At 39.2% G+C, this 60948-nt stretch overlaps 1 long non-coding RNA gene and 4 pseudogenes across 1 annotated transcript; 4 read left to right on the top strand and 1 right to left on the bottom strand.

Annotated features, from left to right (window-relative positions):
- Nucleotides 1–667: 667 nt before the first annotated feature.
- LOC149111091 (uncharacterized) lies at nucleotides 668–1692 on the bottom strand (annotated as a pseudogene).
- Nucleotides 1693–29126: 27434 nt separating this feature from the next.
- LOC110040090 (uncharacterized) lies at nucleotides 29127–29887 on the top strand (annotated as a pseudogene).
- Nucleotides 29888–30748: 861 nt separating this feature from the next.
- On the top strand, nucleotides 30749–33176 carry LOC149111089 (uncharacterized). The gene is made up of 2 exons (XR_016207836.1): nucleotides 30749–30900; nucleotides 32723–33176. It is a non-coding gene; the product is annotated as an uncharacterized LOC149111089 (long non-coding RNA).
- On the top strand, nucleotides 31493–32701 carry LOC149111090 (uncharacterized; annotated as a pseudogene).
- Nucleotides 33177–58651: 25475 nt separating the features above from the next.
- Nucleotides 58652–60948, top strand: part of LOC149111088 (uncharacterized) — a 3036-nt pseudogene continuing 739 nt past the window's right edge.

Genomic DNA, 60948 nt, shown 5'->3' with positions numbered 1-60948 from the left:
CTTTCGAATATTAACTGAGTGGTAGCGGCCCCATTCTACCGGAAGTCACTATTGAAAGCCGATTGACTACACTAAAATCATTTGAATTATCCTGTAAATCGGGAGTCCACAATCTTCGTCATTTATTTGAGGTCAGTAATTATCATATACTTGTCATTTGGTGCGCTAATAACTGGAAAAATTGCTAGTTTCACAGGTAAACGGTATTTCAGCCATTTACATAGTATGTCAAAAGATGGAATGTCGTGAGATGGTCCAAAGATGTCACCTATGCACATAGCACTGAAAGTGGATGTAACATATCTGAGATAATAAAGAAAGCCAATAACTTAGAATTACAAAACTTAAAGCATCGCAGATGGTCGAGAAACTTGCACTCGCAACCTAATATTTTTTATCACTCTACTGGTTTAAGCCTCTAAGCTAGTGTAGAGAGTAGTCAAAAAGTCTTGAACTGATAAACTCGTAAATACATAGAGCATAGAGCGTAGATGGTGGAAATGGAGTGTAGCATAGATGGTAGGGTGTAGAGCATAGAGTGTAGTCAGGGTAAACTCAATACAGAATTGTAAGTTGAAAGCAATAATTAAAACACTGCAATCTGTAATAACACTCAACCTTCCCTAAGCAATATATTTGCTACAATAACTATATGCCACTAAAACTCTATGGTGTACGCATATCCAAGAGAAATGGAGCTTAGACATTCAAAATACTACTGTGGAGTCATAGAGCTCTATGAAAATTTCTTTGCCTAATCGAGCTTTATAAAATGGGCTGGGTATAAAAATTGCTTGCAGTCAAATGCCCCTTCCTCGCTAAATGCCAGGAGGGATTGTTTCTCTGACTGACAGTTAAAAAACTGATTTGATTTACAATTTCTCTCTCTACCTTTAACTTTTGTCTGATAAACTGTAGCTGTTCAGAAGCAGTAGATAGAGTGAGAAATTCTTCGGAAAAAATAACCTCTTTCACTGTTGAGACAGGTAGATCCCTCAGAGGTTTGGGCTCAGGGCTTAACAGCCAGCATAGACCAGTGAATTTTCCACAGGTGCAGAGTTCTGAATACAGCGCTTCTTGATCTCCTTGGTTTGGTTGTCAGAGTAAGGCTGTATATCCTGGTTTTGTTGCAGGAAACATTTCAGCAATAGATTTCCAAGAAATATCAGGTACATTCCGTTTTCTCCATGAACATTCAACATCTGTCTGACTCAAATTGTAAATTCCGTAGATGAACAGTGCTGCAGAATGGCTACATCTAAGAGCTCCCTGTGGACACTCACATTTGCTCAATTTAATCACATTGTTTTGATCAAGGTATATCTGAAAAGAAGACTATAATGAACAAAGTTTAACAGTAGTTTTCTGTAAGTTTTATAATGAGATTGCATGGCAAAGTCCATCATATGGCAAAGTTCCATGACTTGAACAGGGTCAACACTGTTCCATCCAGGACAAGCATTTTTTGAAACATTCTGCTGCCTATGAATTGGAAACTTGTTTCTCCTCCTGGCCACCATCTTCCTTGTCACTACTTTCACTTCCATTGGAATGTCCGGTTATGGTGGCTAAAATCTGTTCATCTGACATCTGTTCTGTAGTCAGGAGCTCATTGTCTACATTGAGCGAGTCTTCCAGGCCATGAGCATTAAGAAAATCTTTATTTGCAACTTGCTGGACATGTTGCAGCATTTCAACTATTGACTCACAGAATGCTTCATGTGTTTACATAACCCACGCTCATTGAACTGATCAAGCATGACATTCCCTTAGCAACAAAACTACTGAACCGATCAAAATTCAGCTGACCGCATCAGAATGCTTTTTGTCACCAAGCGCTAGTTTTTTTTTTTGAAAGCGGAGCAGGTAATGCACTGTTTTATAAAAACACACTTTTCCTGACTTTTAGCATGATTTCTGAATTTTTTACCTCTTAAGAGGCCCTGTGCCTAAGAAACGACTGATGATTTCTGGCTAAAAAATAAAATCGGCCTATTTTTATCTCCCAAGTAGAGGTTACTGAATACTATTTAAAAATGAATTTCTTTTGTTTCAGTTTCGCTTTAAACCAAAAATATCAAGCCGCAAAGTTTTTCTGTCAGAAAGCAGCAAAATCAGGCCGAAAATAAGCCCCCGCAAAAAACTGTTCAGAAATTACTATCGCAATGCAAAATAATGAGAAAACTACACAGTGTTGAAGAAAAAGGCCTTTTAATGCAATATCATTCGATAAACATCAAAAAACTGCCGAAGCGATTAACAAATAGAGTTTCAAATATTGCATACTAAATTAGATGGAACGTTAGAGCTGATTTTAAAATAATTATTTCTCAAAAGTTCAACGCTTTTGAAAGCAATCACAGTGATGAATGAGACATTGGAGGGATACAAATCACGTTTCTGGAAAAACATTTTTCTGCCAAAGTATATTGACCTTGTACAAAGTGTTCAAAGTTACTGTTTTTACCGTTATCCTGCTACTTCGGCAAAACACTTCTCTTTTGCCAATACGGCCGTGGATAGCATGTTAAATGCCACTTTAAACCTTGCTAGGCATTCAAAGACTGTCCTAAGTAGAAGGAAGTAGAATTAAAAGTGAAAGGAAGATGAAAAATACACAGAAAAAGAAAATAACTCAAAATTACCATCTGCTAACGAAAGTTGAATCTGGAAAATGTCGTCATGTCACAGCGGCCATTGACGTCATTTGTATCAATAGCGGTGGAATCCAAACGAATGCACAAATAGGAAAACAATTTTTCCCAGCCAGAAAACGTTTAGTGGAACAATGTTGTTATTTTTCACAAGTGATGGTCACTCAAAAAGAAAAACTTCCCCAACCGCCACACCGTTTTGGCCACAGCGTGATCTGAGTTATGGGTCACGACTGGATCTCTAGCCGCTAACTGCCCGAAGGACATTGCAGACTCGTTTTCCCACGCTCTTGCGACCTTTACGTGACAAATGACGTCATTGGCCGCTGTCACACGACGACATTTTCCAGATTCAACTTTTGTTAGCAGATGGTAATTTCGAGTTATTTTCTTTTTCTGCGTATTTTTCATCTTCCTTTCTCTTTCAATTCTGCATCCTTCTACTCAGGATAGTCTCTGAATGCCTAGCAAGGTTTAAAGTGGCGTTTACCACGCTATCGACGGCCGTACTGGCTGAAGAGAAGCGTTTCGCCGAAGTAGCAGGATAACAGTAAACACGGTAACTTTGAACGCTTTGTACAAGGTCAATATACTTTGGCCGAAAAATGTTTTTCCAGAAACGTGATTTGTATCCCTTCAATGTCTCATTCATCACTGTGATTGCTTTCAAAAGCGTTGAACTTTTGGGAAATGATTATTTTAAAATCAGCTCCAACGCTCCATCTAATTTAGTATGCAATATTTGAAACTTTATTTGTTAATCGCTTTGGTGGATTTTTGATGTTTATCGAATGATATTGCATTAAAAGGACTTTTTCTTCAACACTAGTTTTCTCATTATTTTGTGTTGCGATAGATAGCAGTTTCTAAACAGTTTTTTGCGGGGGCTTATTTTCGGCCTGATTTTGCTGCTTTCAGACGGAAAAACTTTGCAGCTCAATATTTTTGGTTTAAAGCAAAACTGAAACAAAAGAAATTCATTTTTAAATAGTATTCGGTAACCTCTACTTGGGAGATAAAAATAGGCCGATTTTATTTTTTAGCCGGAAATCATTGGTTGTTTCTTAGGTGCAGGGCCTCTTAAAGTTTTTAAGATCAAAGCTCATCAATATTCATGAAAAAACGGGACCAGAAAAAAAGTTTGGATAATCGAGGTTGGACTGTACTGGTATTAAGAAACTGTTTGTTACACAGTGCTTTCAGACATCCTTCAGCAGATCAAGAAATATTCCAAACCATCTGATGAACTGACACATTTTGTTAGATTTGTTTACACTGTTGTGTTGATAGACGTATAACTTCAGAATTTATAAGAGTGTTGTCGAACATACACGGGTATCAAAAAACTGTTTGTTCCTCAATGCTTTCAGCAAATCAAGAAATATTTCAAACCATCTGATTAACTGATACCTTTTGTTAGATTTGTTGACATTGTTGTGTTGATAGATGTATAATGTCGGATAAGAATGTTGTTGAAGAAACAGAGGTTTCAAGACACTGTTTATTGCTCAGTGCTTTCAGACATCTTCCAGCAGATCAAGAAATATTCCAAACCATCTGATTAACTGATGCCTTTTGTTAGATTTGTTTACATTGTTGTGTTGATAGATGTATAACGTCTTATAAGAATGTTGTTAAAGAGACACAGGTATTAAGAAACTGATTGTTACCCAATACTTTCATAAATCCTTCAGCAAAATATAAATTAATTGAAAATACTCAAAACACAACAAGTGCTCATCAAACCACTTCTGATTTAAGTAATCTGAAAACCTCTAAGATATCAAACTTGAGGTAAACTTTCTTGACTTTTTCTTTAAAGCCTCACTGTCTTTCAATAAATTTGTTTTAGTAGTTGGTTTTACATTAATACATGCATTGCTCATATTTGAAATAAAATGACAAAGGATCACTACAAAACTTCTCCTTCCCCAGACATTACATGTCTGACCATGTACGCACTGCGTACCTATTTTTTACCCTAGATATGACCCAGAATACAGCTGAATTGATAGTGATGATAGTCCTTGGTAAATCATCAATCAGATAATTTTAAATGGATCAGCTGCATAAAATGTGAAAAATGTTCAGCCTTGGATTACTCAGAGGGAAGGACAAAATGATTCATCCGAGCCATTACAAATTCACTCAACAGTGAGGGTTATAACACAATTTCTGAGCAGGCAGATCAGGAATGCATAACACGCAATGATGCCAAGATTGTCAAGGAAATTGATCTTGAAGATTGTACATCTGGCTAAGGGCATCTTTGGGAAGTACATCTGAAAGCGGTGGTGTTTGAATGCCGATCACTGAGGAAAGTGAGTCGTCTGACAATGAACTGAAAGGTAAAGCTGTTAGCAGATCAGATTCGTCAAATCCACAGGCCGACTGGGGTTGCTTTAATAAACAGCTGTTGCAAATCCATGTCTTCGGGTCTCTTAATTGAATAGATTTGTATTCCTTGGCTGTCACTTGACCACATTTCATGTGATAGTTTAGACCAGACAAGTTGCAGTGTAATGCTCGGTTGTTGTGAGCGATTGTTCTTGAGCACATTTGACAGCTAGGTTTTGTCGTAGGAGGACCGGGGTTTGGGCATACACCTCCACTGGTTGTTAGGCGCATTAACTGGAACGTGGGCACAGCATTTGGGTAGCAACTAACTCTTATGTTTGAGTAGCCTTTGACTTTGAGTTTGTTGAGTCCAAGATGGCGTCTGTTGTTTGTTAAAATCGTACAGTCTAAGCTAGGTGAAAACTCATCCCCCCGAGCTGTTTGAGTTATAGCATCGAGCGATGAATGGCAAAGATCCTTAACATCATTTTGAGGATGTAACCAACCCACTTTGATGAGGCTTAGGACGAGAAGGAGACAGTATAGTCTGGAGACCTGGTTTGCGTGGCCGCACAACATGGCCGCCCAATCTCCACCCACGTGTACTTTGTACTGTACTATTTTTGTTTGCTGGAAGAATTTTAGTCACGGTAAAGCTCAAGGAATGATGCAGATAAACAGTCCATGTGCAAATAAATACAATAATACCTTAATTTCAGACTGGACATCTGGTATGTACAAAGGTTTAAATAATGTATTAATGAAGCCGCTCTTACGAGACTTCTAGAGTTGGCTGTTGGGGAAAGTTTGCGTTGTCCATATCCAGATGTCTGTCTTGCCTTACATTTAGTTTTTGTAGTATTTTGTTTTTCGTTTCTTCACTGTATTCTTATTTAATTTTTGTACTTTATTATAATTATGCCTTTTAAAGGCAAAAACCAAATCAAAATTAAAAAAAAAGAAAAAAATCGAAATTCTTACTGTGGCTTATGATGGCTAACATACATTATAATCATACCACTATGCTTGAGAAAAGGGAGAAAATAATTGCCCTGGAGACATCTGGTTCAAAACAGGCATAAATCACAGAAGAAGTTGAATTATCGCCTCAAACAGCCGGTATCCAATATTGTCAACAAATTCCTTCAATGTGGGAACATATTTCCTTGGAAAGCCTGCATAGAAGGAATGAACACAAGGCAAAGCGTCCCTAAAAGTTTCGGAGACATGTAAACTGTCGTTCCTGTCAATATTAATAAATGTTTGCAAAAAAGACCTTTGTATGATATTACGATTTGTTGGTTGTCAATGCCTTGAAGAAACGGTACAGCTTTTTTTCACATGATCGATAGTATCTTGGTATTTGCTCTGTGGCTCATCCACATAAAAACTCACAAACCTGTCTTCAAAATATTGAAGTAACACTTGAAACATTTTGGAAAATCTCATTGAGTTCTTGCCACAAGGTACCAAATGAACTGAGCAACTTGCTCATGCAGGCTGCAACTTGCTTGACTCAAACTGTCAATCAAAATACCAATGTTCTGGTGGAAGTTTGCAAAGTTCCCATAAAAAGAACATCCGGTTTGACTGTAAGGGGTACTAAAATCAGAAGTCTTGATCAGGACTGGCACGATTAGCAATTGCAGCTCCATCCAAGAATCCTGTTATGTCCATTCCATGAATTGCACCTTTGAATGCTTTGAATGGTTTAAAAAAGATGTGATTTAGCGCAAAAAATGGTGTGATTTGAGAATAAATTGCACTTTTGAGAGCCGATCAGATTGCCAGGATCACCAGTGATTTAAAATGGGTGTAATAAAAACAGAAATTGACCACATACTATCCTAGATATTGCCTTCATTAAACACTGCATGCACCGGTCATATGCAGACATCATTGTAACTTTTCCCATAATTCAACACAGTGAGCCTCATCGATTACCCAAGTGGCTACATTCTCCTGAAAGACTTGCCCTTCCTTCCAGGTCTTGTCCTTCCTTGCTCAAAAGGGCCTCTAGATGGGCAAAAATAATTGAACATTGCCCATCTAGTATGTCCTCAGGGTTGTTCATCATCATCTCCGTCATAACTTGGCACAGTTGAAAACAACTGTTCCGTGACTTTATCTTGGCCCTTACCAGCAGACATATTTGGCAGCGATTCCTCTGCTATTCAAAACTTTCAAATGATCCTCTATTATTAAATTCAAAGGGCACACGACAATTATAATATTTTCTGGTTTTCTTACCAAGCAGAAAATACTGTAGAAGATGGAACATCAACGAATTCCCAAATCCTGTAGGTAAAATCCCAACGACATCTTGACCCTTGAGAATGTACTTGAGAAATTTTACTTGAAGGGGTTTTAATTTAAAAGGTGGAAAATCGCTACTATTCAAAGAAATTTCAACTTGTCGCAGCACTGTTAGATAATCAGGTCTCTCACCTTGCATCATCCTTTTGACTACTTATCACACTAACTGAAAATTTACGACAAGATATTACACCAGAGGTTTCTGGCTGTTGGTGGTTACCTTTCCTTTTTGTGGGGGCTTCAGCCTCCACTATGCTACCATCATGGAATTTATTTGTCTACGTGTCACGTATCATGAGGTCTTCTGGGAGAAATCGAGTAGGCTTATATGACATGATCATTCGATACGGCAGCCATTGCTGTGTACATGTAATATTTCAGATATTTTTTGACAGCTTAGCATCGCAAGTCAAGGTAGGTTATTTTCCATTTCTAAATTGCTTTGCCCCGTTTTTGTTATATTCTCTTTCTTCGTGTTCTCTTTGTTATTTCAGTTAGATCTTCGTGAGAAAATTTCTTCAGCAATACAAGATTTGTTTTTCTCACGCAAGCCATTAACTTATCCAGGCTCAGCTTGTGTTCAGTGTGGATTGCACGGGAGAAGAATTTGCGTTTGCAAGCACCCACCTTCTTTATCCAAGCGAGTGTCAGTTATTGGACTCTACTGTTATCAGGTAAATCATGTACATGTATTTGCACTGTGCAGGTATTCTGAGCAGCTGTGAATGCAGTCAAACTGCTGAACTTACATGTATTGAGGTGTTTGTTAACTACATGGCAATATTAACTGCGAGTATGCGGACATCAATTGTACAATACCGGTCGAGAAAGCGAAGGATGCTTTATCACATGTTCAACGGGGATGGATTCTTACCATGTCTTGGCTAAATGTGTTTTACTTGACAACATTGAAACAAATTCTGGACATGTACAGAAATGATGGCCTACATTTTGTCTACATCCCATTGCTTGTAAGGGGAAGTGAATGATGTGGAGAACAATCCAGGCCCTGCAGTATTTAATAACACTAATCCAACAACCACTGTGTCTGCTGGCCACAAGTCAAGGAACTGACAGAAGCACACTTTGGTGAAAGCGTTGGTAAGCAGTGTGTTGCAAATTATGTTCACTTGATTACAGTTAAAATTTACCATCAAATAGAAGACACTGTACTCAGAATATGCTTATTGGATCGAGCCTATACAGTTCTACAAAATATAAATTCTGAACAAAAAATGTGTATTTGTCGTTAACTAATATTCCAGGAAGTGCTTTGGTTTTTGTGAGAATGTACATTTGATGCAACGTAATGTAATTTAATACATTGTTCATTATTTTTACTCTTGACGTGAAACAATGCCCAATATGTCTCTTAAAAATTCACTTGCAGAAGCATTTTCAAATAATTTTCTCAAACTCATCAATAACTCATCAAGTTTAAACAATGTAAATCATAACTGTGATGGTGTTTAGATATCTGATCTTATTTGACATAGATGTTGTAATTTTAAGTTGTCTGTATCTCCTTAGTTTTAGTTTCAATTGAGAAGATAGGTGTACTTGTGTATATAGTGTGTCAAACACCGAAGACCACATTCCATCACATTTCCAACACCTCAAATTTTGTCAAAAATTCTCAGCTGTGTGTTATATCTTAAAGACTCTTCATATTTGGAAATGTGGTTAAACACAGTCTTTCATGCTTGATGTATTACATCATTGTTACTACAATTGTTGTTTGTTACAGTTTTAAAGATGTCAAAGCACAGCTTTGACATATTTTTAATTTAACTTTGAGGATTTGCATGGGATACCCCTTTCATTTGGAAGATACACTTTGGTCAGCATTAAAGAGCTTAAAAACCTATTATATTTGCAATTGTCTTGTTCACAAACATGGACAGGTCCTTTCAAAATGAAAGGTGTACTGCACATGTCTTGATTTGTGGTTGTCAAGCTGATATGCAACAAGTGCAACATGGCCAGGAATGTGATTACAGTGAATGAATGTGTGTACAAGAAATTCTCCTAAAAATGCAGATACCAGTTGCATTGTGTTCTTCAAATAACATTTAATTAATTAAATCCCACTATGAATAGCACAATAAAAAATATGTTATCTTATTGTATAGTAAAACAGATACAACCGATCAAAGTAGTATTGGGTTTGACAAAACAGCTATAACACCTACAATGAAAGACATCTGTACCAGGTCATGTGAGCATAAGAACTTAGTAAACCAGAGTGAAACACACTGAGTGTAGTGTATGTCCATATATGGTATTTCCTTATTTGGAAGTGACCATGTGCTTGAATAGAAGAGACCATCTAGAATGGCGGATTAAAACGTTGTGTTGTCAAATCCAGTCTCTGTTTGTTCCGCAAACACCACATTTTGGCGACAAGGATGGCGGTCACATTAAGTGGATTACCGTGCATATCTCCCTTCGACTGCATTGGGGAACCAGCCACACTGGCTCAACGCTGGGACAAGTGGAAAGCTGAGTTCGAACTATTTGTGGCAGCTTCGGGGGTTGAAGACAAAGTGCAAAAGCGAGCTCTACTTCTACATCTCGCAGGACCTGGAGTCCGTGAAATTTTCAAAACGTATTCAGCTGAAGTGCGAGGAGACAACAAAGAGTTCGATAAAGCGATGAAGTGTCTCTTGGACCATTTCAAAGTGAAGAATGTACCTCTAGCGAGACAAAAACTGCTTGCCAGCCAGCCGAATCCGGGCGAAAAGATCAACAACTTCGTTACGCGTTTGAAATGTTTAGCGGAACACTGTGACTATGGTGAAGAAGATAACCAGGTGAGAGATATTGTGATTTCGCATATCACGAATAAGGAACTGAAGGGCAAATTCTACCACGAAGAAAACCTTAGTCTGACCAGACTTCTGGAAATCATGAGCACCTATCACCATAAGGATGCCTTGGTTCTCGTAAGCAAAGAAACTGAATTGTACCTGGGAAGACCGAAGTAAGGGCGATAAAGGAGCGAAGAGCAAGCAGCCATGGCAAGGCAAATGTTGGAGATGCGATAAGACAGGTCACATGGCGAAAGATTGTAAAGTTTCTCGTAACCATACTTGCCGCAAATGTGGAAAACGTGGGCACATGGAGGTCTGTTGTCACACGAAACAGGATAAACATGGCAAAGGAAGAGGCAAATCTGGAAGAAAATGAGAAGGCGTACGAACCATAGGCGACCAGCCTGACCAAGATGACGTGGAAGGAAGCGAAGTCAGTAAAGATGATGGATTCTATGTCTTTAGCACCTCAGATGGTGAGTCAAACACTTTACCTCTTATGATTGAAAGTGAACCTGTCAATGTCATCATAGACTCAGGTGCTACCTGCAACTTAATGTCTGAGCAAGTGTTTGATAAAGTGTCCAATGGAAAGCTAGAGTTGTTAGAGACTGACAGGAAAGTTTATGCTTATGCATCTCAGCAGCCGTTAAAGCTTAGAGGAAAATGCATGTTAAACATTAGTGTACCTAATACACAAACGTCGTTGAAAGCTGAGTTCTTCGTAATGCCAGGCTCCGCAGACACATTGCTGGGCGGGAGCTCTTCTGAAGAATTAGGTGTCTTGAAAGTGGGTGTTTCTGTGAACGCTTGTCAGCTCAAAGATGTTACTGATAAGAAGGCTGCCCCTAAGGCAAAGTACCCTCAAGTGTTTACTGGTCTTGGAAAATTGAGAAATTTCCAATTAAAACTGCATGTAGATGAAAGTGTCACCCCAGTTGCTCAAGCTATGCGAAGAATTCCGTTCAGCAGGAAACAAAAGATTGTTGACAAACTAGAGGAACTTGAGAAGCTTGATGTGATAGAGAAAGTGAACGGTCCAACAAGTTGGATTAACCCCCTTGTTAGTGTCGAAAAGCCAAATGGTGATGTTCACATATGTTTAGATATGAGACAAGCCAATCGAGCGATATTAAGAGAAAAACACCCTGTGCCTACCATTGAAGAGACACTGCAAGAAATTTCAGGGGCAAAAGTGTTCTCCAAGTTAGATTTGAACATGGCATTTCACCGAGTAGAACTTGCTCCAGAGTCAAGAGACATTACCACTTTTGCAGGACCTAATGGTCTTTACCGCTACAAACGTCTGATATTTGGTGTCAATATGGCCACTGAGAAGTTCCAACACATCATCTGGCAGATACTCAAAGATTGCCCTGGCGCTCACAATATTCATGATGATATCCGTGTAGTTGGCGCTTCTGAAGAAGAACATGACGAAAGGTTGAATCAAGTCATGAAGAAATTGGAAGAGAGTGGCTTAACACTGAATTATGAAAAGTGCCAGATCGGCATGAATAGCATGGAGTACCTTGGTAACGTGTTAACTGACGAGGGATTACAAGTATCTGGTTACAAAGTTGAAGCCATTGTGCAAGCACCAAGATCAAAGGACCAGTCAGAGCTGCAAAGCTTCCTTGGTTTGGCACAATATTGTTCAAGGTTCATTCCAAGCTTCGCGATCATTGCCAGCCCACTGTGGGATCTAACCAAATCACATGCCAAATGGAAATGGGGCACTGCTGAAGAGAAGGGTTTCCAAGCAGTCAAAATGCAGCTGACGCAGGCACCAGTCATGGCATTCTTCAAACAAGGAGAGGAGACCCGTGTCACCACAGACGCCTCACCAGTAGGTATCGGAGCTGTCTTGGAACAAAAGCAAGCTGATGGCCTGTACAGACCTGTACACTATGCTAGCCGAAAACTAACTCCACCTGAGAGCAGATATTCTCAGTTTGAGAGGGAGGCACTGGCGGTGAAGTGGGGCTGTGAGAAGTTCTTCCTGTACATCCATGGAAATGAGTTCGAAATTTGCACTGACCATAAGCCGCTGGTCACTGTGTTTGGTCCACATTCAAAACCACCTTCAGCCAGAATTGAAAGATGGTTGTTATACATGCAGCAGTTCAAGTTTAGCATCAGACACATCCCTGGCAGAGAAAACGCCGCTGACGCATTGAGCAGATTGCCAGTAGATAGTACTCCTGATGCAGCCATCAAGCAGACAGAAGAATATGCACGCAGCATAGTTGCTGATGCCATACCTGCAGCATTAGCACCCCGCCAAGTTGAGAGAGAATCAGAGCGAGACCCTACCCTGCAACTGGTTCGCCATGCCATAACTTCTGGTGATTGGTCGAAACTCCAAGGAACAACCTACAAAGCTGTTAGAAATGAACTCTGGATAATGGGACAGCTGGTTATGAGAGGAAACAAAGTTGTCATTCCAGAAAAGTTGTGGAACCAGACCATTCAACTGGCTCATGAGGGTCACCAAGGGATGGTGCGAACGAAATCTCGATTAAGAGAGAAAGTATGGTGGCCAGACCTTGACAAACAAGTTGAAAAGTTAATCCGAGCCTGCTACCCATGCCAGCTGGTTGGACCCAGACCAAAGCCAGAACCAATAAGGTCAACACCACTGCCTCAAGGCCCATGGAGTGAAATTGCTGTGGACTTACTAGAGATTCCAAAGAAGGGACACTTGCTCGTTGTAGTTGACTATTATTCTAAGTGGCCAGAAATAGCTTTTCTGACCAAGACAGATGCAGGAAATGGGATCAAATGCATGGAGAGCATGTTTCGCACTCATGGTTTGCCTGAAACCCTCAGAAGTGATAATGGTCCACCGTTTGCTTCACGAGAATTTGAAGGATTCCTCGAGTACTTATCGATTGATCACAAGAAGGGCATCCCGTATTGGCCTCAAAGTGATGGCGAAGTAGAGAGGCTCAACAAAACCCTCCTGAAGGCAATCCGAATAGCACAACTACAAAGCAAAGATTGGAAGAGAGAAGTACAAGACTTTCTTTTCCAGTATCGCAGCACTCCCCATACAGTCACTTCACTATCTCCAGCTGAGCTCCTTATGGGCAGAAAGTTAAGAGATAAGTTGCCACAGGTTAAACCTTCTCGTGATCAGGCTACTGAAGCAGAGTGGCAAATTCTTCTCAGAGAAAGGTATGCTCGCAGGAAGCTAAGAGAGAAAGAGTATGCTGACTCAAAGAGACATGCCACAACAAGTGACATTGCAGAGGGCGACATGATCCTGCTACGTCAGAACCGCGAGAACAAGTTGTCACCAACATTTGAGCTCGAGCCGTATCGAGTAGTAGAGAAGAATGGAAATGCAGTTATCATTGAGAATTCTTCTGGCCAAAGTAAAATGAGGAATACTGGTCACATGAAGAAGTTTGTAGACCCAGGTGCTTCAGGAACTGAGCCCCCGGCTCCATCAAAAACAACTGACACACCCAAAGAAGGAGCTAGTTTCGAGCAAGATTCAATGGATGAAATTCAGCCGGATTCCCAAAGACAAACTGTACCTTCTGCAGTTCCAGAAAAGCCAGATAGTCGTCCAGTCAGAAAAAGAGAGAGCCCTAAGTGGATGAAGGACTTTATTTGCCAAAAGTGACTGAACTCTGAAGACTGTTTATCGTGTATCAATTGTCGACATTTTATTCATTTGTTTTGAGACATTGAACTGAAAGAGCCAAGATTAGTTCATATGTTTTTTTTATTAGACTTTGTGGAGCTCTTTATTAAGTTAGGGAGGGATGTAGTGTATGTCCATATATGGTATTTCCTTATTTGGAAGTGACCATGTGCTTGAATAGAAGAGACCATCTAGAATGGCGGATTAAAACGTTGTGTTGTCAAATCCAGTCTCTGTTTGTTCCGCAAACACCACACTGAGCAATGTGGAACACTCCTTTGGACATAATTTTTACCGGAGCTCCGGTGGCCCGAAGGGCTGCCAGGCGGAGCCCCATACCCATATAGGGAAGAAAAGGAAACCCATGAGTTGATTTTCTCATGGTTATCATGGCTAGCGGTATTGCTCGTGGGCGCATACGCACGACGGCGATGACGACGACGGCGATGACGACGACAACGGAGTCGCGCAAGATGGCCGTCATACTCCAGCTAATAGGGTGACAGAGTCATGCACCCTCGGTTTGTAGCGGGAGAATGCCATTTTTCTTGGCGGGATATTTAAAGAAAAACGATAGCGGAGGTTGATCTAATGTTTTTAAGACAGGGTTGCACTGAAGCAAAAAAATTGAAAGCAGGAATTAACAGGCAAAGAAGTAGCGAAGAAGATCGCGAAAAAGACTGAGTGGGCTAGCGCTGAGGAAGGAGGCGAAACAGTACTGAACAATGCCGTGAATTATAGCTAGTCAAGGGCTAGAGAAAGGAGGTGAAATAATACCGAAGAATGCCGTGAACCAAAGCTAACGAGGGCTATAGAAAGGAGGCAAAAGTACCCGACAAACTGATTCAGAGGACTGCAGAACTCCCCATGGCCAAGTTCAAAATTTGCACGAACGTGATGCTGTGCAGCCGTGCAAGAAAATTCAAAAGTCACATGATTTGGTCAGGTGATGAACAAGAGAAATCAAATGTACCCGAGTGTTTTAGAGAAATCACAGAAATTACAAAACAGTAAACGTAGCGGAAAGAAGGGGTTGATTCGTTGATCTATCGAAAATATAACGTCAGTTCAGTCTTCACAACTTTTGCTGCAAGCTTCTGCCTGGAAGATTTACACTGGCCGAACTGAATTGCGAACTTGCGGTAAGTGACTCTTGTTGTTGTGTTTGCTATGAAAATTAACAAGTGGCCTCGGCGATATAGGCTTAGCTAAGCTTATTTTCAATTGGAATCCATTAAAAGTCTTCCTTATTTGAAGCCATGCTGCAAGAGATTTTAAAAATTGCATCGTTTTAATTTCGCTCGTCTCTAAACAATAACACGTGGGTTGCTTTGGAGGTTGCTGTAAGTTGTAAACAAATTAAGTTTTCTGTCGATTTTCGTCGTCAACTTAAGCTTATAACCTCACGTCTAAAAATAAGCTTAACCAAAACCGTACTTGTAAACACGGCCAGGCGAGTTTTGAAGTTTTCTCTGAGTTAGTTAGCACTGCCGCTTTGTAGACTGCTAAAATTACTTCTTCTGTTGTTGAAAACCAAGAAAGGTCTACAAACCATTTTAAGCCGAAGCGAACAGGATTTGCTAAATTTACTTTTGTTCCTATGTGAATATTTGCATATTGTGATTACAAAGTATGGAGATTTCCTCGTTTTGTTAGTTCAATTTATTCGGTTTGGCGAAATGCTTTTGTGAATTCCAAGGTTAATTTGGTTGAAGACTGGTAAAGCTACTGCCGATAAAATGAATGCAAAGCTAAATTAAGCCGTTGGCAAAAATACAGACTCTCAGTAATATTCAAATTTAAGCATGAATAATTTTTAAACTTTAACACTGCAAGCTTAAATGAATTTTCTTTATCCTCTCTTTTATTCCGTCACCTTTCATTGAGAAGGGATTTGCTGTTGATACTCGAGCTCAGATGTAGTGATATGCATCTCGTGTTTATAACGTAGATTTCCTCGTTTTATTTTGTTGTCTGTCCAATTAGTTCGGTTTGGTGAAATGCTTATATAGTCCAAAATGTCGAGTAGACGATTATGCATGGCAATCCTGTCTGCAAATAAAGCCCTGCTTTGATTTTGATTGGCTATTTCATTTTATTTGTGCCATTGCTTTTGGTTGGGGGTACATGGACCCTATTTTCTTAATAAGAGGTTATTCCCCAATGCGGTATTTGCACTTAATATGGAAATGTTCCTAAAAAGTGAGATGGTACTAATTAACTCGGTAAATTGAACAGTGTAATAGAAGTTGTCGCCCTGACCATTTCTCGGTAATAAGAATAACTTTTACATACATATATACACAATTCAGTTGGAGAGAGCACTCTCCTATCTCCACTCTATCTCTCTCTGCTCTCTTCTTCACATTAATTTTTTATTAACTAACTTATTAAATGAATGTCACTGACTGTTTTCTTTGTTGTGCATGCATACTTTTTTGCTCGTTGAAGAAAGTTTCAATTTCTTCCTGGCTGTACAGTTTCCTTTGTCCTGTCCTGTACCAATCCGTTTGTGATATAACTTTGTGAATTCTCTATTCTCCTTAAATTTTATCTCATCAGGTTGATAGAATGCACTCAGAGTGTTCCATCATTGTCTTCAGTCGCTAAAATTCTCCGGAAAAAAGCAATAGTTTTCTTAATTTCCTTTTACTTTGTGTTAGGACTTTTTAGCATGCCTGTAACTGGCCCATGGGCATTACGGGAGAATAATTTTCAAGTAAAGAATTACATTGGTTTTAGTGTTGAGTATTTTAAATTGTTATGAATTAGGCATTTCTTTTTCTTTTTTTATATTTTTTATTTAGTTGGACGCAATGTTTTATGATTTTACCGAGGTATACCATGTAAATGTAAATAATGCACTGGAATTGGCCAATCAGAGTGTACATTATATCGGCTTTAAACACAAACCATATATAATAAATGACTTGTATGTAAATGATATTTTTATTACAGAGAACTGGACAGGGCAAGAACTTCTCCCTCTTTTGTGAATTTATATATTAATTCCTCTCAGTGCTGTCAAGATGTCTCAGGAACCTTCATTTCTGATAATCTATTATTTTCCACCATACCTACAGCACAGTAGCTCACCAAATCCTAACTGACAGGCCTTCTGATATTACGCGATGGTGCGATTTCGCACAATCGATCTCAAATCACATCCGATCGCACAATTCATGAAAAATCGCATAATTCACAAAAGAACGCACAACATTCATAAAATAAAACATAAATCAACAAGTGTCTTAGGAATTCCTGCATAAATACGTGATTTTTAAGACGATTTACCTTGGAAAAAGCCTAAAAAACCTTTGTCACCTTCGATTTTGTAAACATTCGAAGCTGCAAGGCGTTATTTTGCGTGTCGGGGGCCTGGTACGAGTCTTATTCTTAAAGAGTCACCTATTGGTGAAACACAAACATGCCCTTTGTTCAGATTAGCCAATCTGAATGGCTGATATATGCACATTTGGACTCAATGGAATTTATACGTTCAATTGGGAATATGGTTTGTTGTTTAGCAGGAAATGATTCAACATTTTTAACCAAATGGCTTGTTTTACTGGCTACATTCATCTGTGTAGACGTTTGCTCATGGAATGTTTTCGTCACCTTGCAAACTTTAACCAGTGTGATTTTTGAAACATGTTGAAGAAAGTTTTGTTCGTGACAAAATTTCCCGCAGTCAACTTGTACAGTAGAACCCCGCTAACTCGAGTCGGTTTACTCCAATTTCCCCTGGATTTGATCAAAAAATTTCAGTTGTGACTCGAAGAGTCCCCTTTGATTATCAACTACTGTCTTAACAGGGAGAAAGACTGTTTTGTTATGTTCAAGTTAGTTTTGTTATACAGTACATATTATGAGATCAGTTGTGAGTTTGACAGACTGGCATATGTTATAAATTAACCTACATGTACTGTGGGGTTTTATATAAGTTTATGATCTGCCTGCTTAATTATGGATAGAATAGTATTATTGTGAAGCAGGATGAAGTGTTTAAAAACTGAAAATTCAATGGTGGTTTTATTGATGATCCTTACAAAATAAATTTAAAAAAGTTGGTTTGTTGTATTCAGAGATATAATACTGTACATAAAAACAAAGCATAAGAAGCTAATCGTAGCATGCAAGAATATCAATAATTATTGATCATTCATTTGGCATGTTAGCTGTCTCCATTCAACTTTTAACTTGGTGCACTGATAGTGCAGAAGACCTCTTTTTTATTTATCCCAACTAATGTCGATTAAGATGCATAATTACCGTTCCTTTGTGTTCAAAGTGTCTTAAGGGCAGCAGTAACAGCGCTACATATAGCAGTGTTATTGAGTATGAACTTTATGGAGGATTTTAAATTTTTATTTTTTATGATTACAGATGACAACAAAATATACATGTGTATACATAACCTGATGTTGGTGTTGGTTACAAACTGTGGTTCATAATAGTCATCCTATTACAGGGGGGAAAAGTTCAGAAAGGTTAGAACATTTCTTCCCCCAGCACACCTTCTGTCTATAGGTGCAATAATTGAGAGATTATATATATATACAAAGAGTAATGTAAAGTTACTGTATAAACTTAGCATTAAAATCTGACATTTGAACGACTCCTTTGCTAAAATTAGTCACGATTTAATTGTTATCACTCCCTGTGAATTCATAGAGATTCCAGAGGCAAATTATCACCTAATGTGGAAGTCCTGTCTTCAAGTGAGGGAAAATGACACAAAAGAGTTACAATGAAAGTACAAAGAATTGTGAATGTTGATATGGTGTACATTATACATCATGTAAAGGTATTTGGTGAGTGCCAAAGGCATAACATTTCATGTATTGCTTTTTCAGGACAAATTATATAACAGTGACGTTTTAAAAGGTGTGATCACAAAAATAATGAGTACATTGTCCAGGCATCACCAGTTTGTGGACGGCATATGCAGACAGTAAGAGGAACTGTAAGCACCACGTAAGTTAGTTTTATGCTTATGACTTTTGTTCTTGGATTTTGTGTCATTTCATCACAAGAATAGGTAATGAAAGATGCAATAGTTGTTGCAATATATTTTTGAAGGAAAACTTATAAGTCTGCCTATGCTGGATAACAGCCATGTGTAAACTGAATGTGAAACAAACACTCTGTTAAAGATGGGGCAACCCTAAAACCCAGAAACCGGGATCGGGAATCTGGAACCAAAAACTGGAATCCGCAAATCAAAGAAAATAAGTTCTTCAAATACGCGAAAATTGTTTTGCTTAGCTTTTCGACTGTAAAAAGTAAGCTGCCAAGTAAAAAGGACCTCAAACTTAACCTTTTTTGAAACAAAAATTCTCCGTCTGTTGAAATCGTGCGACCGTTATTTCTAGTGAGGGCTATGATTATGAGAATCTCAGTAAAGTGCGTCTTAATTTTATTCCAAGCACCTAGAGAGCGTCTAAAATAAGCTTGCTGGTAATTGCCATTTTGTTTAATAAGTGATCTTCAATTTACCAGAAGTATAAATTTATCCTTTTATATGTCTAGTAGATACTGAACAAAATAGAAAATGTCATAGAGAACAGGATATCTGTCAGTGGCAGCCCCCTCTACATTGACGGTCACGCCCCCCACTTTCAAAGTCCAAAGGCTAACCCATCTGGTCTAAATCTGAAATTTGATTTTTCCAATAGATACGAGACCAATTCCAGATTAACACAATTTCCACACTGATACTGTGACAAATCAGCATGTCATATTCTTGGCGGCCATCATATTAAAATAATTTGTAGAAATGTTGCACACTTACTTCCGTCTGCTTCTCACTTGCTAACAGATCAGACCACATGTTGTTAAAAGATGCTAAAAGACTGCCAGAAACTCACTGCAATAGCCTATAATAGCTTGTTGTTAATGTGCTGCTCACCAGTCTTCTCAGAGCAATCTGATCTAGACAAGAAGTGGGCTCTCGCCAGGGCCAGCTTGAACAAAAGATTGGTAACTCAGCCTATGAGCAGGCTCTCGTGTTTGGGCTGGGGACGTGAGTGGCAAAGCCGCATGAAGGCTCTTGGTGACATGCCAATGCAAAAAACACTAGACACCTATTTAGCCTGCTCAGACACTAGAGACAGATACTAGAGCCTGCTTGCAGGCTATGAGTAACTCTATCCACCCAAAAAATCAGTAACCCTGACTGGATAGTGATGTACCCAATGGATAGCTTTATGCAGCTTTTGAACAACCGGGCCAGATATATAGCTAAGGGTTTGTTCAGAACTAGTCAATAATTTTTTAGCAATTACAGTCTGTGGCTGAAGTAAAGCCAAGAAAATAAATAACAAAATAATTTTTGCTCATATTTATTTATTAGACATTGCTGAAGTGAATTATTTCTATCATCATTCATAATATCTGGATTCCAGATTCTGGTTTTCGGTTCCGGATTCCGGATTCCGGATTCCAGATTCCGGATTCCAGATTCTGGATTCCGGATTTCGTTTTCCAAATTCAGTGTGTTAGGGTTGCCCCAGATGATGTATGTGCATATGTTAATCTTGAATAATCTGAAATTTCAGAGAGTTTAAAAATATCATATCATATCTGTGATGGCTCTGAGGTGGAGGGCTGTTACATGTACATGTAAATGTCTCATGCACGCTTTTTCACTTGTTATGATTCAGGTGCAAATAGTTTCTGTATCTGTTGATGTGCAACAACCTACACCAATATTTCAACCTAATAATGTACAGTGTATATAAATTAACCAAATTATGCTGTTTTTAGTTGACCAGTGCTACTACATAGTAATGTGATGTTGAAGTGCACAAATTTACAAACATGCCCAGTGTCAACTTGTCAAATATATGAACTGGCCAGACAGTGCAGATTACAAAATTCTCTGAAAGGTAAGATGTTTCTTAAACATTATTTTGTAATTAAAGTGCACCTAACCCCCAAAATTTTTTTCGCTAGAACGAATCTACTTATTATTTGAAATAGTTCTGTGAAAAAATTTTTGAATTCCGTTAAATCTTCGATTTTCTGTGCCACGACAAAATCTCAAAAGTAGCTCCAAAACACCGCCATTTTGTTTCACGACCAAGTTTGAGGAGAATGGGTCCAGCGGCTCTTGTGACGTCTACCCAGGAAGGTTGGATATCTCATTTCCTCTCATTTCCTTCAGGATGGTGCAATACACATTTGAAAAGTGTGCAGAAAACGCCGTCCAGAGGTGCTATCGGCTGTTGCAGCAATATCCCAGATTTAAAGAAAGATATACTGTACAATTTACTGATGATGATCGGCTAATGGTGCAATAAAGACGTAAACGATGGTTGATTTTGTCGAACCGAAACAAGCGAATTGCATCTGAGAGAACCATTGAAGAACTCTCACTGGAATTTGTTCCGCAGACTTTCGAACGCTATTTTCATAAATTTTCTGCTTAAAGCTAACCAGAAATTTGTAGAAATACTACCGACAACCTATATCTTCCAATCCCACAATATTTATAACATAACCGGCAAAGTCGTGTGATCCTGTCATGATCAAGAAGCATTATACTGATATGTAAATAGATCGCAACTGTACACCGCTAACCAACACTTATTTCTCTTTCGATTTAGATGAAAGTCAAAGATTAATCCTCTAGAATTACATGATAACAAAATTGTTAGACTCACAGAGTTTTTCGAAGGTTTGGAAATCAGCAGTGCGACAAAGATTCTGTGCAATAGTGTCGAAAATATGACCGCGTAACATTATCTGCAGACCGCTTAGGGAACACATCCTTTTCGCTTATCCGACGAATTTCACTGCAAACTTTGAGAACAATTTACATTGGTTATTTGGAGTTACGACTTAAAACGTGTGACAATGTGAAATCGGTAATTGTATGAAATGTTTCCTTCCGCCTTGCTTCCCGTAGCTTCAAAAATACAGGTCCAAACAATACGATTTTCAATCGATCGAAGCCAATGTTTTGGAGGTCATCAAGTCTTGAAAACTGCAACAGGTACGTCGCTCTTATAAACATGAAGCATTCAACTGAAAGTAAAACACAAACTGGATTTAACAGAACCTTGACAAAATACATTCTCGGTAAGGACAAATGTAAACGGGCTATAAACACGCGTGGGAATCTTATGTTTAGTTGACGAAATTACCATCCAAAACAGTCCTTGAGTTTTCTTTCCTGGTTTTCGTTTGCCTGCTCCTCCACTTCGTATCTAGCTTTCCATCCCTAATATACAAGCAGCTCGTCCGCAAAGACGTCTTCCCCGTCGTCGCTTGAAATATTGTAAATTGCTCTCAAAGCTCTAAGCAGTGAGTTCACAGTTGTCGAACGTGCTCGATCGAAGTTTATTTCGGAGCCTTCCGAATCGAAACTTAACTCTGACTCCAGTGACGAAAAAGAAATGATTCTGAGACAAAACTTGGACGTTTTAGTCCCAAAATACATCGGAACGATTAGTTTTGCGTTCTATTTTCTCAAGCAAATACAGAGAGTTGACTGAGGTGCTATTGTGTTTGGTTCCTGGGTAGACGTCATCAGGTACCGCCGCCCCAGACTCCCTAAAACACGGTCATGAAACACTTAATTGCAACTTTGAAAGGGCATAGAAAATCGAGGATTCAACCAAATTCAAAAATTTCTTCGCCCAAATGCTTTAAATAAAGTCTAGATTTGTTTTAGCGAAAAAAAAGTTTTGGGGGTTAGGTGCACTTTAATGATTTCTCAGACATTGTTTTCTTCAAGAAAAGATTCATACCCCACATGGGGGTTTTTCTCTATTAGAGCTCTTGATTCCTGATACTTTAATTTGGAATTTCTAAAGACTGGCTATCAATGGGTGTTGGGTGTGAATATCTACTGGAACTGCACATTCATTCATTGAGTAAGCAAGAACTTCAGTATTTATCCTGACAAACTCTGATTTTCTTCTGGAAGCTCAACTCATACACAGTTGTACAGTTATATGTACAACCAAACAGCCTGGATGACCCTGTGATTGGGACTGTGCACATTGTTGTAACTTGCAATGTTCCAGTTTCTTGTTTGAAGCAAATTGCATTTGCTCTTGAAAGCAAGTCACGAAGTTCATAACAGTTATGCAAGTTTGCTTTGTATCTCAGGGCAGAGCCTGCCACTGTGAAAGTTGGAGTACCAACCCCTAGCATTTGATTCACCACTAAACTAAAAATAAACAGTAAACAACTAAAAATGAAGTACACTGTATATCAAAGAAAGGAATTACATGCCTGTTCCTGTCAGTCAATATATGAACAGTTTACAGATGGGCAGCCTGTATTAAAACATGAAAGATTTTCAAAGCAACCATGGCCTGGTGAGATATTTCTGAGGAACTATAAATTTAAGGTCCTTATGATTGCTCATAGACATTGATTTTTATTGTAAACAATATCTTACTGAGTGTATTTTTCTTGTGTACTAATTGTTGTAGAACACAGAGATCACTGTTATGTCAGATATATTAATTTGTGAAAAGTTCTATAAACAAAGGCATCTGGGAACATATTAATTTATCATGGACGCAGCTTCTGAGAGGTCCCCAATATTAATGGAACATACACTGTTCATGCATGTAAAAGAGTTCAGTTATTCATTACTTATGATTGTAATGCTTTGTTTGGTTTCTCTGTAATTACAGACAACTTCATGGGATTATCAATTCTGCACCAAGTTCATTGAATAAACTGACTTGGAGGTTCAGTTCTGCAACCCATCCTGTTTGTAGTAATATCATAGCTGCAACATTGTGACAGATAAACTGCATTACATTATTAAGAAACATATTAACTAATTATTTTTAAGTGGCTGTTAAATTAATCAGTTTTTCTTAGAGATAATTTACTCATGGTTTATTTAAATAATTGGCTTTTTGGCCTTAAAATGATATTTATTGACCTTTTAAATCAATTTTGTGATAATCTGCATTGGACATGGCATAAATTGATATTTTGCTAACACGAATTGGAGAACTGGGTCTTAAGCAAAGTTGTAGGATTAGCATTTTTGTAGAAAGAAAGGGTTGAGAAATTTGTGACATTCTACAGACAGCCTTGCCATTCGCAATGTCCGATAAGGTTAATTTGTTCCATTCTTTTGTAGAAATAGTGTTCTCTAATTAATTTTTATAAATTATTTCAATCTGTTGTTTAAATGATTGCCTTGTAACCCCGTGTCTGGCTTTGGTGCATGTAGGATATTGATGTATTTTTTATCCATTTTGCTGTAAATTATCTTAAGTGATGTGTCAATCAAAACATATCTTGGATATGCTGGGCTCTTCTGACAAATGTACTTATGCCTGATAACCTTGGAGTGCATTTGGTTGTGTAGTGCAGACAAAATACATGTACATAATATAACTTCCTCTTAGCTTACTGATAATTCTTGGTATAATTTAATCATAGCAAAATTAATTAATGGAACCCAATAACAGCTCTTGCAGTCCACAATGCCAGTCGAGAAAAAGAACAAATCACATTGAAATTGAATAATAAAATTATTATTAGAAGCCTATGCAAGTATTCATGATCAGCCAAAAAAAATATCGTAATTACCATTCATGCGAGGGTGATTTTGCTTATTGCAAACCCTTCCAGCAGGAGGAGACTCCATACAATAGTGAAGATGGCTAAATGTATCTTTGGGGACAAGTTAGAAAACAAAACTTTCCAACTTTTAACATATGTATACTGTTTTGGTATTTTTGTGAGATTACATTTGGTAGAGATTCAGGGACTGAGTATATTGTAACCACTGCATTTCAATCAGTCCCCACAACAAAAAAATGTGTAAACTTCTTTTGTGTGGGAGTCCCCATGTTAACTAATGAAGAATATAATGGTTAATAACAATGCCTTGTCTTTCTGAATAAGGTAGGAAAGAACAAGAAATGCCACCAAAAAGCACAGAAGACAGTTCTGTTATGTGATCAAGATTTTTGGTGGCTTCCCAGAAATCCTTGAAATCATGGCTCTATATTTCATAATCACACCATCTTACACCTCGATCTGCTGATGTAATACTAAATCTGGCTGAAACTATTAAATCATTCGCAATTTACCTCATACATGTTGGATTATTTTCATTAGTAATAACATTCCGAAAAATAACTGAGGAGCTCCACTTTTAGGCTGGCCTAAATCTATATATTATGTTTGTTATGTAGCATTTGACTTTTTATCAAGTTTCAGCTGATAAACCTGTACTGTATACTTTTCATGTGAGTTGCTGGTAGCTCTATTACACAACTCTTTATACAACTGTAAGCTAACAGCCACTTGAAGATTAATACTGAATCCAGAAACAAACATGGATGCACTCTTCTATCCAGAAATTATCATGCAAACTACTAGTCAAACATCAACATATACTTTTAACATCACAAGGATCTTCATGTATCAAAAGAAGCATGCAAACTATATGAACAATATGATCATCTTAAAGCTGGCAATCAACAAAAGAACCTACTTCCCGTATGCAAATTGATTATTCTTATTCCATGTGACAACATTTCTTTCCAGTCATGACAAAACGTGTTCAGAACTTCAGTGGTATCGACACCATTGACAAGGTGTCTATTTGGGACCAACTGTTGAATTCTCAGTTGCTGACTTTATTATGTAAGAGGGTCCCCAATAGGTTTGGTGGGATGCGGGATTTGGCATATTTTTGCCGTGATATGCGTGATTTGAGCTGAAAAGAGGGGCGGGAATTACAGTTATGAGCAGGAGCGGGATCTCGTGTTCTTATGGGGTTGGGATGCAGAATTCGCAAGGGAAACAGAGCGGGATAGGGGATTTAAATTTCTAAGTGACCACATAAATACCACGAGCTGGCAGAAACAAACCTACTGTGCATATAGCTTAGCCTGCGAATGGGCTCCTCGTGAGCCCGCCCCGATCGCTTTGCCCTCTGAATTCTTCTGTTTTGCGCTTGCCGAAATTTTTTGCGTCATTGCTGGGAGCCTGTTCACAGACTAGTATAGCTGTGTTAGGTTTCAAGTAAGGAATAGCAACGGCTGTGTACCCTGTCAGGTTCTGTCAAACGTATCCATTATCAATAGACTACATTAAAATCATGAGATTGTATGAGGTCTTTGAGTCGTATTACCATTATCTGTGTTGGCCTCTGACATCAATGACATCTTTCCATTTCTGACAATTTCGAAGCTTGCGTTTGAGACCCCGATCCTTTCTAGTTTTTCTAATCTTTCGACCTTCTCCAGAGCGCTTGGCTTGTTCTGGCCAGTATGGCCACACCGGATGTAGTCTGCGAACAGGCTCACGTTGGAGCACGAACACAAGCGTGCTGGCCTGGCGTATCATAAAATCCCCGATAAGCCCTATACTGGTGGTTTAGACTGTCTGCGACGCAGGCTAAAGCATGCGCAGTGAAATTAAGTGGCAAAGTCATGAGACAAGAAAGTTCGCTTTGCTCTTTGCCACTCGCGCATGACTCAAAGGTGAGCCTACTCACAGGCTACACCGGATGGTGGTGATAGTGATTTACCGAACAAAGTATGGGAAATTATAAATTGGTCGCCATGTCTTATGAAAAGGATGTGCAAGCGGCAATGCCCTCATTCAGAAAGAAAAGTTCTGAGCCCAGATTTCAAGGAAAGTGAAGATGCTGAAACCTTTGAAAGAAACTGTCAAGTGTGTTCACAGGCGATGTCTTGAATTTGGGAATAAACAATCTTTTTCTTTTCAGTAATACGTGGACAAAAGAAAAGAAAACAGTAAATTAACCGTTAAGCGAAAGAAAAGCTACAATCATTTGTGCTTACTTATCTGCTACCCATTGAATCCTTTTGTGATCTTTTATGTGATATATATTTTTAAAAAAGGTTCTGTGTGAATAATTAAATTAATTATTAATTTATCAAATTGATAATTAACGGAGAAATGTCTTTGAAAAATGGGCGGGATTGGGACTTACAAGCAAAAAAGGGCAGGAGGCGGGATTAACAGGAAAAAATGGGCGGGAAATTGGGATCTGAGAACCCTATTGTGGACCCTCATGTAACTGGCTTAGATGTTGCAGCAAACCTTCTTAACAGTACATGTGTAAGTTAATTTGATATCTGTAAACAGTCTTCAATAAAATTAATAACTCACCTATGTTGATACCTAATAATCAATAGTACTTTATTTATTTCAATTTATACCTTTATCTTTCTAGTAATGGCCTATTCACTTGTAGTGCTTTAACTCCCAAATACTGACGTTTAAAACTAGCACTCCAACTGTATGAAATAAAAGTAAATCTAAGCCCACACAAGTACGCTTTGCGGACCTATTTTTCTCCCTTTCTTAACTTTTTGCTGCAGTGATTGACCTTCTACTGGGCTTGCTTTCAGTTGAAAAATTCCAGGGAAGCATCATTGAGAAGTGCAATTCTTACCATGGAGTAGCCAAGTGTAGTCAAAGAAAATTTTACTCCAATTTTTTCACTCAAATTTCTGAGCATTTTCGTGCATATTTCAGGTGCCACTGACTTGATCACTCTGATCTGGGTATCATTGGAAAGATCTTTTCCTCTTGCAGAATTTGAGTATAGATTATGACATTTTGGTCAAATGTTATGATGTCAGATGTGGAACAAAGGCCAATGCTCGTCAATGCTGGTTACAGCCGGCACAGACATCAATGCGTTGAGACAATGACGAAAACAATGAATACGAACTTTGACTGTCAAAAGAAACCACACAGGTTGGAAAACGAGGAAAACCAAAACAGCATTTAAAAGCCAGAATAATTAGACGTGCTTGGTTCAAAGGAAAATCTCAGCCAGAAAAACACTGCCATGAACTTATTATGCTGTTTACTTCATGGCGTAATGATTGAACTGATTTAAAAGACAACAGTTCTTTGTATCAAGAGTATTACCTTCTTTCGAAAGAAATAGATAAAAAATGATGCAGTGTGCTGTTGGTAGCGAAGATTTGCATGAGAATGAACAGCATTGACACAACACAGATTACAATGACAAGCAGTTTGATTCCATACTTTCGATTTGACAAAAAATTCTGGTGTGAATTTCTAGAAATTTCCTGGGGTGAATGGTACAGAATTTTCTGGTTGACTGCACCAGAGTGCACTCACCCGGACGATCACACTATACGAACTACTGATACTCCTGGGTTCAAACCATTTACTGAGTGGAAAACATTAGCATTTTTGTTGGCCTTGGAAATATTCCATGATTTAGAAGTTATTATTGACCAGTTGTTGGTTGAAGATGATGGCACAATTGTTTTGTGTCATTGGCTCTTGCCACACATGACGCAGTTTAAATAGAATTCATAACTTTGTGGAAATAACCGAGCCATCCTAACTGCTGGATGAATTCATTTTCATATGATGAGAAACATGCAAACTATTCGTATAGGAAGCCACCAGAATGGGAGGATACCCCTTGGTAACACATAAGGGAGACCTGCCATTCTGCTGGGAAAGCAAGTGTTGGCTTTCCTGTGGAGTATGGGGAATAAAGAGCCTGCATGGGCTGTCGCCAACAGATTTAACATTTCAATGAGTAGTGTCAACCAAATTCTAAATTGATTTTCACAGGCAGCTGTAGATCTTTTAGGACAATACATCAAATGGCCAGACAGTGAGTAACAGCTTCCAAATTATGAAAGATGTAGGTGGGGAATTTTTCAATTACAATGAGACTTCTTTTCACTTTGAAAAATTTATTTTGCAGCAAATCAAAAGCAAGAAATAAAACGTGTCTTTGAAGATGAAGGGGGATTTCCTGGTATCATTGGGCTGATTGATGGCACACAAATTCTGATCCAAACCCCAGAACACAAGCCAGAAGCTTATGTCAACAGAAAAAATTTCACCTGGTCAAGTGCAGGATTTCTTTGTGAAATTCATCTCCAAAGTAGCCTAAAATTCTAACATTGTTGCCACCATTTTGAACATTACTCAGCAGCCAGGCTGCGTTTTCATGACGTCACTCTTTCCAAGAAATTTTATCCAAATGGCTTCCAGCAAGCCTTTTAACTACCACTCTGGGTTATGGCTGCTCTAGAGCCATACTATTTTGAGCCAAACATGCTCCAAATTCCGAATGAAAGCATTGAAGATAGTGAAGTGGACAATTGCTTAGAGAAAATAGATTTTGCTGACCTTGTGAACGGTGCCAAGTCAGTGGCAGGTTTTTCTCCTTCCTGCCAATTTCAAGTCGGACTGAATGACTTCACAAAAACACAGCCTGCCTGCCAAGACAGTTTCAAGATGGCGGCCTCCAAAGTCCCTTCTTTCGAGACAAATTTCTTCAGGATAGCAGGCACTTCAGAGGCTTAAACTTTGGTGAGTGGAAAAGCTGAATGTCATAGAGAGGCTACAAAGCTGTCATGGTGGCCGATCGTGAAATTTTAGCAGCTAAAACTAAACTTATTATCTAAGTTAATCATGCCCGACAAAAACTATCTAACAGTAGATGAATTTTGCAAGACATGGAAGACAAAATTTTTACCCAGCATACAACGAGAAGTCAAAGAAGAGGCTGTATCAAAATCACTGGTATTCCCATTCTGCAACTGGATAATCCCAAAAAGCTAGTTCAAGAGCTGGGCTCACTTAATGATGTTAGCCTAAGTGAAGACCAGATATCAACAGTCCACAGACTTCCAGATACAAAGAAGGTAAAAAACTGAATTATAGTAAAGTTTGTGCAAAGAGATAAAAGAGAAGAACTTTAAGAGAAGAAAAAGAATTTGATAGGAAAGAAGTCTAGCCTACTACCATCTATCCAAGCTGAAATGGGCAAAAGTTTCTTCAGCGATAAGATTCATATCAATGAGTTGTTTACCACCTACAGGACTGTTTGGAAGAATTAATGCATTTAAACAACAGCACAATCATAAATTTTTGTGGACTGCCAACGGGAAGATCCTATTAAGAGAGACTGAGACCTCACGCATTGTACGCTCCCCTACTCACGAGGAATTCGAAGACTATCTGGTTGAGATTAATAACAGATGAGTATCTTTCAACATCTGATTATTCATATGTATTTATATTTATTCACTTTATACAAACTTCAGTTAATTTTTCACTACTAAAATGAATTCCTTGCAACTTTTGCCACTTTATAACCCTAATGATCAAGAGTTTAATATTGTAAATGGCTCATAGTCAGTTCAGTTCAATCAGCTAATAGATACTGACCTGTCCAATTTGATATCCAACCCTGATAAATCTGATGAAATTGATCCTGACTTAATGCTTACTATTCCAATGTCAAATTACTACTCCATTTCTCAGATAAGTAATTCTATAGCCAAAGCTGGGCCAAAACCCATTTCAATGTTTCACTGTAATATAAAAAGAATTTATCTCGTTTCCTCAGGTCGATCTGAAGTCTTTTAGGTGTATTGTGGCTTTTTGGGTTTTTTAAAAGCACACAATGCATTGCAGTTTGATTTATTGTAGAATTATAGCTAATCATAACAGAAAATCCCTATACAAAAATTGAATTCCTTACCTTTGCAGTGAACTTGATTTAAGTGACTCTCAATCCTTTGTTATCTTGACAACCGCTGGGAACAGATCAACCAGTTAAAGTACGTTCCATTTTCCTCCTTGATTTCTTCGTAAAAAGTTTGTAGTTTTTTCCTTTTGAAGCAAGATCCATCTTTCAAAATAAAACCACCAAAACAGCGTGGAAAGGGAAACAGATGTGACATCGAAAGCATCTGGTCCAGCAACCTCATTGCCAGTCTCTCTCTCCTTCTTCTCCTATTTCCATTTGCTCCTCAGCTGATCAACTTAACCAATCACAGCACGCAAATTTTCACGTGACTATCCTCGTGACTGAACGTGACAAAGATTGCTTTATTCTTTCTCTTTTGGCGCCCATCTTTGAATTCAGTGTTACCGGTTGATCGCTCATGCGTATTGGTGGATTTCACTTCCAAAATCATATCAAAATGGTTTTTACTGCAGTCCAGTGACTAGAAGAAAACAGCACGAGTGTCATTAACGAGAAACAAGTTTTTCTTGGCGAATATTTGGAGCTGAAAGAAAGTCTTACTGTGGACGTTTCAATGGGGAAAAATTCAAAGGGCAGATTAGCCATGTACAGAATTATCAGGTGAGTTAAATTTAAGTAACCTTATATTATACAAAGTAAATCCCTGTATTTCAAGAAAAGCTTTTGAATGAACTTTATCATCACGAATTATACAAGAGTGGGTCACTCAGTAATGGCATGAAATGAATTCTGGCTAAAGCAAACAATTTAGGTTGCCCAGAGTGCACGCTGAAACAATCTGATTTGTGAATAACAAGTCGTTTCTGTCGCCACACTTGTTCAAATGAAACAAATATAGTCGTCCTCTCTGATTCCAGTCAAAGTTCTTGACAAAAAATCCAACAAGGCAGCCACAGTGTGCATGAGTTTGATATGTCTTCAGTGTGTTTCAGCATGACTGTATGGCAATCCGTATATTCTTTTGTGTTAATGCTCTATTAGTTAAATGTTCCCTTAATGTTTTAAGTGTCTTTTTTAATAATTCTAATGTCTAAATTTGGCTAAAACCTGTGAAATATATCCTCCAATTCGAGAGTTGTTGATACACTTATAGAAGGTAAACCTTGATTTAATCTACTGTAAGTTCAAGATTTATGTAACATTTATCAACAGTATCCAAACACCTTCACAATTATTTTATTTATTTATTTAATCTGGCAATGGTGGGACGAGTAACAACGAACAACTACTTCGAACGGCCTTAAAAAGAAAAGAACTTAAAAACCGTAGCCTTAAAGAACTCAAGTCTGAACTTGACATGTGAGGTTTAACTAAAGCAGGGAATAAAGCCGCTTTGTCTGAGAGACCGAAGTCAGCAATTTTGAATGAAGACTCTCGCCCGAGTCCTACCAACGAGAGCATTGCTAAAGACATCGAGGCTGTCAAGACTAATGATGACCAACCCGAGGTTAGAAATTGTCCATGTTATCATCGTCTCAGTCCTCTCATTGAAGATCTTAAATCTGAGATACGTGACATCAAACAAAAAATGTCCTGCTCGGATGATTGTCCTACTGAAGCAGGTTGGAGTCTTCGATCAAAAGGTTTAAAGAAGAAAACGACTATTTTTGTACACAGATGGCCGCCATGAGCGAACGTTACAACCGTATAAAAGAGGAGCGAGATTCCTTAAAACTTGTTTCAATTATTTCGAAAGATCTGTACCAAGAAAGCCGAGAGAACATTTCAGATACTACGCCATCATTGGCAAATTTGCATAGTTCAAAGCCATTGATTCAAGATGAAATTAAGGATCAAGAGTCTCAAGAGAACACTGGAAAACTGTTAAAACTGGTGTTAACAAGAAACAATGAAGGTCTTCAACTGGAATGAAATCTAAATATACCTCCACGAACAACAAGCCTAACCGTACCGACAGTGAGGCTTCAGAACAGAATGACGAGCGGATAACAGTCATTGTCGGAGACTCCCTCATAAAGAATGTTCATGGTATAAAAGTTGCTAAAGCCGTGGGTCACCGAGTAGTTGTCAAGCCATTCCCTGGAGCTAACATTCATGACATGAAATCACACATTATTCCTACGATTGAAATATCCCCCGACCAAATTTGTTTACATGTGGGCACCAATGATTTGAGATCTTCTCCGCCAAATGACGTCGCGGATGCTATTGTTGACTTAGCCAGAGAAATTGAGGGTGCATGTGAGGCAGAGATAATCGTATCTGAACTAACAACAAGGAACGATGCCTACGGTGATGCAGCCAAAGCTGTTAAGTCTTCTTTTTAAACATTTCAACCGGCTTACAGTCAGGTCTTACTTAGCTGCATGTATTAAACTGTGAGCACATGAATATTTGGATCTCAGTCTTACAGTACCTCATATATATCAAAATGTAATATATTTTTTTAATTTTGTTTTAGGCGTCACAGAACAAAGATATAAGATGAAGAGGCCAGCTGTTGACACCCTAATTAGAGGGCAACAAAAGAAGCTGCGGAATCAACAGAAATAACTGAACAGCAGCTAAGTCTGCCCAAACTCAGCCTTTTTTTTAATCTTAATGAATGTTTCAGTTTTGTTCTTATCATTAATTACAATCACGAAAATCCAGATTTGTTCCACATAACAATAATTTAAGCTAAAATCTTGTGTATGGAAAATTGTTGGATTTGTAAACTAAAAAGAGTAAGTAAATTATCTGAAAAAGGTCTCTTTTTATCAAACATGTATTTTGTTTAACACCAGCAAAAGTTTGACCTTCAAATCTGTTTTCAGTTTTACTTTTGATTCTTGATGTAACAAAAAAGAAACAGGATAATTATTCTTACGTTTTAATTCATGAAAGCCAATGTAATAAACCATTGCTTGAAAACCTGTTTGACGTGATATCAGTGACTACATTTGTTATTTTAATGCCAGGCATTTCATCAAAATTTTGTCTGGCCTACAAATGATACGAAATTCCCAGTTTTTCTCAGATTTTCCTAAAAATTCCAACTTATTCTTAAAAATCCTACAAATTCCAAGTTATTCTCAGAAATTCCTAGGAATTTTTGGGAATTTTAGGGAATTTTCAAGGTGAGCATATTTCAGTTAGCATTCCTAGGAATTCCTAGGAATTCTGAGTCTAAATTACCGTGAAAATTCACACCTTAGATTCCTAGGAATTCCTAGCAATTCTTAGGAATTCCTAGGAATTTTTTCCTAGGAATTCTTAAAGTTATCTCACAAGGGCAGAGCAGTGAGTCTGTCAAGTGTTTCATCTGTAGTTCTTGGTTGTATTTTTTAACTTTAAAATTGCTCATTTGCACCTTGATGCAAAGAAGCTTATTTCATTCATGTTTACACTGGGCTCAGTTTCCAGCTACGCAGCTTCAGTTGTGATTTTATGCCATGGAAATTTTACTGTACTTTATTGTTTACTTTATTTTACTGTTATTTTCATGAAATATGAGTACTTTTCTTTGTTTTACCATAAATTCATTTCAATTTCTTTCACAATTCTAGAAAGTAAAACACTGACTAAATTATTACAATGTAGTGTTGTTACCAAATAGACAAGTTTCAGAACTTAAAATTGTCTATTTCAACTTTGTGATGAAAAATGTTTTCACTGACCTTATCAGCAATGAGGGGGTATCATAAACTTGTTGACAGGTGGGTTCAATGGCGTGTACCTTGTACATTTCAAAATCAGTGTTACACACAGTGACCACGATGCAAGATCAATCTCTATTTGAAATTGACATGAATAACTCTCTACCCAAAATAAATAATCTTAATTTGTATCGCAAAAAAGCCAAAACAAAGCTATGCACAAAAATGTGAGATTTGGGGATGACTTGCACAAATAGACCATTTTACAGTTGTCTGTTTGGTAACCTGGCCTTTGAATAGCAGCGAGGGTGGAGGTGACCTTGCTTTGATACACACCTCTCTGCATTTGTCATATAAATGCACCTGGTTAGCGTTAGAACAACTTGATTTACAGAACAAGAGCAGTGAGGTCTGTATCTACATGTAGGATTCCCAACAAGCGTTGCATCAACAACTGCAATTAAGAGTAATTTTCATTCAACAAGCAGAAATGCATTAAAATGAAAGATATGCACCTTTGAGATTTGCATGTCCGACCTAAACTCTAATTGCAATGAAGATTTTGATTCTTGCAAATGGTTTCTCCAGTAAATTATTTGTATCATGACTTTCGAAGGATGTTGCCAAAAATTACATGGTTTTCGTTGATGTTGTTGCCCACATTTGCTTTCTCTGTTATCACACAATGTGTGTTTATTTCTTAGTTTTGTGGGTTGGGGGTCGTTGCAACTTTGATCTAAATTGGATTATCCATGCCTTTCAAAATAGTGGTGCTAGCCAATCCCTGGCTACAGATCAGTGGAACATTTGATGTCAATCTGAAACAAAGGCAAAACATGTTTTTGTTCATCTGCTGGAATTTGCCTCAAATTGTTTGAGATTGTACACAGTAGTGATTTAACCGTGCAACCATGGGCTGAGCGTGGTTCATGTTCTACCCATGTTTTTTTTTGACGGAGACAAGATGCAGACCTCCACTCGGCCAACTTTGAATTACGCAATCTGTAATGTTTACGCGCCAAACCTTGTTTCTTCGGGGTCAACAAAAATCTCAGATTACAAAGTCACGCCGAACTCACGCTTTGCACAAAAATGTCTTCAAAAACCCTGACTTCAAAGCGATATATCACTTTAGCGTTAATAGCTACCTCGTATCGGCAGTACCGTAATTTCCGGCAGTTTACCCGCACGGCAGATTACCTGCACCGGTCGTTTTTTGCCAAAATGAGAAAAAAGATTCAGCAGATTACCCGCACTGGCAGATAACCCGCACCAAAAAACAAAAGAAAGTTATGCTAAATAGTTTGAGAACTCACAAATTTGAAGTGATTGAGCGAGACTAAGCCTTTCATGTTCGTGTCCTTTTGGAATAAGATAAAAGTTTCTGCTACTTGGCCACCAATCGTTTTTGAAAGTGTTCCGAACATCTTTACGATGTGCGCGCTGAAACTGTCGAAGATCAGAAGCAATGTTCTGTCGAACAATCCAGCTTCATCATATTAAAATTTCAACAAAACCAAACAAAACCAGAACTAAATATAATTAGATTTTTTTTGTCACCTCACTTCATTGCTTGAGTTAACAAAGGAAGGGACGGTCGCCCATAGCCATCGAAACACACGAACATAACACGAACCGACGTTTTGGTCAAAAAAATCCAGGATTATTGCCTGAGAGCTGAAAATTGAAGAGGAACATCTTTTTCGAACTTTTCTCAGGTTATTTAGATGAAAAAATGACCTCAGCAGGCTCCAAAAGAGAACGACACAAAAAACAGAACGAGACAGTGAGAAAAGCCAACAATTTATTCAATTTGTTCACCGCATGGCCTTTGTTACGTTCGAGTTAAAAAAAGCTTACTTCTGGATAATTTCAGCCTTACAAGCCAACAACTGGTCCCAAATTACTTTCTGTATCCTTACAAATGTCCTGACTTCCATCTCCGAAAGATCTGGCCGCAACTTTTCAGCAAATAAACATTTCGCCGACGGCAATCACCATTACAGTGGCTTGCATACTAATTCGCTAACTTTACAAAACCCTCCCGAGGGGGGGATATGACGAAAAGAGCCAAAAAATAATGGCTGGAAATAGGTTAATTTTCTCAGCTTCCGGTGTGCCAAACTTGCTGGAAATAGGTTCAAAACCGATTTTTATTTTCCTTCGGGGGACTCATGATCCCACATTATGACATGTGCTGGAAGTAATTACGTCATCGGAGATTTCACAACGGCTACAACTGATGGTGCAATGTTGTGTTGATCAAGGGATGTGGTGTCTGCAGTAATCAATGAATCATCAAGGACTGCTTTGGAATATGCATTGCATTGCGAGTGTAGTGCTACCAAAACAGTTAACTTTTAGAAGTGCAGTTGTAAGATCTTAAAGACCTTCTTGTTGAAAGATGCATGGATCGTGTTGCAATTTGAGGGTAATTGTGGTTTAAAACGGCATGATTTTTTGGCTATTTATCATATCGTGGCCTCTAAATCTTCACATACTGCGGAATCTTCGTTCATGTAGTATGTTGGACAAAAGTGTTATGGATCGACATTTTACATCAAAAAACTAAAACAAGAGATGCAAACAATTTTTTGATTGTCTTAACCCATTGACTCCCGAATGATTTGCACGGGCCCACCCCTAAATTCCCGGGTGATTTTTGGACATTTCAGAGCGAACATGAGCCCTAAAAATAAACCGTATGTGCAGTAACCACACACACAAGATTAGGCTTCAAGACTTCGTTTATTTTAAGTTGAATAAATGAAGGGCCAAAATATTAAAAAATATCAACAAAAAGAAGTCAACTTGATGTTTAAAACTGATAACAAAACAAGAAATTACATTATTTCTTTGCCATGTGACAAAATGTCCGACAGAAGCCGAGAAAATTGAATATGCAAAAATTAGTTATTATTGTCTTCATAGAACAAATTGAAACCAAATACAACAGAATTTCCATTCTTGTACTATAACAGGTAACAATTGAGAAAACAACGGAAATTAAACGCGAAAGGCACATGTAAAAACCAATTTGAAAGCAAGAAATTGAATAATTTCTTTGCTGCATGACGAAATATTACAGTGCTGTGAAAGGAAGAGTTGTAAGTCAAAAAGACAACAAAAACAAGTTAATTATTTTGAGATCAATCATATTTCAAGTATGCTAAATTAGAAGCCACTTAGTTCTTTTCTTGGCAGTTCTGTAATAGCTGAATAAAACTCAAAAAAAATATATTTGAACGAAGTAAATAAACTAATCAAACAAACCACGGAGATTGCAATAAATTAAATATGCAGAAATCCAGCTAGCGTGCAAAAATACCGTTCACTTTCAAAACCTAAAATTCCCCAAAACAGGGCACTAAATGAAAGAAATGCAAAAGGAAGTTCAATGACAATAAATTTTCATTCAAGCTGAGGTGAAGAAATCTATTTAAAAGCAAAAAATTGTTGAAAATTTTGCAGACGTGCTTCGCTGCATGGCTGCATGTTCAAATTAATTCTTCACTCTAAAGCGAAATCTCTGAGTTTCTCCTGACCACTTTTGCAGTCATTTCATCAGGCGTGGCTTTACCGATCGTTCCAAAAGTTGAATTCAACTTTGAAGCAATAACAGACATTACCATTTTTGTTTCTTAAGTTCAGGAAGCTGCTTTAAGTCAGTGATCAGTGTTCAAAACTCACTTGAAAGCGCACCGATCGTCGTGTTTTCGCGGTGGTTGAAGGAAGGAAAACTTCTTCACCAGAAAGGTTTGAGGACTCTGTACTCCTTGATCTTCCATTTTGAGGCTACCTGAACATTAATTTGTATTTTTCTTTTCTATTTTAAATCCCAAAGTAGTAATTTCTCCTTAGGAATAAAAAGAAGACCTCTGAAGTTTATAGGAGTGCACTATGATAACCTGCACTTTGCGAATGCATGATTTTAAGAAGAAAAACCGTCTTTCTAGGACCCCTAAAGTCCTCTAAAAATATGCTCAGTAAGTCAATTCTGATTGCTTTATTTGTCCTCAAGAACAACTGAACAGTAAGAGAACCAAAAAGTCTTCAGGGAGGGTAGGAGAGGCTATTGTCCCCACATGCTTTATTTTGGGCGGTTAAGGGCGGCATGGGAAATTGGAGAGGTTTTCCGCACAGGCGGTTATGGGTAGCATGGGAGTCGATGGAGAAATTACGGGACGGGAGTCAATGGAGCACTTAGCATAAATGGTGGTTGGACGTGTGTTCTTCTGCTCCGTCATATTGATCAGCTTATACGTTCTACTTTGACCTCAGAACACTAGTTCCAAGAAAAAAAGCAATTGGAAGACCCGAGGAGCATATTATAATCCTAAATATCTTGAGGAATGCTCAGGAAATGCGAATTTCCAGAAGTTTCAATACCGCGCCTTTCAACAAACAACATGGCGGATTGACTTACGGCTGCTAGTGCTGATGAAGATTAAAAGACTGCAGACCCCAACTATCCGATATCACATCTGTGTATCTGCCTTTCATCCGATTATCAAGCTTCTGCACGACATCGAACTCAACCCAGGACCGAATCAAGGAGCTTCCATACCGCAGACAAACAGGACGCATAACAACGTTACAGTGGCTCACTTAAACGTTCAGTCTTTGAAATGCCGAGATCACTTTATTCAAGTCAAACAGACAGTGCTTGAAAATAAGTTCAACATTTTAACTATCTCTGAATCATGGTTGGACAATTCTGTCACGAACTTGGAACTAGAAATACCTGGATATGGTTTATATCATGTCGATAAACAGGACAAGAAAGGTGGTGGTGTTTGTGTTTATATTCTACAGAACTACAAGACTGAAGTTCTTTGGGATATTTCTGGTATATCGGATGCTGGTTTCCACCAGCTCTGGATTAAGGTCCAAGTGCACAACCTTCGCTCTTTTGTTATCTGTACTGTTTACAGGCTGCCCGATGTACCTGTGAGATGCTTTGATACTTATTTGACTCCTAGCTTCATTGCTGCTTCTCTACATAACAAACCAATACACATTATAGGGGATTTAAACTGTAACCTCTTAAATCCTGACAACCCTGACTCTGGAGCTCTACTTGAATTTTGTCATTCGTATAATCTATCTCAGATGGTTAAAACACCAACTCAAGTGACTGCTTCCACGGAGACACTTATAGATGTTATTTTGTTCTCAAATGCGCAACAAGTCCATGAAACTATCATTAAACCATGTTCAATAAGCGATCATGATATTGTTTGTGCTACACTCTGCTTGAAAAATCAACGTCAAAAGCCAACTTATGTTATATCAAGGAGCTTCAAACATTACCGGCCCAATCAATTTCTTGCTGACGTTTCACAAGTACCCTGGTCCGTTCTGGATATTTTTGATGACCCTGAAAATAAACTGAACGCATTTAACCTGTTATTCAACAGTGTACTAGACAAACATGCTCCCATCAAAACAGTCAAAATTCGTGGATGTCCTAACCCCTTTGTAACACCCGAAGTGCAGGACCTTATGAGATCTAGGGACCAATGGAAGAAGGTAGCCCAAAAAAACAAAAACCCACATGCTTGGTCTGTATACAAGAACCTCTGTCGTGAGGTCAAACATGAAATAAGGACTGCTGAGAAAATATTCATCGCGGAGCAGGTTGTAAACAAAAAAAAAACTCTAATTGTCTCTGGAGAGTGATCCGCTTGTGCATACCCAAGAAGTCCGCCTCTCAAAGGAATTATTCCAAAGATGACGAAATTGTTGCTGATGAGTTCAATAATTTCTTTTCCTGTGTGGGAAAGAGTACCATCAATAGAATCGCTAAATTGGCAGAGGAATTGAATTACACTCTTAATCAATGTTCATTTATTCCAAGAATCTACCCATTGCCAGAGCAGTTCACCTTCAATGCGGTGAAGTGCAAACAAATACAAAAAGTAATCACTTCCATGGCGAGTAGTAAAGCCCCTGGAATCAATAAAATTTCAATCCGTGTCATCAAAGATTGTTTACCTGCTATTTTGCCATTGTTAACGTCTATTATTAATGCTACTTTTGAGTTTGACACATTCCCTTTAGCCTGGAAAACAGCTGAAGTGACCCCGATACCCAAGGTTGGAGATCACGACATTCCGAACAATGATAGACTGATTTCACTACTCCCTGTCCTTTCTGAAGTCTGTGAGCGTGTCACTCATGATCAGTTTCGTCATATCTGCTCTCAAGAGGCTGTTTATCATCCAAACAAAGTGGAAATAAACAGTGGCATTCAATGGAAACATCTGTCGTTCAAACAACTGACGAAATCCTAAGTACCATTGACAAAAAGAAACTAACTGCAGTTGTCCTTCTTGATTTAAGTAAAGCTTTCGACAGTATTGACCATCAAATACTTCTCGCTAAGTTACAGGACATAGGTGCGTCCAGATCTGCAACAGAATGGTTCGCCAGTTACTCAACCTCATGATACCAAGCTGTGCAAATAAATGCAACTTTGCCGACCAAACTACCTGTTAGCTCTGCCATTCCACAAGGGCGCATCCTTGGTCCATTACTTTTTAACATCTATGTTAATGACCTCCCTTCTGTTCCAGAAAATTGTTCGTCGCAGTGTTACCTTGACAACACCAAACTACTCATGTCATTTCAACTCCACGATGAGCATGAAGTGATAGCAAAGATGAATAGGGACTTGCTAAGTATTTGGAATTGGTGCTTTAATAATCAGCTTTTACTTAACCCAGATAAAACGAAACTAGTCATGTTCAGCAGCCGGCAATTGACTGCTAAGGTTATTGACTTTAGGCTATTTCTATTGGGGAAGGAGCTCGAGCCCGTGAAGGCTTTAATGAGCATATTGTTTCCACTGTATCCTCATGTATGTCACGATTAGGCCAAATTAATCACGTTAAGCATATTTTTGATAAACATGCCTTGATTATTATTATTAATGCCCTAGTTTTTAGTAAATTATTCTATTGCTCTTCTGTTTGGAGCAATACTACTCAAGCTAATTTGGACGAGCTCCAAGCACTTCAGAATTTCACTTGTCACATTTTGTGCAGTGCTAAAAAATTTGATCACATAACTCCTTTGCTAAAAGACTTGCGCTGGCCACCAGTCAGGCAACAACTTTATTTCCGTTTTGCTGTTCAGGTTTTTAAGTGCATGACAGGATGTGCTCCGTGGGGACGAGCCAATATAGTATGTATGTATGTATGTATGTAATCCTTATTAAATTCCACACGTGGAAAGTTTTTTTCATATGGATCACGCAATGAAGACAGCATATCTAAATTTGTGTACTGAATCACAAAAGTAGGGAAAATTGCGTGATTTCTGGGAAAATAATAGTTATGGTTTACATCGATATCATTGTGTTTGACAAGTGCTGTTGAGCAAAAAACATTGTTGCATGTTTGTGGATTTTTTTCATAAATTTGACGATAGGGCACGACAAAGAAGTAATAATCCGTCTAAACGACACTATAATCCTGTGTTGCATCAGTGATTTAGAAAATAAAAGATTCAAGTTGTGATGCTAACACTGAACGGCCACAAGGCAAACCAAACAAAGTTATTTCAAGCTCTTATACAGGGAAATGCAAGAAGTCTGGAAACTTTCCGGAAAATGCCAGGAATGTCCAGAAACTTTCCTATAAAAGCACAGATAGCAGTATCTGAGGTTCTTGGCCGAGAGCACTTTTAACACAGCAATATCTTGTGCATTTGTGGCTTGTATGAAGCGCGAGCTCAAGGCAGCCATCTTCAAAACAGGTGGAAGACCAAAATAGTGGCATGAACAGTTTAAAGACTTCAAAGCAGTTTCTGAAAACAGTATCCTATTTCAGTGGGCAAATAAGTTGTAAGTCTTTCCCGTGATTTCTTGACAAAATCTTCACAAAAAATAACGCAGAGAGTTTCTTCGCAAAACATCACTCCAACTGTTACTCTTTTTTTCTCAGATAACATCAATCCAGAACAGTTTTGTCCAGCGTACTAGCTTTCAAATGGCATACAGTATTGTGCAAAAGTAATGCAAACGAAATTCATTGAAATTCGTCCTTTGTTCTAGCGAATTTTCCACAAAAAGTTGTCAAATTTTCAAAAGATGTTTTGTAGGGTTCTAGGTGAAAAAATCACAATCCTTCTCAAAAATGCAAGATAACAAGATTGGAAGCAGGAAATTTTTGAGATAACCCAACGAAAATTCAAGATAGCGAAATTTGAAGCAGTAAATTAACATGAACTGCAAGGAATGACATCGCCAAACAAGCATATGTAAATAAACTAAACTCATGTCGAAAATAGATTCAATGATCCGATAGTTTAATGGGCTATTTCCAACGAAAAAAGTAATTGCATCACACAAGTAATTCCTTAAAAAACACTCACAAACCTTGTTTTAGCAAATTTGATTTTCAAGCCCATATATCGATTGCTAAAACTTGGTGCCAGTTCCACAAGTAGGTCTGTTCATGTGAAAATGTTTACAGAAGCCCACTTTCCCAAAACAAACAGCGTAGAAATGAGACAGAACTTTTGCAGACAAAATTTTTATTCTATGAAACATTACATTTTGTTTTGGCACCAAAACTCAAAAGCTCTCACATGTCTTTTGCATGTTTTTAGCCCGAGCAGTGCATGTCCCAATTAGCTCCAGAGTTGAATCGTACAAAACAGTCTTCGGACGTCTTACCTTGTGAACTGAATCCTTGCCGGATTTAAAGGCAATAAGCTTATTTCAAGCATTTTCTGCTTCAATATCGACCATAAGCATCGACCTAGTGGTTCGTATTTATGCCCAGCCATGTGCCATGTCACTTGAACACCATGTCAACGCCATGTTGACGGATGTTGACAAACTCTTTGAAAACTTACGAGCCCCCAGTGGTTTGGCCTGCGGTATAGATGTTGCCTCTTAGCTACATCATGTGAAGGGAAAGTGAGGCATTCGCAAGAACCGAAGTAAGTTGTTTGTTTTGTTCTGTGCCTGGGAAAATGTAGACTTGCCACAAGGCAACCTCATGAGTTTTAGGGTAGAATAGCTAAGCGAGCAAAGGAGCTGTGATGTTTTAGGCTACATAGTGGCTGTGCGAGGGTCGCTAAGTGGCTGAGTGAGTGACGATCGTCCTTTGTCTGGCAGGTTATGAATAAACAAGACAAAGGACTTTTCTTAGAGTTTAGGTAAAAGCCTGAGAAAAATGTTTACAACTTACAACCTCCACAAAGCGACTCGCATGTTACTGTTTAGAGATGAGCAAAATTAAAATGTAATTTATAAAATGTCTCACGGCATGGCTTCAAATAAGGAAGACTTTAAAAAGGATTCCAATTGAAAATAAGCTTATATCGCCGAGGCAACTTGTTAATTTTCATACCAATAATAATAATAATAATAAATGAATCTTTAGACAGGATTAACCCATCAGTACTATAAAGTACTGTTATCAAAGGGGTCCTGTAAGATTTAAAAATTTAAAAATTTAAAAAAGGTAAAAAGTTAAAAAGGCAAAACTAGTGCATTGGGAAACATAAAAACTCACAATTAAAAATTACAAATAAAAATGTTTGTTGGCCTTTTGCCTAAATAAAAGCCTAGAGTTGAGTTCTTATGTCTGCCGGTAAACTGTTAAAAATTGAAGCCCCTAAAAACGAAAAACTTCGACGGCCAAACTCCTAGTTCATTTTTGGCAGTTCAATCAAGGAAAATCTATTTCTTGTGTTGACATTGTGACTTACCCTTGTAAAATAGTTCTTAAAAGGCGTGCATACATTTCCAATTAGACAATCAAAAACATACAGACAGACTTTTCTTTTCAAATAACTGTCAACTGATGGAATACGAATGTCAGTCTTGTTTTGCAGACCTGAGGAAATGCAGCTTAGTCCACGATGTTCGAGGTTGCGAATTAGTTGCCTGCGCATATTTGAATAGCTTAGTGTGATTAGACTACGATAGGTAAAAACAGGCATAATCATAGTCCTGTAAATGCTTTCTGCAGCTGCACAAGAATGGAAGAACGAATTTTCCGCAGTAGAGTGACTCTCCTGGCCGCTTTCTTGTAGGTTTTGTTGAAATGGGTTTCAAAACTCGATGTAGGATCTAAATGAACACCCAAGTACTTGTAGGTTGTTGTGCTGTTTATAGGTAATCCATTTACCGTCAGATTGAGCTGTTTACCTTGGAGACGACTCAACCTTTGTGCAGTTCCGAAGATCATCACCTCTGACTTCCCTTTTTTGAGATTTATGATAAGTTCATTCTTGTGAAACCAAGTAGCCAGATTGTTGATGTCATCATTTAGATTCCTTTCGATAACATCAAAATTGCTTGAAGAAGTAAAGATTACCGTGTCGTCAGCATAGGTGATGATTCTGGATGATTGAAGAGGTTTGTGAACATCAGCAAAATATATATTGAACAGCAGCGGCCCAAGAATGCTTCCTTGTGGAACCCCAGTAAAAACGGGATTGGGTTCTGAAACAACACCATTGTATTGCACAGTCTGCTTTAGTAAAAACAGGTAATCTGTGAACCACTTCAGCTCATTGTCACAAATCCCATAAAAGGGCAGTTTGTTTAGTAGGCCTGAATGACTAATGGTATCAAAAGCTTTAGACAGATCAATAAAAACTGCTCCCGATACCTTGCCATTATCAGCTTCTTTCCTTATAATGTCTGTGAAGTATGTAACAGCCAGTTCAGTAGAGCGTTTAGAACGAAAACCAAATTGATTATCAGGAAGGAGGTTATTACTTTCTAGATAGGACACCAGTTGACTATACACCACTTTCTCTAGGATCTTTGATAGGATGGGAAGTGATATTGGTCTGTAATTGCCTATCTCAGATGAGGAGCCAGACTTAAAGAGTGGTAATACTTTAGCTTCTTTCCATTCAGCCGGAACAGTTCCAGATCTAAGTGATAAATTGATAATGTAGGTCAGCGACTTTGCTATTACTGAAGCAGCATCTTTCAGCAAGCCAGGCAGAAAGTTATCTAAGCCAGTAGCTTTTTTCCTTTTGAGATGTCTCAGCTCTTTGTAGATTTGCGCTTTGTGAACCTCCTTGAACAAAAAGTTTGTTTTCACTGGCTGTAGGTAATTTTGCTGCATAGGATGGCTCCAGATAAAGTCACAAAGCAAGAAGGAACTTGACTTTAGTAATCGAGCCACATTTGTGAAATAATTGCAGAAGGTGTTAGCAATAAGCTTTTTATCTGTTGTTTTTGTTCCATTTACTAACAATACTGAGCCTAGCTCTGAGGGTGATTTCGTGGGATACAATTTTTTAATTACCGACCAGAACTTATCTGGGGAATCCACATTGTTGTTTAAAAGTTCTCGACGATATCTGTTCTTAGCATCCTTGATTAAGCCAGTCACCCGATTCCGTTGCCGTTTGTAAGATGACCAATCAACCTCACAGCTTGTTCTTCGAGCTTTCCTGAGCATTTTGTCTCTTAAGTTCATTTCTCTTTTAACATACGGAGTCAGCCATAGACACAACCTTCCTTTAACCTTTTTCTCGATGAGGGGTGCATGTTTGTCAATGCATAGTTGAAGAGAATTTTTCAGGAAAGACCATGCCTTGTTTACACAGGAAGATGCGAAAACATTTCCAAAGTCTTTGGATCTTAAATCATCACAGAATAGTTGAGGGTTATAGTTTGCATAGTTCCGACATGTAATAACCCTAGGTTGATATTTCACGTTATGGAGTTTGCGTGCACAACCAATTAATTCGTGGTCGCTCAAACCAGCAGGGATTACTTTCGTACAACAGATGTGGTGTGGCTTATTGCTACAAATAACATCAATTACCGTCTGAGATTCTGGCGTAATTCTCGTGGGGGTTCTAATGAGCTGATTCAAGCCAAAAGATGCCACAATTGATTTGAGTCCTTTGTGATCCGAATTCGCCAGAAAATTGCAGTTTATATCACCTGTCAAAATGCATTCTTTGTTTTCTGATGACACAGTTGACAGCATTGAATCGAATTTGCAATTAAAATCTGGACAGAGATGTTTTGACGAATCTGGAGGGCGATAAATAATTCCAATAAGAAGACCTTTGGTTTTTGGAAATAGAATTTCGAGCCATATGCACTCAATGTCTTCTTGCTCGAGATCCAGTCTCCTGTGGAAGGGTACAGCGCCACAACAAAAGTCACTTATCGCAAGTTGGCAATTCATCTCGGTCAGTGTAAATCTTCCTGGCAGGCAGAAACTTGCAGCAAAAGTTGTGAAGACTGAACTGAACTAATCTTTTCGATAGATCAACGAATCAACCCCTTTTTCTGCTGTGTTTACCGTTTTGTAATTTCTCTTAACACTCAGGCACGTTTGATTTCTCTTGTTCATCACCTGACCAAATCATGTGACTTTTCTTGCACGGCTGCACAGCACCACATTGCGCGAATTTTGAAACATGCTTGGAAAGTTCTGCAGTCTTCAGAGTCAGTTTGTCGGGTACTTTTGCCTCCTTTCTATGGCCCTCATTAGCTTTCGTTCAGGGCATTGTTCGATATTGTTTCACCTCCTTTCTCTAGCCCTTGACTCACTATAATTCATGGCATTATTCAGTACTGTTTTGCCTCCTTCCCCAGCGCTGGCCCACTCTTTTTCACGATCTTCTTCACTACTTCTTTGCCTGTTAATTCTTGCTTTCTGTTTTTTTGCTTCTGGGCAACCCTATCTTAAAAACATTAGATCAACCTCCACTATTGTTTGTCGCCATAACAAATAGAAACAAGTTTTCTTTTCTTTAAAAATCCCGCCAAGAAAAATGACATTCTTCCGCCACAAATCGAGGGTGCATGTCTCTGTCAACCTATTAGCTGGAGTATGGCCGCCATGTTGGGCAACTCTGTCACCGTTGTTGCCATCGTGCGTACGCGCCCACGAGCAATACTGCTAGCCATGATAACCAGGAGAAAATCCTTTCATGGGTTTTCTTTTCTTTCCTATATGAGTATGGGGCTCCACTTGGCGGCCCTTTGGGCCGCCAGAGCTCCGCTACAATTGAATATAATGTTACAGAGTGATGATGAGCTCATTCAAAAATTAGCTGCCTTAGATGATGGAAGAGTTGTCATTAACCGTTTTCTATTATTGGTGCCAAAATTAATTCTGAAGGATAGTCTATATGACAATTTTGTCAGCTCATTTTTGAAAGAAACAAAATGGCCCTATCTTAGATCAATGTATCAAGTGTCTGCTCCCTCACAAGCTAGTGGTTTTTATCAGATATCAGCAAGTGTGGATAACCTCAACACATATTTGTATATCTCCAAAGAAATAAAACAAATGTAGTGGTAGAAAATCCTTACTTATTTGATACTTATAAACTAAATGCTGCTGATAATGCCAGTTATTTAACATGTAGACTAGAATATGGAAATGGTATTTTTTAATCCAGAAACTGAGTATGATACAGAAAGTAAGGTGAGAATTTTTAATGATTTGATGTCTTATGCTGCAAGAAGTGATTATAACAATGGTACACAACTGAATCTTGCAAATTTTAATAGTCTTTATGGTATGATATATATTGATTTAACAAACCAAACAGAAAAAGTTACAAGAGATCCCAAACAGTTAATTTTCAGAAACAAAATAGATGTTGCTCCAGCAGCTGCATTCAATGTTCATGCAATTGTCTTTTACAAAGAGATGGTTGTGATTAACAAAATTGGTAATGAGTTAGTTATTGTGTAAGATTTTCAGATGATAAAATAGGAAATAGGTTAGTTATTGTTTAATCCTCATTATGAGGATGTTTTTTTAAAATATATATTTTATGATCAATTTGATATAATATATATAATATATGATGGAATTATTTGAAACAAAGGTGAAGTTATCACCAAACCAGAAAAAGAATCTTGCTAGATCACTTCATAAGCGTGCAACCATTGTTCTCAGGCTTTAGAAAAATGCTGTCAGGAAACAACACTTTATATGTTCTGCAAAATGTTGTAAAACGATTGCAAAAGAATAAGCAACTCAATAAAGGAATGGACATCAAACTAGCTAAGACCAATATAAGAAATCAAGTTGGAGGTAGACTGTTGACAAGTATCCTTAGCCTTGGTCGTACTTTTGCGCCTCAAATAGCCAAAACACTTGGATTATCTGCATTGGCTGGATTAGCTTCAGAAGGTGCTTCCCAAGTTGTTAAGAAAATATCAGGAAGAGGTGTTTTCAAGATTACACAAAACAAAATCAATCAGATGATAGCTAATAAACATCTTTTGACTACAAAACAGAAACGAGACATTTTGAATGCTCTACAAACAGGTAGAAGTCTTACAATAAGACCAACAAGAGTTCAATCAGGTAGGTAGTTTGCTTGCTTCAATTGGTGTTCCAATAGCTGTTGATTTAGTTAGTAAACTTTTCAAAGGTAGTGGGGCTCCACGAATGGGAGCGCCACCAAAAACAAAATTAAAAGGTGGTTCAGCTCCTCAAATAGGACAGCCACCTCCTTTTATTGGTACTTGGGATAAAACAATGGGTTATGGAACAAAAAAAGATCTCGAAAAGGAAAGAGACTACTATTAGGAAAAAACAGCCCATTCAACTCAATTCCTAATAGGAGCAATATTATAAAACCTAGGATGAAATTCTCTCAATTTCCCAAAAATATTCCGATGAGCAACCATGATTTAATAGAATGGTGTAAATATCTCAAATACCCATAAAGGAGGTTTTGTCGAGAGATCAAACAGTACCTCATAATCATAAGCAAGCATTATTTATTTACAATCTTGAACCTTCATACACGAGTGGTTCTCATTGGGTTACGACGTTTGTTAAGGATAACGTTATAAACTGTTTTGATTCATTTGGCATGCCGCCGTTTCAAGAAATGGTGGATCACGCTAAAAAACCAAATACAAAAAATAACCAAATTTCAAAACTTCTGACAACTACCTGTGGTTATTTCTGCTTGTACTTTTTGAATGAAATGAACAAAGGGAAATCATATTTGAATCTGTTAAAAGTATTTGACATACACGATACAATGAAGAATGAATGGTTTATTGAGAGATATTTCAAAAATATTATGTTACATATATTATGTATGAAGTCTTATTGTGTAAAACAGAAAAAAGTCACAGAATGTGTTCAGGTAGCGCCATTACCGGTCAGTGGTATATGGCCAGTCATGTGACACATCACCATTCCTGGTCTGCCATCTTGTATTAAGTTGCGGTCGTGCTATCCGCCCCAGAATAAAGCCGTTCTACTCAAGTGATTCGTGTTGTTTCTCCCAGTATACCCTTGTCACTGGCATGGTGGCAGCTCGTGGTCATACCTAGGCCTTCTTTTATTCCTCGTCCAAGCTAAAATCAGCCCGAAAAACCGAGCGTAACAGCAGCGTATCCTGTCGTTGTTCCAGCATGAATCCCTGTTTTAGACAATACAGAGTGGCTTCAACTCCACGTGCACTGAAGCAGTGGTGCCTTTCAAAGGTGGAGACGATTAACAGCTTTGAGAACTGGAAGCAGAACTTGTTACACTGCTTGTCCTTGGATAATAACTTGGCCCCGTTTCTGGCTGAAGCAGTTACTTGGCTGAAAAAGACGAAAGCCCAGCCACTAAGAGGATTTGAAGACGATGGTGAAGACGTCGCAGCTCCAAAACGTCTAACTGCTCAGCAGAAGGTTAGCTTTCTAGAGCTTATGCCTGGCCAAATAGCTAACTACTGTCCAATTATTTCAAGGAGCACTTTAGTTAAAAACTTGACCTCTCTAAAGTTTATTTGGCAAACGATCAGAAAGCACTTTGGCTTCCAAGTTACAGGGGCTCACTTTATTGATTTTTCTGATATGCAGTTCAAGGCAGGCGAGCGCCCTGAAGATTTATACCAGCGGCTTATGGCCTTTGTTGAGGACTCACTCCTTCGAACCAGGGACCTAAGTCATCACGGTGAGTCACTGCAAGAAGACAAAGAGCTCTCCCCAACATTGGAAAACCTTGTACTCACATGGTTGAAGCTTATCCACCCAAGTCTGCCTAGGCTTGTCAAGCAAAGATATGGTACTGAACTGAGGTCCCAAACACTCGCTTCTATCAAACCAGAAATATCACAGGTCCTTACTTCCCTACTGGAAGAGATTTGAGCCTCCGACGATGCAAAGATTCTCCGTACGGCAGTCGGTAATGAATACCATCGCACTCCACCAAGTAGCAAAGGCCCAGTCAAGCCCGGCCCCAGAAGGCCTCGGCCAGTCAAGGTTTGTCCCCTCTGTAAGCAAGCCAGCCACTCAGATATAAGGCATTTCCTCAGCGAGTGCACATACCTACCCGACAGTGACAGATGTTACATGGTCAAGGCTTGCCAGATTGTTGGCATCCTAGAAGCAGAGGCAGAACCAGACGACACCTTTGATGGAACCCCTACTGCTTGTGATGGAGACGAAAGTGATTATTCCAGCCCAGGTGCCGTAGTATACCGAGTCCAGACCCACCAGTCCTCATATTTTGATGTCTTCTTCCATCACCATGTTGTGCGAGTTACCATAGACAGTGGAGCTACAGAAAATATGATCAGGCACGCCACTTCAAGAAAGCTTGGGTCTCCGATAGTGAGTAGCGCTCAGTCAGTTCACCAAGCAGATGGCTCTTCCAAACTTCACATCATCAGTGAAACCCAGATCACCTTCACCCGTGACAAGGAATTTAAGTTCAAGAGCCTGGTGGTTGAAAATTTGGATGTCAACATCCTTGCCGGCATTCCATTCATGGAAACGAATGACGTGGCTGTACGCCCAGCTAAGCGTGAAGTGATCCTTGGAGATGGCATGGTCTTCACTTACAGATCATCGCCCTCTTCTGGTTGCAATGCTTCTGCCCGTCGTGCATTTGTGCTCTGTGCTCCGCGGTCCAAGGAAACTATTTGGCCCAGCAATTTCATCGAAATGCAACAACCCGAAGAGGCCCAACCAGATTCAGAGTATGCTATCGAGCCACGCACTGATTCTCCCAGCTTTCAGAAACTCCAGCACTCCCAGATATGGACCCAGCTGAGCATCGTTTCAAGTGTCGCTCGAAAGATACAGATTCCAAACCTCACAAACAAGCCTTGCATGCTCAGGCGCAATGAACATTTCTGCCAAGCCACACCCGTCTTCAAACCCAGCGACAACTCCATTGAAGTACCACAACCTAGTGTAGCTTTGCCTCCCCCTTTGCCAGGCAGCCACTCGTTGGCCGTGAAGATTGATCCCGACAACCTTCTGCCCCCAGACATACAAGTCAGCTTCAGATCACTGCTAAAGGAGTACGACTCAGTATTTGACCCTAAAATCACAGGTTACAACAGTGCAGCTGGCCCATTCAAGGCGAAAGTAAACATGGGTCCCATCGAGCCCCCACAACACAAGGGGCGCCTCCCTCAGTACGCACGTGGCAAGCTCATAGAGCTGCAAGATAAGTTTGACCAGCTTGAGGAGCTCGGTGTCTTCCAGCGTCCTGAGATTGATATTACAGTAGAATACCTAAATCCATCATTCCTTGTTAAGAAGACCAATGGTGGATCCCGTCTAGTCACGGCCTTCGCGGATGTTGGCCGCTACAGTAAGCCTCAGCCGTCCTTGCTCCCTGACGTGGACTCTACTCTCTGACAAATCGCACAATGGAAGCACATTATCATCTCACATTTGACCAGGGCATTTTACCAAATACCCCTTGCACGCGAGTGTATGAAATACTGTGGTGTTGCAACTCCTTTTAAAGGAGTTAGAGTCTATACGCGCACTACGATGGGAATGCCTGGCACAGAAACCACTTTAGAAGAGATCATGTGCTGCATCCTGGGTGATCTACTGCAGGAGGGAATTGTCACCAAGATTGCAGACGACCTCTACTGCCGAGGCAATAGCCCTCAAGAGCTACTCCAAAACTGGAAGAGAGTACTCCAGGCACTTTACAGGTGTGATCTGCAACTATCGGCATCAAAAACAATCATCAACCCAAAGACCACTATCGTACTTGACTGGATCTGCAGTTCCAGTACTCTCTGTGCTAGTCAACACCGCGTCAATACTCTAACTTCCCGTCCCTTGCCAGATACAGTTGGTCAGATGAAATCCTTCGTAGATGCCTACAAGGTCTTATCTTGTGTGCTTCCTGGATGCTCCTCACTTCTCATCCCACTAGATAACGTCACTGCTGGATGTCAGTCCTAAGAAACCATCGCCTGGACTGATGAGCTCTGGAGCTCCTTTGCAACTGCCCAACAGGCACTCTCAACCTGTCGCACCATTACCCTCCCCAGACCAACAGATCTGCTCTGGATTGTGACTGATGGAGCCATCCGCAAACCAGGTATAGGTGCCACCCTTTATGTCACCCGTGAAAGGGAAACTGCACCTCTCTGGCTCCTTTAGCGCCAAGCTGCGTGGTTCACAGACAACATGGTTACTGTGTGAGGTGGAAGCATTAGCCATTGCAGTCGCAACCAAGCACTTTAGCCCGTTCATCATTCAGTCATCCCTAAATGCTTGCATCTTGACAGACAGTAAGCCCTGCATCCAGGCCTATGAGAAGCTATGTCGTGGTGAGTTTTCAACAAGCCCTCGCATCTCCACATTCTTGTCTGTTGTGAGCAGGTATCAAGCATCAGTCAGGCATGTATCGGGCTCAGCAATTTTACTGTCTGACTTTGCTAGTCGTAATGTTCCCTCTTGTGAAGATGAGAGATGTCAGATCTGCTCCTTCATTAGTCGTACACAAGAATCCATAGTCCGCTCCACGTCTGTTCAAGATGTACTAGCAGGCAGTGTGTACCTACCTGTCACAAGCCATTTGGCTTGGTTGGCTGTACAAGCTGAGTGTGCTGACCTCTGACGCACGCACGCACACCTTGTTCAAGGCACAAGACCTTCCCGGAAGACCACCGATGTCAAGGACGTCAAGAGGTATTTGAACGTCGCTACCATTGCTAGCAATGGACTTCTGGTTGTTAAACGCAATGAGCCTTTTGTGCCACTCTGCAAATGCATAATCATTCCACGCCAGGTGTTAGATGGCCTGTTAACTGCTCTCCACATACAATTGAGTCACCCCACCTCCCACCAGCTCAAGAATGTCGTGAAGCGTTACTTGTATGCCCTAGATATGGACAAGGCTGTTGACCGAGTCACCAGTGGCTGTCACTCTTGTGCTGCGTTACGCCAAACCCCTACAGTTCAGCAGGAGCAAACAACTTCCGCACCTCCCGAGGCAGCGGGCCAAGCATTTGCGGCAGATGTGATCAAGCGCAACCGACTGTTCATCCTAGTCCTCCGAGAGACAGTGACATCGTTTACTGTAGCTGCACTTGTCGACAATGAACGTTACGTGACCCTACGTGATGCCCTTATACAGCTTTGCTTCCCTTTGCGTCCAATGGATGGCCCTCCAGCACTGATATGCACCGATCCTGCCCCTGGGTTCAAGGCATTAGTTGACGATCCGCTTCTTCATCAGCACAGGATTACACTAGAGATTGGCCAGGCAAAGAATCCTAACAAAAATCCTGTAGCCAAAAGGGAAGTACAAGAGCTAGAGGCTGAGCTCCTTCGTCAAGACCCGTTGGGTGGAGCAGTAACCACACTTGCCTTGTCCGTAGCAACTGCTGTCTTAAATTCTTGAATCCGCTCCTGTGGACTTTCTTCACGCGAAATGTGGACTCAGAGGGACCAATTTACTAACGCCCAGATCACCTTCAGTGTCAACTCCCTCAGTAGCACTCAGCACCTCATGCGACTCAAGAACCACCTGTGTAGCGAACAGTCCAAAGCTCCACTGGCACAAAAGTGCCCAGATTTGCCCATTGTAGTTGGTGACCTCATGTACCTCCACTCAGATGGAAACAAGTCCCGCGGCTGTGACCGGTACCTAGAACATCAGTGGACCCCCCATTCTGCAACATCAGAAAGTTCATCGGATCTCAACTCCGCAGCTCTTCCTATCGCATAAGGCTCTCTGAATGCTTCAAGGTTCCAACCGAGATGTCTGCACCTCTACTTCATCGCACACCGCACACTGATAGCCACGATGATGGTGATACCGAGGAACAGGCCAGACCACCGGCACCTCCTGATATCCCAGAAGACATATCAACACCCCCACCTTACAGCCACAACCAGAATGTTGTACCAGTCCTTGCCCAGACCCCAACTGAGATCGTGACCGATTGCTCTGACTTACCGGTTCCTGATGAGGATGATGAAGCAGTCTCCTCCAGTACAATCTATCCTTGCTACGGATGTCTGCCAACGAAGGTCATCTCGCCCTCGATGCCCACCTGAGCGCTTCAAGGACTATGTTACGGACTTTTGATATATACAACACTCTGCAGCGTCTTACAAATGACCAGTAGTTAGCCCGTTTGTTATTGACCTTACATATGTTATCTTGACTTCTTGAAGCTTTTTCATTGATTAGTATAGTTATAGTTGAAAGACGATCATATATTAGAGACTGTTTACCTGTTACGTAGAGGACTTCCCCTAGTTTAGTAGCTATTCAGCTTACACCCTTTGTTCCAGTTCTTAAGAAATGTAAGAGAACAAGAGAAAGAAAGGTTGTGTCATTACCAGTCAGCGGTATATGGCCAGTCATGTGACGCATCACCATTCCTGGTCCGCCATCTTGTATTAAGTTGTGGTCGTGCTATCCGCCCTGGTATAAAGCCGTTCTACTCAAGTGATTCATGTCGTTTCTCCCGGTATACCCTTCTCACTGGCGTAGTGGAAAATATGTCACAGTTAAAAATGGAAGACTGATGATGAAATGTACTTGTGCAGAATGTGGAATAACAAAGACCAAATTTGTGAATAGTTGAAAAGGTGGTGAAACAGTACGAAGACTTGGACCAATAAAAATGGCTGTTGATCTTATTAAAAAAGGTACTTTAGCTGTTGTAAAAGAACCAGGTGCAAAAAAATCTTTTGACAATTTTTGGAGTGGCAAAACATTTGAAAGAGCTTGGAAAAATATAAAGGGTGAACATCCAGATCCTTCAGAAGGAGTTGCATATAAAGCACCAAGCACAGGAAATAATTATGTAGCACCAAAGAAACCAAAGGGATGCAAAGTAATAACCACTTCTTATGATGGAAAAGGAAGACCTGTATCATATGGTTGTTGGAGATAAATGATATAATTAATATATGTGACCCTCCATACGAAAACACGTCTTATGAAACATGGCAATTTGGGTGAAACTGGGTTTCAAAAGGGTTTCCAAAGGGTTTCTAAAGAGTTTCCAAAGGGTTTCCAAAGGGTTTCTAAAGATTTTCAAAGGGTTTCCAAAGCGTTTCCAAAGGGTTTCAAACTACTGAAACTGGGTTTCTAAAGGGTTTCCAAGGGGTTTCTAAAGAGTTTCCAAAGGCTTTCCAAAGGGTTTCTAAAGAGTTTCCAAAGGCTTTCCAAAGGGTTTCTAAAGAGTTTCAAAGGGTTTCCAAAGCGTTTCCAAAGGGTTTGAAACTCTTTGAAACCCCTTGAAACCGGGTTTCTAAAGGGTTTCCAAAGAACTTTTAAAAGCGTTAGCAACGGCTTTCAAAAGAGTTACCAAAGGGTTTATTATTGTTTTCAAGGCAATCCAAACGGGTTTCCTATCCTATGAAAGCTTTGAAACCCCTTGACGAAACGTTGCATGTAAGACATGTAACGTAGTGTGATAGAGCATCTTGAGTATTAGATTATACCTGCAACGCGTTCTTTCAGCTAAGTTTAATAATTTTGGTCATTAATTGTTTCCCAGTTAGCATGGGCTTAAAAACTTTTCTGTTTTAAAAAACGTTCTGAGGTCAACACAATGAACTGTTCACTCATGCGAAAACCTTTCATAAAGTATTCACGGCCGTTGACCGCGACCGCATCACGTCATGATTAATTTATGGCACTGAAACTCTCCTCTGTTAAACTGACGAAACTGCTTGTTAGATGTTTAAATCTTCCTTGAAAATTGTTTTACGTTAACTTATCGTTCGAACGACTAGCATTTAATACCATTCGTGACATTTTCACATCTGTTATAATAACCTTACATCCGTTTAAACGGCAAGCAAAAATTGAACAGAAGTTACGAAGAAGTGTTATTGTTCGAACGGCCACAGAGCATATCTAGTACTGGGATTACTGACACGGAACAACTGACAAACAGCTAATGACAGCGAACAAAGAATTTCGTATGAATATTGAACTTTCAGTTTGACAACTGTTAGAACTGTAACTCTACAAGACCAACCTAAATTCAAGTAATCACTTGCTCGCCTTGTATTAGTTTGTCGCATTTTTGACATCTAAAAATTAACGTACCTGAACATATTCCATAATCAGCTACCACTTAACTTCTTTGCATAAAATATATTCCGATGGCAAAACACGAGAAGCCGATGCGACCATTTTGGTCAAGCATGTGTATGTTTTTGGCACATGAGCGGTGACACAATACTGTAAGGTACTGTCACAGTTAAAAAGGTAAAAACTATTTCTCCGGTTCTATTTGGGATAAATCAATGATTCAAACTGTGAAATGCTCTCTGCTTATGAATAGGAAGTTTAATCAAGGGTTCTATGACGCACTTTGCACTCTTAGCTAGTTTTTCTGCCAGTGAAAGTTTTTTGTTTCGGTGTCCATCCCGATAACTGGCTTCCTGTCTTCTGTAGCGTCCCGGCTAGTTTGAAAAATAAATTTCTCCGGTTCTACTTGGGATAAATCAGCGATTCAAACGGTGAAATGCTCTCTGCTTATAAATAGGAAGTTTAATCAAGGGTTCTATGACGCGCTTTGCACTCTTACCTAGTTTTTCCACCAGCGAAAGTTTTTTCTTTCCACGTCCATCCTGTTAACTGGCTTTATACTGTCTCCTGTAACGTCACGGCTAGTAATGAAAAATAAATTTTTCCCGTTCTACTTGGGATAAATCAGTGATTCAAATGGTGAAATGCTTTCTGCTTAAAAATAGGAAGTTTAATCAAGGGTGCTATGACGCGCTTTGCACTCTTAGCTAGTTTTTCTGCCAGCGAAAGTGTTTTCTTTCCACGTCCATCCCATTAACTGGCTTACTGTCTCCTGTAGCGTGATGGCTAGTAATGAAAAATAAATTTCTCCAGTTCTACTTGGGATAAATCAGTGACTCAAATGGTGAAATGCTCTCTGCTTAAAAATAGGAAGTTTAATCAAGGGTTCTATGACACGCTTTGCACTCTTAGCTAGTTTTTCTGACAGCGAAAGTTTTTTCTTTCAGCATCCATCGCGTCAACCGGCTTACTGTCTTCCGTAGCGTCACAGCTAGTAATGAAAAATAAATTTCTCCGGTTCTACTTGGGATAAATCAGTGATTCAAACGGTGAAATGCTCTCTGCTTAAAAACAGGAAGTTTAATCAAGGGTTCTATGACGCGCTTTGTACTCTTAGCTAGTTTTTCCACCAGCGAAAGTTTTTTCTTTTCACGTCCATCCCGTTAACTGGCTTACTGTCTCCTGTAGCGTCACGGCTAGTAATGAAAAATAAATTTCTCCAGTTCTACTTGGGATAAATCAGTGATTCAACCAGTGAAATGCTCTCTGCTTAAAAATAAGAAGTTTAATCAAGGATTCTATGACGCGCTTTGCACTCTTAGCTAGTTTTTCCGCCAGCGAAAGTTTTTTCTTTCGGCATCCATCGCATCAACTGGCTTACTGTCTTCCGTAGCGTCACAGCTAGTAATGAAAAATAAATTTCTCTGGTTCTACTTGGGATAAATCAGTGATTCAAACGGTGAAATGCTCTCTAATAGATAGGAAGTTTAACCAGGGGTTCTACAACGTGCTTTGCACTCTTACCTAGTTTTTCTGCCGGCGAAAGCTTTTTCTTTTGGCATCCATTCTGTCAACTCTTCTTGTCTTAGAAGCGTCACGGCTAGTAATGAAAAAAAATTTCTCCGGTTCTATTTGGGATAAATCAATGATTCAAACAGTGAAATGCTCTCTGCCAAAAGATAGGAAGTTTAATCAGTGACATGCTCTCTATTTATAGATAGAAAGTTTATTGAAATTTTCTATCACGTGCTTTTGTAAAAAAGAAAGAAGTTGCGGACTCCTTTGGAGTTCTTTAAAACTGTCACCAATGAACTGACCCGCCTCCCAACAAATTAATGAATGGAACCGGCTCGTGTGAACATTTAACTTCTCAGCAACAAGCTTGCTCTATTGTTAGCAAAATCTTGGAAAACAGCACTTCGCAATAAAATTCTTCACTAATAACTACAAATTTGCATCAAACTGACATGTTTTGCTTTTGTCGCATTTTTCTAGCCCTCTACCTTTCCTGCTGAATGAATACTTTTTTGTTTTGTTTTTTACAATGCTGATTATTTTACATTGATTGCACAGTGTTTTCTAAAAACACAAAAGCCTGTGAAGTGGTGTTAACAAAAGTCAACTTGTTATGCAAGGATGTTTTGAGTGTTTGTGAGTTTTTTCTTTCATCTTGTTACCATTGTTTGTCTATAAATGCGATCATCCAAGCGTGTGTATTTTCGCTATAAAAGTTAAACAACTCGACTGTTAGATAACTCACACCTGTATAGCTCACTAGACAACAAACTCTTCACAAACATTATGGGAAAAAACGACCAACTTTTCATTCAGTGGGCTACAAAAGATAGATGGAATGGAGTGAAGCAGTATGTTAAAAGGAAAGATGTAAAGCCTTATGAAGAGCCGCTACGTTGCGGACAAGAGGTCAGACTGAAGTGGGCCAGCCGTTGGTATACAGTCATAATGTGCGAAGAGTGGTCTCCTAAAAAGAGAAAAGGTAAGAAGGCTCTTTACAACTTAACATATTTCTTAATCCAAAAATTGTTAACCCCTGAAATGAATGTTCTTAGGATCTCACGTATCATTTCTGTATTGAATTCTACAGCCAGCTCAGATCCATCGACTGACGGGGTGGTCACTGACGAGGACATTCCACTTAGTGTTCAAGTACTCAGGTTGACAACTGGCGAAGCTGATCGTTGATCGTTGATTTATTTATTTATTTTTACTGTACATTGTTATTTATTCATCTATTTTGCCTATCATTATTTATTCAGCTATTGTAAATAAATTTTGGATCATGTATTATGTAGGATCTTATTGTAATTTATTATCTTAGATAGTGCAGGTCCACATCCGGACTTAACGTCTTGCCAATTGATCTGTAACCTGCTTTATCAAATAAATCATGTATGTATGTATGTATGTTATAAACATTTCCTGCAAAGGCAGAGCCGCATGCAAGAAAGTTGGGGCGAGCAGAGGAGAAAAAGAATTGCCACCACAAATCCAGCACCTGTCCAGCCAACAGAGAAGGAAACCCCCCTACTGAGAGCAGTCCCCGCCTCACCAATGAAAACCAGCACAATGGCTAAGGAAGTTCCAGTCGCAATGGTACCTGCATCACCGAGACGGGAAGACACAGTTGAAAGAGAACTGCAGGAAGCCGAGAACTTAAAAGAGGAACAGAAAAAGGAAAAGGCCAGTGTCCAGAATATGAGAGAAGAGTACACGAAACGACTAGCTGATCTTCAACACCGAGAGGAACAGGCAAATTCCACTGCAAATATCGAGAAGGTAACTTGCCTATTACTTTACTTTAAATTCGCAGCATTGGTGGTAAACACCAAACTTTTCAAATTTATCCCAGCATAGGATTTATCAGAAACTGGTTTATCTTACGATACTAAAATTTCTTTCGCTTTTATCCCAGGCTTCTATTGACGAGGTAAAGATTACTGAATGCAAACTGACTAAAAATAATTTAGTTTTGAGAATTCTACCTTCTCCTAGCCCTAAAATAACACAGTACGGTTAAATGAGTCCTGTAAAAAAAGACTGTTGTCCCTTTAAGTGTCATAAACAGTGAAATTTAATATTTCTCAGGTTCAGAAAGAAAGACAGTTTCTGAACATTGTTTTCTGTTGCAAACATACATACGAATTGATTTGTTTGAATCAATTTGTTTAACATTTTAGGTCCTGGCAGCCATGCAGACTAGCCTGACGACATTTTGCTCTATGATGTCGGAACAGTTTGCTGCGCTGACAAATAGCGTCAGAGAAATTCAGCAGCGCTTGATAAACCTAGAGGAGAATATGACCCTCAGTTCAATGGTAAGTATAACTGTTTTTAGTTTATTGGCTGTAGTGTGATTGCATTTGTTGATTAGTTCCAGTCGCGACAGAAAGCTCAGTCTATCTGGTCGAATATTGTTTCCTCGAATATTGTTTGGTTGTAAAAATATATACTTTTACTAATTACCTGTTAGGCTTAAACATTACCAGTTAGCATGTAATAATGTAAATATTTTTGTGAGTCTACGGAAACTGGCGCCGTCACGCAACGTATCAACAAATTGTAGTTTATACAGAGACCTCTTCTTTGGCATGGACTTTGACACTATGATATATCTGTTTGTAAAACCTCGGGTGTTGATGAGAAATGTTCATTTTAGCAATAGGCAGAGGTTGAAAGTCAGTCAGTGAAATCATTTAAGGTATACATATTTAAGTGACGGCATCGAGCGCAGTCATAATCTTTGATTACTACTAGTTTTTAGTTGTAAGACAATTGTTGTTTTCTGTTGCAGCTTTCCCTGACTGAAAGTGCAGAAGCACTCCGAAGTCAGGGTCCACCAACTTTGCCAGCAGTCGACAGCAGTACAGTTTGTCAGCCTTCATTTGGAGATCTCAGGAATTCCAGTGGCCTTAATCAGTCATTCACGCCTCCTCCATGTCAGTCCACACTGCAACTAGCTCTTGGGGATGAAAAAACGTCCGAACCAGAACTGAGTTACGGCATCCCACACCATCTTGTCGGCGAAACGATGCAGGCGATCCAACAGAGCAACAAGCATCACCTGCTGGCTGTCAAGCTGTTGCAGCTGCTATTTACCAAAGAACTCTCAACATCCAACTGCGGGGGCAACTTTGGTAAACAACAACTGGATTGAATTCGCTTGGAACTAATGAAACGCAAGTGCCATTTTATCAGTTCTTTTATTTTTCCCGTGGTCAGGTGTGTTATTTTTTTTCGTC

The sequence above is a fragment of the Orbicella faveolata genome, unplaced genomic scaffold (assembly GCF_042242905.1).
Source record: "Orbicella faveolata isolate gen_17 unplaced genomic scaffold, um_ofav_v1 contig_24, whole genome shotgun sequence".
NCBI lineage: Eukaryota > Metazoa > Cnidaria > Anthozoa > Scleractinia > Merulinidae > Orbicella > Orbicella faveolata.
Note: the sequence above shows the minus strand (reverse complement) of the source record. Positions and strands in the feature narration are given on the sequence as shown.